A 62,322-nucleotide genomic window follows, 5' to 3' on the forward strand; every position below is an offset into this window, starting at 1 on the left:
CAAAAGAAAATGAAAGGAATGGGACCTGCAAAATAACCTCATCATTACATGTATCAGGTATCTAGCTATATCTGACCTCACTATAACAAGGTACCACTGTATACCCGTACGTATATGCCCAATTGGTTTGGCCAGCTGTAGCCAAGTACCATGCATTTATCCAAATGGCTGCGCGCGGGTTTAGGACGTGCGATGCATTCGTTGGTATCGAGACAAGATGCCATGTATGCAGGGGTACGGTATGTAGCATGCATGCAGAGTTTACATTCGGGATGTCATGGAATTGATAGGTTTGCAACAGTAGCAATGAGTCAACACCCACACACAAAAATACACATAACACACTGTTAGTGAGCATCTATGTAAGTGCTGGGTACATGTTTAAGACTAATTTCTGTAAATCATGGAGGAAATAAACAATACCGGTAGGCATATTTGGGATATCCTTAGATGGTCTTCCATGTCACAAAGATGATTTCAGGGTATGGATACACTTTAACATGATATCTAACCCAAAAGAAGCTCTAAACATTGGCTTATGTATGGCACAGAAAGCCCCCCCCCCCCCCCCCCCCTTCAAAAAAAAAGGAAAAGTAAAAAAAAGTCACATGCCTTTTTGAGAATATAAATCTTGCAATATATATATTTATTTTTTTTATTTTTTTTTCTAAACTATAAATACGAGATATCTTTAACACATTGACTCATCTTTCAGAAACTTCACTAAAATCATATCCTGTAGCTAGATTCATCTTCTCCATTTTAATCTATCCCTGGTTAAATCTTAAAAGCCTAAATACATTCAGCATGCTGACAACATAATTCCAAAAGGGGATAGATTTCATGTACATTTCAAATTTGAAAGAAATTGTTTTCTATAGCAAAAGCTCAATTCAGCAAACAATTACATTTTCAAAACCTGAGGAAATTAAAGAAACTGGAATGCTACACATGCTATGTAAGATCATTTTGTGTTACAAAACTGAGCATGTCATAACAAATTCTGAAATGTACTCTTTCAAATGGCTGACATCACATATAATTTGAACAAATGGGCCACTCTCAGTATAACAAAGACAGTTGAAATGAGCTTTTGATAAAAAATACTAGCTTAACATCTGGGTTAGGTCTCAAAATCATCACTGATGACCATGGTAGAAAATTTGAGTACAACTAACACAGTTATAGCAAAATTGTGATTGAATTAAAGCCATTTCTGAGCCTGCTGGATTAAGACATGTGAGAATTAATTGCTTTTCACATAAAAGACATGATTGCTCACTTAATGAAATTAAACAATCAAATATTTGTGACCTTCACCACATTTGGGTCTTAGAAAATGTTTGTTGTATGTGTTGGGCATGGTGTGGCCCATGCCTCCAGCTAATGAGTTTCAATGGCATCCCCTGTCACACAACTGTTCAGACAAGAAGTCTGCAGGAATTTGCATACAGCATGGCAACATATTTTATTTGTGAACACTATGGAAATCACACCATTTCAAGGAAATGGGTTTCACACAATTGCCTGTCACCTAAAATTGTGCTTCACACTGCTTTTCCTCTTTTGCTGTAAGACACAATATACTCAAAGAACAATGTTTTCATTGTTTGTTCACTCATGATAACTTATAATCTACTGAACAAAGCACCAGTCTCAAGGGTTTTGTAATATTGTGAGTGACCCGTATGTTATCATCTTAGAATCACTATCACAGGCACATAATTCCATGAATCATACAATGTACTGATATATTACGGAATGTACATTGAACACTCTGGGGCTAAACGTAATGAATTACGTTTGTATGCAAAGATTAAATTTCTTACTCTCTCTGATGCTCATTCATTCAACTTCTGACCAACAACACTGCAAAATCATTAATTGGTTGTACGATAAAATCCTTTGCAAGCGAAGCCTGTCTCAAAGCACTGAAATATTCCTTCACCCTCCATTCTATAAAATGCTTTTGTCAGTTTCATCAAATACATTTTTTACTCTCTTTTATACAGACATAGATACTGAAAGCTATTCTTACTAAAACATGAGTACTATTCTATCTATTTGCAAAAAGGCCATGATATATATCTGTGGCTGTACATCAAGAACTGAGTTATAACTCTTATGATGCCAAGTTCCCATAGAATGGACTGCAAGATGATTACTCTGGGGCAGTTCACAGGGCAACATGTCCAAGTCAAAGTATGAGGGATCAAAGAAGCCAGTCATTCAGCTGCAGGTCAGTGGATCGCATTCTCCAACACCATCTCCAGAAACTGCATCACATAAGATAGAGAAAAACAGAATGCCAGGGTATCAAATTTGGGATTTTTTCCCCCTTCATGATAAACATTATGCACAATGCTCATTTGCAAAGCAACATAAAACAGACTGGTCTTGAAAATGAGCAGCACTCACAATTACTTGGTGATACAACATATTAAGAACGAAAATCACATCAGTATGCTCATAGCAATATTACAGGCATGTGATATCCATTTACCAAATAAATATGTGTATGATCAAAATGTAAAAGTTTTGTTTTTCATGTCATTGCTACTAATACCAACATCTGATGATAAATAGAGCAAGTAACATGCAACCTCCAAGTTAAAAACTTGGATGGGGGGTGTAGATCTGGGGACATTTCATGAAGCGTTTTGTTTGATAATTTTTTCGGCAAAGCTGTTACGTATATTAAGCTGTTGAATTATATTACACAAGACTGGAGAGTTTAATTCACAGAAAGAAGGGCAGATTTAATCATGTACATCATCTAACAATCTCTTCAAAGAAAGAGTGAAAAAAAAGAAGAAAATCTCCAGAAATTGACAGGACAGCTGATGATAACAAGGCAAGTGCCATAATGTGTCTCGCCCATTCGCGTACAAGAAATTGTACGCAAATGGGATATATAACAGATTTTAAAAAAAAGATATAACAGATAAGGAGATATAAAAGAGTAAGAATTTATGGCAAAAAAGAAACATGCCATAATAATGCCTCCGGCACCACTTCGTGGCGGAGGCATAAAAACTTAACATTGGGCTCTAAAAGCTTGTTAACCCCTGCCTGTGACCTTTGACCTTGTGGTAACCATCCACTCCCCAAGACATCTACCATCCAAGTTTGGTAACAAACGGACCTATGGATCAAAAGATATGACCCATAATAGAAACGCCCCATAAAAACTTAACATTGGGCTCTAAAAGTTTGTTGACCCCTGCCTGTGACCTTTGACCATCCACTCCCCAAGACATCTACCATCCAAGTTTGGTAACAAACGGACCTATGGATCAAAAGTTATGACCCATAATAGAAACGCACCATAAAAACTTAACATTGGGCTCTAAAAGCTTGTTGACCCTTCCCTGCCTGTGACCTTTGACCTTGTGGTGACCATCCACTCCCAAAGACATCTACCATCCAAGTTTGGTAACAAACGGACCTATGGATCAAAAGTTATGACCCATAATAGAAATGCCCCATAAAAACTTAACATTGGGCTCTAAAAGTTTGTTGACCCATGCTTGAGACCATTGACCTTGTGGTAACCATCCACTCCCCAAGACATCTACCATCCAAGTTTGGTAACAAACGGACCTATGGATCAAAAGTTATGACCCATAATAGAAACGCCCCATAAAAACTTAACATTGGGCTCTAAAAGTTTGTTGACCCCTGCCTGTGACCTTTGACCATCCACTCCCCAAGACATCTACCATCCAAGTTTGGTAACAAACGGACCTATGGATCAAAAGTTATGACCCATAATAGAAACGCACCATAAAAACTTAACATTGGGCTCTAAAAGCTTGTTGACCCCTGCCTATGACCTTTGACCTTGTGGTGACCATCCACTCTCCAAGGGACATCTACCACCCAAGTTTGGTAACAAACGTACCTACGGATCAAAAGTTATGACCCATAATAGAAACGCGCCATAAAAACTTAACATTGGGCTCTAAAAGTTTGTTGACCCATGCTTGTGACCATTGACCTTGTGGTGACCATCCACTCCCCAAGGGACATCTACCATCCAAGTTTAGTCACAAATGGAGTTATGGATCAAAGTTATGACCCATAATAGAAACGCGCCATAACATTGGGCTCTAAAAGTTTGTTGACCCCTGCTTGTGACCTTTGACCTTGTGGTGACCATCCACTCCCCAAGGGACATCTACCATCCAAGTTTGGTAACAAATGGAGTTATGGATCAAAAGTTATGACCCATAATAGAAACGTGCAATAAAAACTTAAAGGACAAGTTCACCTTCATAGACATGTAGGTTGAGTGAATGCAGCAATATTAGTAGAACACATCAGTTAGAGTTTGAGCAAAATCGGACAATCCGTTAAAAAGTTATGAATTTTTGAAGTTTATGCTCAGTCACGGCTGGATGAAAAGACTACTATAGCTTGTGATGTCACATGAGTACAACGATATAAAGAAAGAATAAAGAAAATTCAACATATTTCCATTTTTCTCGCATAACAAAGGAACACTCGACTTCTCTCTTTCAGAAGGCAGGGGGAATAATATTACCCTTAACATACGTCAGTAGCAAGTTGAAAAACTGTGCACTTTATTCAAAAAGTAAAGTTTTGTGAAATTCTCTCTTTATTTTCCTTATTATAGTTGTACGCATGTGACATCATACACTGTAGTAGTCTTCTCTTCCAGCAGTGACTGTGCAGATACTTAAAATATTCGTAACTTTTGAACGGATTGTCCAATTTTCCTCAAACTTTCGCTGATGTGTTCTACTAATATTGCTGTATTCTCTCAATCCTTATGTATATGAAGGTGGACTTGTCCTTTAACATTGGGCCCTAAAGTTCATTGACCTTGAGGTGACCTTCATATATGGTAAAATGTGAAACTTTGTATGTCCCCTCTTCCCTCGAAGTTTGATTGCAATTGAAGCCCAGAGTAAAGAGTTATTGAAGTTTTTGTAGCATTACGGACAGACGACGGACGGACGGACGACGGACGAACGGATGGACAACGGACAGACAGACGCCGCAGGCGATCCCTTAGTCTCCCCTCACCTCCGGTGGGCTCGACAAAAATGACTACTTTATCACAGTAAACTATTTCCAATCTTGTGTATGATTTAATTACAAATAGTATCTGTGTTCGTACAGCATTTTCCTGCATTTTTCTTGTTGCCTTTAATATTCCTTATAAGAAGCGATTCTTGTTTTTACACTGCTGCTATTGTTTCAAATTGACTCACATCTTCATAGTGGACTGTGACAACACCATTCATACTTGTATCTTTTCTTCTGAACGCTTCTGTGAGAGACTTGAGCATAACACACACTTGGATGAAGTCATCAAACTTTATCGTATTTACATGGCCACGGTCAAATCTTTTCACAACCAAGTGGCAGAACTGTGGTGACCTGTATAGGAGGGAAATAAAACATTTACAAAAAATAGTTCAACTAGGTAATATCCACATGTTCACATTGGACTACTGTAAAGTAAAATGTTTTCGTGGCATGAAATTTCTGTCTTTTTCATAATATGTCACTGGTATTCATCAATACATATCTTAAAAAGAATTTTCTTGTGCATATCAATTTCACAAATCTTGGCTCTCATAAAATTTACAAAATCAAAATGCAAGCAAACATTTCTGGTTTTACAGTTTCATAGCCTTCTTATCATTTTTTGGTAGGTGAGTGTGTTGGTTTTTCTTAATTTAAAAAATTGATGATTTTTTTTCTCTGTTCCTCTAAATATGCACTTGGGCAAAACTTCAAGAAGCATTGTAGAGAAATATGCATATTCCTTCAAAGTATTTCAGTAATTTTTGATTGCCCAATTAGTTTGCAGTATCTAACTTGTCCAGCTGAGTGTAAAGAATGTTTAAAGATACAGTAGTCATACTTAATCAGTTTTTCTCCCAAATGCATCACTGGAACAAACCTTCATTAATATGATCCACAAAAAACCCTTTTCAGAGTTCATAGTACATATAAAGTCACGATGCCTGAGACTTTGCCACTGCACACAAAGAGGCAGCACTGTTGAATGCATTTGTTTTATTATGAGTGAATAGGTACACTATAAAACTGTCGGAGCGATGAACACATTTTTCTCACATCATCCCTCCTTCTTTCGTTGTCTGTCACACACACATCCACAAACACACTACATGTACTGATGCACAGAGAGGGGAAGGCAACTCCATATTTGCACTCAGGGGTAGTATAAAGTGCATCAGTCAAAGCACTACATCCTACTGCCCAACGGTAAATGTTTAAACAGTGCAATTGGTAGAATCTATTTGGGATTGGTTGGAAAATAATCCTTCTGGTGAGGAAATCAAATCATTTGGATTATTTCTAAGGATCTATGTATTAATTTTTTACATTAATGAGGGAAATGGAAGCATTTCAGCCAAAATGTCCCGATTAAGTGGTTTATGGTTCCAAATAACCAGTGAAAATAACATGTAAAAAGTTTGCAGACACATTTGACTCATTTGCAAGTTTCTTACTTTAAGCACGTATGTACATGTAATTAAGTTGGACAAGCTTGGCAAACTGCGACAGACAAAAAGCCCATGTGGACCACCTTGAAGTGTAAGTGAAGCATTATACTGTGAACGCATCAATGTAAACTTGTAAAAAATACCAGTTTAGGATGCCATAGGACACCATAAGTATACAGACCTATCTACATTTTGCAGTACTAAGCTGAGAATAGCTACAAATGGCTTGAGTTACTGGTACACTTACAATCTATAGCCAAATGTAGTAAAAGCATGATTCAGTTCTCCTGCATCAATGTTGCCTGATCTGTCACGATCAAATCTGTGGGAAAAAACACAGAAGCCAGCATTACCTTGTGATAATCTGTCAATAAGAAAATACCACAAACAATGTGATTACTCTGCTCAGTATGACATCATAATCACAAAGGCAATGCGAAAATTTGAGGAAATTCAGATAAATATCACAGAAGTTACAATGATCAGAACACTAGCTTTATATCCATGAACATCTTAAACTAACACCTACGGCCCATGATTGTCATAACTTTGGTAGTTGTATACATCTTTTCTCCTGTTCATGTGATTCCAAACTCATTCTCAACTCAACAAATCTCAATTTTACTCCAAATAGGAAAGTTTCTCCTTTACTCTGCTCTAGGTATGTGAAGGACATGCTTTTACACACATTTCTCCATGCAGGGGAAGTCAATATCTTCACAAAAATCCCCCACCCCCGGAAAAAAAAAGGAAAACAATAACACAATGATAACATACTCTGGGGGTCATCTTCTTTGTTTAACAACTGAGAAATACTAGAAATGGTGTACAGTTCTGTGAAGCAGTACTCTGGATGAATCACAGGACATGTCATCTGAATGGTTATAGTTATCTCAATATCACCAATCAAAGTACTTTCTCAACTTCAAACAGATTTTCACTAATCTGCTGCTTCCTCTACACAGCCCAATTCATTACCTTTTGGATGCTTTAATTGGTATTGGCATTAAGGTGAGTGACAGATCACAATTTAAACTTCAGATTCAGCATACAATATGATTTGGAGATCACAAGCAGTGGCCCAAATATACAATACTGGTAATTCTCCAAATGAGTGCTGTGTAATGAAAATTCTGCACTTTCAATCTTTACAGTTCAGAATTCCTATGACAGGTAGCAGTACATGACATATTAAAAAAGAAGAAAAAAACAAATGACAGGCATATTCTTTGCATAGATCTATATACATCAATTGTGAGAACATTAATGTTTATGTTTAGTGCAGTTGCATCAAAGTAATCAGCTATCTTCAGCACGAAAATGTTTAATATCTAAACATGTATTGTTTGCACTGTTCCACAACTGAACAGATTCTCTTTCATTCTTAACATCATATTCTTGAAATGGTGAATACATTTGTTGTCAATTCTCATTCATATACCATCAACATGTACTATATCATGCACTCATAAACATTTTTCACACACACCTGTCAAAGCACCCTCTCCAGTCTTGAATGTACTTCCAGAGAGCAGCAAATTCATTAAAGTTGATCGTTCCATTCCTGCTCAAGAAATAATGTAATATGATTGTTACAAAATGAGTATATTAGTTGGTACATTACTTGCAAGGGGCATGCTACAATTAAAGTGCAATTCAGCATCATGTTTAAAGTTGGCTCTAAAAATAGAGTACAAACCAGGGAAACAAAAAAGGTAGGAGTTTCATAAAAATTGGACCTAGCAAAAGAGATTTATGGAATTTCGAGGTTTCCTATGTATTTAATAGTCACTCGCAATAGTTGCAACCACACAATATTGTAAAACCAGAAGTATTTGCGGCATGAAACTTTTACAAATTTGAGCTGATGGCCTTTTTCGTGCCATGAAATTTTTGCAAATTAGCACCACCATTCAATGCATACCATGCTTTTTAATTTCATAAATCTTAATCAAACCTAATTAAGTTTGAGAAAATACTATGCCCATAACAATTTCTGATTTCACAGTATTCAAAATTGGCAGAGGTAATAATGTCACCAGAGTTCCTTCTGAACTGTACAAATATTCACTGAATGTTGTTGTTTTTTTTCTTAATTAAATTGAATCCAAAATAAAATGTATCCTTCAAATCAAATTTTTGCAATCTTGGAATAATCTTGTAACAAAGACATGTGTGGGGTAAATAGCTATTAGTTACAAAGTCAGCAAGAGAAAATAAGGTATAATATTTTTGTGTACAAACCAGTGAGAGTTGTCATCATTTTTCTATTTGAATGTATGTTGGGAAAAACAAGTGAAACTTTATAATTTCTGGACTTTCACATTCCATATCAAAATTTCAATGAAACTTAAAAAGAAAATTAATTCTGTTTATCTGCTTTTATTCTTTTCATATATTCAACTTGAACGAAGTGTGAAATTGCATATTACGGGACAAGTTCACCTGAATAATATACGTGTGGACTGAATGAATGCAGCAATATCAGAAGAACACGTCAGTGAAAGTTGTAAGAAAATCGTAAAATCCGTTCAAAAGTTATAAATTTTTAAAGTGTATAAGCAATCACTGCTGTATGAGAAGACTGCTATGACTACTACAGTGTATGATGTCACATGCGTAGAATGATACAGTAGTGTCTTCCAAAGCATTTCTCAAGCGGATACCACACAATATGTCACTTACAGCCACTGCTCGGCTCCTCTAAAGTCATACAACAGCCTTAATCAGTGTCTGCAGCGTAATTTTGTAAACAATCTGCATGGAGCTTCAACATGTACACAAGTCCTCATCACGCTACATTGTGCGCTTCTAAACATGTGTCACGTGCAGCTAAACTCCTATGCATGGGATGCAGCTAAGTGCTACAGCGAATTCTGATGACCCCATGTGTTTCATGGTGACAGTAAGTTTATTTTTCACGTACGGCCTAAAGAAAGGTTAGAGTTTCAGTAGAGTTAGTTTATTTCTTGTTTTTCCCCAAAGCTAGATAAAGGCATTTACAATTGTAGTGTTAGTGTGTCACTGTGTGTGTGGTGCTGGTGCAAGGGCTCTTCAACGCTATGCATAAATGCATCTACTTGTACCAGAGATATGGCGATTTGATCGTACATGTACACTGCATGTATGGTGAAATATAATAAACCCAACCTCTCTGTCGACTTTCAGCACCTCATAAATTCTTCAGAATTTATATTTACACAAATCTGAAAAGCACAAAATTATGGAAATAGATCAAGTTCTTCTGGAAAATTCCTATATGTCTAAGCAAAATGTAAACCAGATTATTCTGTAAATATAACATGCATCAAAACTGTTTTGTTGAACTTGTAAGTCAATTAAGCAGAGTAACTCATTGAGCAGTATCCGATTAAACACAGAGTACTGTATAAGGAAAATATACAGAGAATTCCACAAAATTTCAATTTTTGAAAAAAGGTACACATATCCTCAACTTGGTACTGACGTAAAGGGATTGTACAGTTTCGGTTGAGACCTAATTTCAGATTTCTAACATTTTTTGGTGAGATAATGAGAAACCTCTTATGAAATATAAAAGAGCATGTAATTCCATGAGGAATTCAATGTTCATATGATGAAAATTGGTTTTGAAATGAATGCGATATCCAAAACAGAGCGATTCTAATAAAGTGTGGGACCCACATTTTATTACGATCGCTTTGTTTTACTTTGTTTTTGGATGTTTCAGTCAGTCCAAGCCCGATTTTCATCAAATAAACTTTGAATTCCTCTTAAAATGGTATGCTCTGTACTATTTCATGAGTGTTTTCTTGGTATCTTGCAAAAAGTTAAAGCCCAATTCTCATCTCCACCAATACTGTACCATCCCTTTAATATTATTCCTCCTGCTTTCTGAAAGAGGCAAATCAAGTGCCCATTTTCATATGAGAAAAGTGGAAATATGTTGAAATTTCCTTATGTTTTCTTTACATTGTCTTACGCATGTGACACCACAAACTGGAGTAGTCTTCTCATTCAGCGATGACAGCACTGAGACTCAGAAATTTCATAACTATTGAACGGATAGTCTGATTTTCCTCCAATTTTCACTGATGTGTTCTATTATTGTTGCATTCTTTCAGTCCACAAGTATGTATATATCAAGGTGAACTTGTCCTTTAAAGATCATTTGAACCATCATTAACATTTTCAGTTTTGCTTACGTGTAACACTCAAAACAAAGAAAATATCACACATCACATGTGCTTGAAACACAAAACCACAAAGATCTCATAAATAACAAAATGTTGACATTCAGAGACTAAAACCAACTGAACAGTGATTACAACAGAGCAGTAAGATAACATTACAACATTCGTCAAATGTGACCACCCAACTCAAAACCCACAAAAAGTTGCATATTAGGATTCTCTGTAATAAACCAAAAGACATGATGCATGTCATTTGGGATGACTGAATCGAATCTTTTAAATTTGTCTTACCTGGGAGAGTAATCTTTTCTCTTCCTACTGTCAAAATTTGGCAACTTAAAACAAAACTGAAATTGAGGTAATTAGCAGTTTTTCTGGACCATATTTTGGGGGATAGATGCTGCTCTCACTGGGAAATTGATACTTCTACACAGCATGCCCATGTAATCCTATTCTTTATTACATCCTATTTTCTCCCTTTCCTATGAAACTGCACCTCCTTGACCTCTCAACCTCTCTCTCTTATTTCAATCACTTTTTGAATGGGTTATGATCTAATTTGAACAAGTTATACACCACTTATGAGCTTACCATATAAAACTATGCAGAAAAGTGGAAATTCATTTTGGCTTACTTTTTATGCATTTTGAGCTGGGCGGTCCATATTGCACTCAGTATTTGACTAATGGGATTTTGCCAAGCAACATACACTAAAGCAGCTACTTTAATGACATGAAATAAAACATCCACTGGCATGATTGCTCCAAGGTCCTATTTACCTTTGGGAGCAGTTATTTAAACAAGGCAATCGCCAAATTGTGTCTCGCCCATTCGTGTACAAGGAATTAATATTTTTTATAACTCCAAGAAGTTAATTGACCTGCTTATGACCTTTGACCTTGTGGTGACCTTCAACACCCTAAGGGACATTTACCATCCAAGTTTGGTCACAAACGGACAAAGGGATCAAAAGTAATGAGCCATAATCGAAACGCGCCATAAAAACTTAACATTGGGCCCTAAAAATTTGTTGACCCCTTTCTGTGACCTTTGACCTTGTGATGACCTTTAACTCCCCAAGGGACATCTACTGTCCAAGTTTGGTCACAAACGGACATAGGGATCAAAACTTATGAGCCACAATCAAAACGCGCCCTAAAAACATAACATTGGGCCCTAAAAGTTTGTTGACCCCTGTCTGTAACCTTTGACCTTGTGACGACCTTCACCTCCCCACAGGACATCTACCGTCCAAGTTTGGTCTCAAACGGACAAAGGGATCAAAAGTTATGAGCCATAAACGAAATGCGCCCTAAAAACTTAACATTGGGCCCTATAAGTTCGTTGACCCCTGTCTGTAACCTTTGACCTTGTGGTTACCTTCAACTTCCCAAGAGACATCTACAATCACCCAAGTTTGATTGCCATTGTAGCAAGATGTGCTGAGTTACGTGTGATAAGAGAGTCTTGCAAGTAAACTTTAACGTATGACCTCAAATGACCTTTGATCTTATCATGTGACCTCTTACGGTACCATAACATGAAGGTACCCCCAGTGCATCCATCACCCAAGTTTGATTGCCATTGTAGCAACATGTGTCGAGTTACGTATGATAAGAGAGTCTTGCAAGTAAACTTTAACGTATGACCTCAAATGACCTTTGACCTTATCCTGTGACCTCCAACGGCACCATAACATGAAGGTACCCCCAGTGCATCTATGACCCAAGTTAGGTTGTAATCCAAGCAACTTATGTGAAGTTATTTGTCAAAAGAGAGTCTTGCAGGTAAACTTTAACATAGAAGAGAGTCTTGCACATACTCTTTAATATATGACCTCAAATGACCTTTGACATCATCACATGACCTCCGACAACACCATAACATGAAGATACCCCTAGTGCTTCTATCACCCAAGTGTGGCTGCCATTGCTGTAACAGTTACCAAGTTATGCATCATAAGAGAGTCTTGCAGGTAAACTTTAACATTTGCGACGGACGACGAACGGACGACGGACGGACGCCATTTGGATCCCTTAGTCTCGCCTTCATCTCCGGTGGGCGAGACAAAAATGTTCAAGATATCGCCTTTCATGCATGTGTGTAGATTTGTTGTCCCACAAAACATCCTACCATATAAAAGTTTTGCAATAAAGCCTAAAATACAAGGAGATATAAATATTTTTCTCAATAAACGGTAACTGTAGACGGTTTAGTCTGGAAACACTTTTATTATAACTTTTGTTCACATTTTGTACATTTGACTATCAAACATTGATTTTACTGCTTCAAATTTTCACAAGGTTGTTTCTATCCCTAACTCACATTTTAGAACTATTCTAAAGCACTAATGCTGGGTTTTTGTTTCATCTGCAAATGGTAAATTATGCCTTTAACTGTGTACAATAATGTACATGAAGTATTCTTGTATGATTAACTTCACAGGATTGTGTTTTTGTTTGTTTGTTTGTTTGTTTGTTTGTTGTTATTTTTTTCAAATCACCTCCTTTTGCCCATAAGTCTTTGTTGCAATTAATTTTTTTTCTTTATTAAATCCCTTTAAATGCAGTTCAGGGTCTTGTTTCACAAAAAAAAAGTCAATGTGCCTGGCAACCACCTCAATACAACAGACCCATTTCTTATGTGAAAATTAAAGCTTTGTCATACTAGTCCATGGAGTTTTCCATTATTACACAGTACATTGGTTTGAACTCTTTTCTGCATATCATGCTGCCCATGATTATGTCAGCTGTTCACAAAAACTTGTAATCCCATTTGGCAGCATACGATCCACAACAATAACACAAATAAGCTAAACTGTATCTAGCTTGTGTAGCATTTTCAATTGAACCTCGCATGAAGCCAAAGATTTGAACTTCTGCCATCTAGTTTGACCGGAGAGACTACATTCTTATCGTTAGAAATCAGATGCCTTCTTGTGGGCTGGTGATTTTAGTGTTTTTCAATGGAACTTTATTGACATTCAGACCTTTGACCTTGTCTGATTTGCCCAATTTTCGAACTTGACTGGCATTTTTAGGTAATATACCTGTGGTGTGAGTTTTGTAGTCATTGCTCAAAGCTGTGGAAAGTTGACAGCACATAATATATGGTGCTTAAATCAGGGAAAGTTTTTCGATATTTTGACCTTTGACCTTGTAAGATTTCACCAATATTTGAACATGACTGACATTTTTAGGTGATATACCTGTGGTGTGAATTTGGCGATCATAGCTCAAAGCTGTGAATGTTATTGAAAGTACACCACAATACTATGTGTACCGGCAGTGCTCATCATGTAAAGTTCATTGACCATTTGACCTTTGACCTTGTGACAATTCACCAATACTCCACCTGTCCGGTATCTTCAGGTGATGTACCTGTAATATAAATGGTCATAGCTCAACGCTGTGGAAAGTTATTGACAGTACACCACAATACTATGTGTACAGTGCCTATTTTAGTATTAGGGCAAGTTCATTGACCTTTTGACCTTTGACCTTGTTGGACTGCACCCATATTCAAACTTGACCAGCATTTTTAGGTTATATATCTGTGGTGTGAGATTGGTGGTCATAGCTCAAATCTGTGGAAAGTTATTAAGAGTACATCAAATTGTTGACAATGAAGCATACATACATCCTATGTATGATACATGTACATGTATGTTTCGCTTCCACTACATGGGCAAGACAAAAACTAGAAATGTCGCTACAGCGACTGGTTATACCCCCGCCAAACAACATTTCATAAGCTTTGGTCAAAAAACTGAGGAAGTTGTTAAATCCGCAAGATCTTTCCTTGATCTTCTGCCATTAATATGCCGTTACCATGGCAACGTACTTTCGGGTACTGTCGAAAAATGCGTCTTGCACATCTACAACCAAAGGCACACATCTGTTCCAAGTTTCATGGAAATTGGGCAAAAACTGAGGAAGTAGTTTGCAACACAAAATTTTCCATCATTTTGGCTCATAATATGTGAGCTGTTACCATGGCAACATACTTTTTGTCACTGTCAAGAAATGTGTCAGGCTGACCTATATCCTAAGACAAACATTCAATATGAATTCCATGAGAATTGGAAGAACACTGATGAAGCAGTTTTGCCATGAAGCATTTTGCCCTATATTTTACCAATAACATGCCGTTACCATGGCAACGCACTTTTTGCCACTGCGGAAATATGTGTCTTGCACATCAACATATTCAGATGAACATCTGTACCTAATTTCATAAAAATTGATCAAAAACTGTGGGAGGAGTTCGCGACGCAAGATTTGTACCCATTTTTGCCCATAATATGCCGTTACCATGGCAACGTACTTTTGGGTACTGTCAAAAAATACGTCTTGCACATCTACAACCCAAGGCACACATCTGTGCCAAGTTTTATGGGAATCGGTCGAAAACTGAGGAAGTAGTTCGCGACGCAAGATTTGCAACGGACCGACCGCCCGACCGCCCGACCGCCCGACCGTCCGCTGATTCCTATATACCCCCTTCAAACTTCGTTTGGCGGGGGTATAATGATACAAGCCTACAAAAATAGGGAAGATATAGCAGTTAACTGGAAAGTGGTTTTAAGGAGTAACAATTCTTGAAAAAAACAAAACAAAAAATGGTTAACATCATTGATCCTGTTATACAAATAAATGTTCACTGTGCAGCTGTGTGAATGCACATACATTAAATATTTTGTGACATGGGAGTTACAATATTTTCAGATCCACATTATTCTGAGAAATCGGCTAAGCTGATTCCACAAATTTTCTATGGACTTAGAAATTTGTAATAACTAAAAAATTAGGTGATCCAATTAATTAATGATGGGGGCAATTGGCCATGCACTATCTGATATGTTTATCAGAGAACAGATATTTGAACTTGGCATCTTGAGGATGACAGGCTTCAGGTTTTGATCATACATGTCGCGTTAGTGTTGCGCAAAAATCTCCATAAATTGATGCCAGAGTTTTAAATTCAACAGATGGCAATAAGAAAGACAAAGATTGTACCACTGTGCTGCCAAACTGGGTTCTCTTGGGTGAAGGTCAGGTCTGAAACATGAACAAAATTCTGAGATAAATCTGACACCATCATTATCATCTGCTTAAGACTTCCCGTAAACATTAAAGTAATGAAGGCTTTCGGTGAAGGGTTTACAATGAAATGGTGCTGCAAGAATTCACCTGTCACAGTCAAACATGCCGATCATGAGTCTGCACGTCTCGTGATTAAATGTAGACCAGTTTCCATTAAGTAATGCATGCTGGAGTTCGTCGGCTGTTATACCTCCGCTGCCATCAGCATCCACGGCCTACAGAAGTCATTAGTTGTTGGGTTTTTCATCAGAAACAACAAAGACACACAAGCATGTGAGGCAAGGTGACACAAGTTACAGCACTCAATTTGCTTTAATGAACAAAATTTACCTATCCTTGTCGAACATCCCAATCATGAGGCGACACGTTTCTACGTTGAAGTTTGACCAGTTCCCGTTCAGGAGTGCCTTTTGGAGTTCCTCAGCAGTGATAGCCTGACTGTTATCTTGGTCTACTGCCTAGCGAAACACAAGAAGATGTCTTGGGTGAAGGGACATTCCGTATTGTCCCATCATTTCTCAATCATATGTCCACAATATATTTGTACCACCAGGTTGTCAATAGATTTTTGTGAAATTGATGGGATAGAAATATAATCTTTGACTGAAGATTATGATGTACAGTCACATGACAAATTAGACTGTTACAACTGTCATTCTATTTATTTGACATATATGTCAATAGTACTGAAGCAAGATCTGAGAGAAAATTGGAAGTTTTATGCAAACGATCCTACTGCAATTTGTAATTTGTTTGTTCAGCACACACACACACAAATGGAGGAGCTTGCAAAAGAGGGCTACTTTAGTATTTTGATATAACCTTGTTTCCTCGTACACAACTGAGATCATCTCTGTCAATACTGACCTTTGTCCTAAATCATAGACACAAGACTTGATGCGTATACACTGTACATAATTTGTATTTTTCTCTTTAGGGGAGATCTCTTTAGGCCATGCAATATTTATGAGAAAAAGACAAGAATATCACTGAAAGTGATATTGATACGGAGTAGAGCAATGGGTTGTCATCATGTGAAATGTTACATACCTTAAACCAGGACCACAGAGTTGGGTCTGCACCAGGTGGAGGTCCCCCTTGGGTGTATCCAGGGTTGTAGCCAGGGGCACCATAGCCATGGCCTGCAGGAGGAGCACCATACCTGATGGGATAGCAGGGCGTGTGACATACAATTTTACATAAAACTATATAGGTGAAGTAGTCATGAATCATAACGGGGCAATTATGCCAAGATGTCCTTCACTATAAGTGCTGTAGTGTGCATTATGTACATGCATACATGGACACTGACCATCTCCAAAACTTTCTACTGTACATCAAATATTCTGGTTAAGATTCTAACCACAACAAAAACAAACAAGCGACCAAAAATAACAACAAATAAGTTACCCTTGCTGAGGAGGTGGGGCACCATAACCTGGAGCCTGACCAGGGGGTGGAGCACCATACTGTGGAGCTTGCCCAGGGGGTGGAGCACCATAAGGCGCGGCTTGCCTAGGGGGCGGAGCACCATAGCCAGGTGTTTGTCCTGGAGGAGGAGCTGCATATGGATTGCCGTACCCTTGACCCTGGGAAGGTACAGAGCCTGGGGCAGGAGCTGATGGGTTTGTTGGAGGAGGGGCCTGGCCATACCCTCCAGGCTGCAAAGTTACACACAGTAATAGAGACAGATTTAAGTAGGTTCACAGATTTTTAAATGTCTGTTTAATCTCTTTGATCTTGCAGATTTTGCTGGCTAAATGGAGTTTGTCAATAAAAATGATCATCATGCCATAGTTGTAAGTTTAAAATATGTCAATAAGATGTACTAGTACACCTGACAGCTGTGACCCTGCACAGAAAGTGGCCTTTATAAAAATTAGTTCTGACTCAGCTGTACAATGTACTATGAGCCTTGATTAAGACTTTGTTGACACCACTGCTAAGCCTCTGTATTATGGGATTTACAAAGATATTTCATTTCAGCCTTCAAACAGTATTCCATTACTGATTATATCCATGACTGCACCAGTATACTACCGCATACAGTGTACATGTACATTAGCACACCCTTGGTAATTCAGTACTGTTGCCTATATACTGGTAACCACATTCCTATAGTTCCAAACTTGACTGCCTTTACCAGCACTGTAATAGCAATTCTCAGAAGAAAGTTTGTGTCTACCTTTTTTTAAAATTAAATCATCCACTAGTATGTGATATCTAGATTGTTCTCAGTTACCTACTATTGCTGAAGAAGCACAATATTTACATCATACATTTGTATGCTTGGAATAACATACATGTACACTACCACAGCCCATATCATACATGTCCTTCCCTCATTAAAGGGAACCAAAACCCAAAGAGCAATGTGGATTGAGTGAAAGCAGTGCACATTAGTAGAACACATCAGTGAAAGTTTGAGGAAAATCGGACAATCGATGCAAAAGTTATGAATTTTTAAAGTTTTGGTGTTGGAACTGCTGGGTGAGGAGACTACTAGAGGTTATGATGTATGAGTGGACAACAATATAAAGAAAATATAAAGGGAATTCAATAAAAATTGCATAAATGTGAAATACAGCGTTACGTATGGGACATTTATAAAAATTCATATTTATTCAAAGGAAAGCAAATTATATTTGATTAATGAGTGGACATAAGAAGTTCATCAAATAGTTTAACTTGGTATGAAAATGTAGGGATTATGCAAATGATTATGCAGATTAGCTCGTGTCCTATCATGAGATGTCCCATACGTAACAAATTGAGGTCATTTTTTTAGGTTTTTTCTGAAATTTCTCAGGTTATTTGAATGCCCTTCTGGGAAGTTCTAATTTATTGTTTAAAGAAGTTAAATACCACAGAAAGAGAAAAAATTGTAAAAGATATATTTTTCATCAAGCAATTAAATAATGTTACGTATGGGACATCCTCATACATATTGCATGTGAATGCATGTACAGTTGAACCTCTCGTATCCGGACAAGTCGGGACCGGAGCTCATCCGGATAAGGGATTTGGCCGGATACGGGAGACTCAATGCTTTATGCACGTACATATACATACACATGTACTGATGTAGCCCATTGTAGTACCACATGTAGTAATGTGTATACTGCAACCCTTTCATTGTTACACTCAGTAACAGACCCCAAAATAGACGTTCGTGCTTGCAAGAATGAAATCATTTTCTTTTATAAATTCTTGGGATGATTTACCTAAATAAGTATTATGAAATGTATCAAGTAGATCTTGAAAATAAACAGTACGAGTCGACGAAACTACGCTTTAAAATTTGATCCATCTCGAAACAATGCATGTCTATCTAGTCATATCGACGGGTGACGACGGCTGTGTATGGACCTATATGTGGCAATGCGATATGAGAGGACTCGAGCGCATAATCTGTCCATGTTCTTGCGATGATTTGGGGATGTTTGGGGATGTTAAAATGTCTGAAGGTAAGCAATTTGGAATGAAATTTGATGTAATGTATGTTAATCATGTTGGAAGTAATATGTAATTCATGTGTGTTTGTGTAGGAGCTCTCAAGGAGTTGGGAATCCCCCTTTCCTCCCGTAATCATTAAAAAAAAAAAAAAAAAAAAAAATCATGGCGAGATTGCGTCCGTATAATAGAGAGATCCGGATAAAGGGAGGCCGGGTAAGAGAGGTTCAACTGTAGCTAGCTGGGAAGGTCTCTCAGTGCACAAATCGTCAATCATTCTGCAGAAAGCATCCCAACTTTGCAGCTACTTTTGAATTTCAGAAAGGGGGAGGGGGAGATGCCAAAATACACAATGAAAATCAGCATTAAAGGGATATTGTAGTTTTTGTAGAAATGGGGATTCAGTTTCAATGTTTTACAAGATGATTGGGAGCCCCTGATATGAATTATCAAAGAGCATACAATTCTAAGACTAGAGAAATTCAAAGTTTCTTTGATGAAGATCCAATTTGCAATGGATGAGGTATATCAAAAAACAAACAAATACAAAGTAAAATGAAGTGGTCCTAATGAAAAATTATTTTATCAAGACACCATGTTTCTGGATATCTCAGTAATTCAGTTTTTAGTAGTAGCCACGACAAAAATCATGGGTATACATACTGAGGAGGGACTCATAAACAATCTAATTGCTAGACAGACATCATATTGTTTATCTACTCCATCACTAGGGTTCCACGCAGCAGGTATTGCATAATTTATTAAAATTAATATAAATTTCTTGTTTTTTATTGAAACTGAATGGCAAACTGCCCTTCATCAATGGAAGTAAACACTATTCAATATTCACTAGTTAACTATACTGATAAAAAATACAGGGCATGCATACTCATAAAAATATAGAATATGGTTAAATATGATTATGATGGTAAATATTTGGATAATATTGATTCCCTTGACAATCTGGATCATTATTTCAGTAATTTCAACAAATTCTACTTCAAAAATTTTGCGAAATACCTATAAATATGGTTCCCCACACACTAAACGAATGGGGGACAAAGGGCATGCATACTCAGATTGGTCATAAAAATTATAAAATATGATTAAATATGATTATGATGGTAAATATCTGGGGAATATTGTTCCCTTGACAATCTGGATCAGTATTGAGTAGTTTCAACTGATTTTACTTCAATAATTATGCAAAATACCAATAAACATGGTTCTCCACACACTAAACAAATGGGAGACAAAGTGTCCCATAACTGTCCCATACGTAACACGTCATGTCCGTCTTTAATTAGAACCTGTAATTAGAGCTTTTTGCCTCATGACTTGAAACTTACCTCTGATAATCTTGAGTGTTGTGACTTTCATCAGTAAGTTACAAGTTGTAGAATGAAATACTTTCAGAGAGTTTTTAGGTTAGAAAAAGTGTTCAAAAAAACAAAATTTTTCTGGTCCCATACGTAACGGCACATATTTTCTCTTCTAGAATATAATTGTCAAGGTCATTTTTCTCCATTTTTTACATGATTATACTTCTCCTAGATATCAATCACCATGATAAAGTTCACTATGATCAAAGGCCATTAACACTATTTTTCAGGTCATAAAAGTCTCTGGATGTCCCATACGTTACGCGCGCGTTATCTTGGACTTGCCCACAGTTAAACCATGGAGGTGCCCTGAGTGAATAGGGTGCTATCTTTCTATCAAAAAGAAACTAGAAATGTTGCTATGGCGACTGATGCCTCCGCCATAATATATGATTCTCCCAATAGGTGTATAGTACAATGTCTTCACAATGTGTGATGACAATTTCACATAACTGGCAAAATACTGAAATGACAGGTTTGTCAGAAATATCTTGAATGTTCACTTTCCTTGAACTGGGTTTGCTACATTGTATAATTGTCTAAGAGTGCAGGGACACATATTTGGGGAATTGAGAATTTTTACTTGACTTCTGACCGACCCTTTTATAAGTTTATGCATTGAGTAATTTCCAAGGAATGAAAAAAGAGAGTAATTACAGTACAAAATAGATTTTTGGGGGGCATTGAAACCTGGCCCTTGACCTTTAACCTTTGACCTTTGACCTTCTGGCTGGAAATTTCCCAGAGAATCTCCATTAGGTAATGCATGTATAGAAAGTTTTAAAACTAATAATGCCAGCATTGCATATACTTATATGAGGGAAATAGTAAAATTTTGAGGAGTTGACCTTGACCTTTCTACCCCCTGACTATTGACCCATGACCCCTAAATTCCCTAGATAGTCCCTGCCAGTCAGTACATGCGTATGTACCTAGTTCCATGAAGATACATCAAACCATTTGCGAGAAAAGTGATATTGCAACATTTTCACCTAACCTTTGACCTTTTGACCTTTGACCTTATGACATGAAACTCTCTGGAGAATCTTTACGCAGTAGTACATGTCTACACTAAGTTTCAAGAAAATACCTTTAGGCATTGCATAGATATGGGGAAATAGCAACATTTTCAGCATTTGACCTTGACCTTTTAACCTTTGACCTCTATCCGATTTCACTAAAAAAACTAATCAAGTAATTGTCCCATCATACATCATCCTCCAACAAAGTTTGGTGAAATTTGCTTGATCCAGTCTTGAGTTATCGTGTAAACGGATACAATTTCATGATTTGACCTTGACCTTTGGCCGATTTCACCCAAAATCTAATCAAGTAATTGCCCTATCATACTTTATACTTGGACCAAGTTTTATAAAATTACAGTCAATATTACTCAAGTTATCGCGTAAACGAAAGCGGACGGACGGACAACCCGAAAACATAATGCCTCCGGCACCACTTCGTGGCGGAGGCATAAAAATATTTATAAATTCAGGAACCTCTAAAGGTAGCCTATTTTACCAGCAATAAGCTGGTATTCATAATGCATTCTTTTTTTCAAATCGAATTTATACACTTGTACCTGGCAGAGAACTAGCTCTTTTTCAGACTGTTCCCATGGTCTTGAAAAGACATTTTCTTTGTGTTTTTTTTTATCTCCTTTTTACTGTTCATTCTGAAAAAAAAAAAAACTTTGTGTGGCACTGCGCATGTGCCACACTTTATGAATATATTCTAAATTTGTTCATGACCGGTAAGAAAGGAGTCACGATGCAGTTTACTAGTACCCTTTTGAAAAGATCCTCTTGCTGTACAATATGGTGGTGAGCAAATGGGGTCAAGATAATTGTGCCCACCGAGACCAAAGGGGCGCCTCGTGCTGTCGTGCTTGGCTGGGCTCGCTTCTTTGCGCATCCAGAAAGCAATACCATACAGTGAGAGGGCCTAGTCAAAAGGCTACACTGCACTGGGTTTCCATTCACCAATTTATGCACAGTAACCAAATATTACACACTGGAGTTATTACACAAACAATGCACAGGTGAAAGGGTGTTAGTGGAGATGCAGTGTACTAAATGGTGTAACATGCACAAGGCACAGCCGAGTGCATGCTGCACAACATTGTGAATACATTGTACCTGAGAGTAAGCTGCATCTCCATTAACGTCCCGATCCTAAACCTGTGCATTATTTACATTATAAAATGGTTCCACTTAGTGTATGAACTATTTTAATTTACCTTATTTTATAGGTAAATACCAATCAGCTAAAAACTTGCATTTGAAAAAGCCAAATATGTCCACAGAAATGCCCCAAACACACTGGTACTAAAAATGTATTTGTTGAATGGTAAATACAGTACGTGATTGAGCATGCCTGTAACTATTGCTAACTATTAGCAATAGCAATAACTATTGCTATCCTACAATTGTATGCAATTATGATGTCATTGAGCGTGATTACGGCAAGCCACAGTCATGCACGTATCTCTGAGCGGTCATTAGTACCAGTCATTGGTACATGGTCAATGGTAAAATTTATGCCTGCTGGGTATGTTAGGCAGAAATACAGACTGGTCACCTGATTGCTCTCAGTCATTCATTTGATTAGGATCCATATAATCATTTTCAGTTCAGTTCAGTTCAGTTCATGTTAAATTTCTCCATCGCAACATAATCAATAACATATGCACAGTGTAGGTGAAAGTAAAGAATTCATACAAGAGTAGTGCTTTTTCTATGAAAAATCGCACAGGTTCCGAACCAAGTCAACAATAATATTTTTGCACTCTTTCTCTGCATTATCCATTTGATGATTGTATAATTGACCAAGATTAATACGGGTGTGAGCGCAACTGTTCCCAATAACTATACCACACTAAATGGGGCAACGATCAAAGTGGCAATTACTTCCTATATATAAGCACCACGGCCCTGCTTCCTGTTGAAAGGTGCCTGCATCCGAATCTCACTCACATTCTCTGTACAGAACTTTTTCATGAGTTTGATGCTTCATATATTTGAAGCTTCATCATATTTTTGTCTTCAAAAAAATGATGCAAAGCGCAATGCATTGTTACGTCTGGATACAAATAACAAAGCATTGCACAGTGTTGGGTCCTTCTCAGTTTCCGGAGAAAATTTAAAATAAGCAATGTGAGTGCGTGCGTGAGTAGTGGGAAACATTCCATCCGGGTGGTGTGGAGCATGAGATCAAAAGAGGAAGAGAAGGGCACTCTCCATCTCTCTTCTACCTCCCTGGTTCGAATATGCAGTTTGAAAAAAAAAAAAAAACGACTTAAAGACGGCCCTTCCCCTTTTGCATTCCTTCCCAAAATAATACAGAACATGATATATTCCACCAGAATGACAAGACTATTGTAAATCTATAACATTTCTGTGATATTTGAAGGTTGTTAGCCGTTAAAATTCAAATAATGCACCAAACGCTCACCGTAACGTATTCTGTGTACTAGGCACAGCTGGATACATTAATCCTCCTGTGGTTGTGATATGATACTTATACTTCGAAAAACAGATACGCATTGTCAGAAAAGAAGAATTCACGGCGCTAGTGTACTTTCACACCTGTTTGTCAAACGACCTCCAAACAACCACAAACTCACCCTGGTTTTTCAGTAACCTAAAATACTTCCATCTGAGTCTCCAAAGTCCACTTTTAGCGTTTACAAGTGTCGGAAAATCGTTGGGAAATCTTGATCGCTATCTTTGGAATTGCTGCTTGGTGCACACGCACGATTACAAATTGGTCTGAATGTAGTGGCACAGCGGGTTTTTCTATGGTATCGTTGAAAAGCTAAAATTTGTTTTTTCCTTGTAATCGGCAAAGTTTTCCGTTAGCGGTTGTGGCAAAGTCTTCCATTAGCGGTTGTAGATTCATGGCAGCGGTTGAGCATGTGCGCAAGTGTATGCTGCCACTTATATTCCCCCTTCCGAGAAATGGTACTTTCTTTTTAAAGACACCATAGAAGAACTTGCCGTGGTCACTGTGAGATAGCTACATTCAGATCAATTGCGGTGCTCGCTGCTGTGCTGCCGTGTGTTTCATACATCGTGCTGCACTGTCTGCTCCTGTGCAACGCAGCTATCGCTGAGCAAGTAGCTGCGATAGAGATTATTCCGAGAAGTAGATAAATGACAAAATGGTGAAAATTCCATTTCTACTGGACTTGAATCTCGCTCAGATGCAAGTATTTAGTTTACTGAATAACTAAGATGAGTTTGCGCATGTTTGGAGGTCATTTGACAAACAGGTGCGAAAGTACACTAGCGCCGAAAGCTTCTCTTACTTTGTTATCAATGGCAAATAACAACACACAATACATGAACTACATGTACAACTAAGTGCATCACACAGGTCTGTAAAACTAGACTAGTATTTAGATTTGTAATTTTTGCGAAGTTCACAAAAATTATTCAAATCTTAACGGTCAATTTAACTAAACAAATAAAGACCCTCTTGAGTTCAAAATTTACAGGAGGTTTCCAAATAGTGTTTTCTTCAATACCTAAGCGTTCTCACCAATTTTTCAACAATTTGCATGTAAAAGGGATTGGCTGTCTTTAAAGCTCTATCACTTCTGATACTAGAGAAGAATATTTTTGAATATTCCTTGATTTGGGAGGTTTGGGCCCCCTGGGGCCCCCAAGGGTAGCATGGTGCCCATTCGAACAAACTGAGATCCTATCCCCCTAGAAATGCTACCTGCCAAATTTGATGAAAATCCATAAAGTTGTTTTCAAGAAGAAGTAGAGGAAAATGTATTAGGCCCGCATCTGGATCCTTCCCCCTTCCCCTAGGCTCCAAAGGGGGGGGGGGGGGGGGGGCAATCCTGGATCTGCAATGAACAAACTTGAATCTACAGTCATCAATGAACTAACTCACAGCATTAATTGCGCTTTATCACTTCTGGTTCTCACGTACGTGGGGCCGTCATAGGCGCTTCCTCACCGTACGTAGAGCGCGGCCATTGTGCAATCCGTCGAGAGAGGGCTCACTTCAGCATTTACATTAAAAATACTTTGATTCGGTCTCCGTTCGAAACTACTCACTAACGGAAGATGATGACTCAATATCTGACATCATTAGAAAAATTCAGAGTGGTTACCAAACATATTAAAACTAAAGTCCAGAGGAGCAATACATACAGGATCTCTCACAAAAATCAGAACATTCCTAGCAGGACATTCACTTCACAATGCTCGATATCTTAACCATGTGTCGCTATCATGCATGAGTCTGTCCCATGGGACACACAGGCAGGATCATAATTAGTATCAGTTTTCAACACATTTTCTTGACTTTTTCATTTCTTAAGGTGCAATTTTTTGTGAAATGTGATAGTCTTTTTGACATCATTTAAGACATTTCTGACAATTATCTGTGGTTTCTATTCATCCTAGAGTTTTATTGTGAATCATTTATGCCCCTTGCATTTGACCTTGTGTTACTGCTCAGGGCTATTCAATTCACGCTTACGGCAAATCAAATAGATGGTCACAGCGCGCGGGCTCTGCTTGCCACGCCCGACACGGGTTGTGCAGATATCGTGCGGGCCCGCGGGGCAGCGGAGCGGGGCGCGGCGGGGCACGGGCAGGCAGAGGGACCAGGAGGATGGATCAAAGGAGTGGGCCAATATTCATTACACTACTTCCTGTATATTGTGCTACTGCCGTCACAAGCTTACAATCAATCAAACTTCCACCAATTAAAAAAGACTGGATTGTACATGACACTATACAAGACTGCACAACTCTGTATGCAAGTGTAATGTAATGTATTCTTATGCTAGCCCTTGATACATTATGTACAATGAATCATGGGGGGGGGGATGTGTTTTGTACTCTTACTGCTTGTATCATTTCTTTGACCAGTGACACATGAAAACCTTATATACATTGAAATCTACTTTGAAATCATAACTTCATTATTGCCATGCTGTTATCATTGTCATCACAATACAAGTGATATGTAGGTACCAGTATCACTATCAAATTGAGACTGCAGAAAATTTACAGCAAAGCAGAAAATACTGGTAGCTGTCATTTGATTAATTTGTTTTTCAATAGATCAAACAGTGCAATATAATTTCATCTGGCATACAATACCGAGTTACGAGTATACCTAGTTCAAATTATTTGTTTGTTGCTGCTCATTGTATTGTACATACATGTACATCTCAACAACTTATGAACAGTTGACTATGCTACAAATGTCATGAATATGTCATTTGAACCCATTGATTCTGTGATTGTGTGGCAGTAGTATCTCAACAACTTATGAACAGTTGACTATGCTACAAATATCATGAATATGTCATTTGAACCCATTGATTCTGTGATTATTTGTGTGGTAGTAGTATCTCAACAACTTATGAACAGTTGACTATGCTACAAATATCATGAATATGTCATCTGAACCAATTGATTCTGTGATTGTCTGTGTGGTAGTAGTATCTCAACAACTTATGAACAGTTGACTATGCTACAAATATCATGAATATGTCATTTGAACCCATTGACTCTGTGATTGTTTGTGTGGTAGTAGCTTGCTAGAAGCAACTTCTGTTCAACACTGGGTACCCCTATTTTCCTACCCCTACATAATATATTGAACACCATCACCTTTCATTGCTTTGGTCGCTGAATGAAAAAAAAACAAAAAAACTTGACCCACATTCATTGCATCAACTGCATGGTTTTGCAAAGCGAAAATCTGTACCCGTACTTTCAACAAAGAACTAGGAAATCACATCTCTCTGTGCAACACTGTTAAAGTGAAAACATAGTTTTGGTAAGGGTTTGAGAACCCGTCTGGCACCATTTCATATTTGCTTGCAATATATCGAAAGAGTCTACAAAGAAACTTACCTGGCTGACGCGATTTGCCGGGATGACGAGTCGTTTTGGAGTATTTTGAGAAAAATAATAAAAGTTGGAAAACCGACTTTTATTCCAGAAGGATCCAGACTAACTCGGTCTCAGGGAAAACTCGACCCTATTTCAGTCAATTTACACGAAGTTCGTGATCACCATATTCTACTGTATAATACCAAACGAGGCCTAACTGAACAGACAGGAAAGTGCGTGCTAATCCTGTACAAAACAAATGGACAGCGAGTGGTCCTCAAGCCTATACGCACATCACCTCAGTTGCTGAGACACGCTGTCTTTGAAGTCTTTGTTGTTGTTTATCAAGCGTCTTTGACTGTTTTTAGAGGTGCTTGATAGGCGCACACTAATTTTGCATGCGCGCCAGAGGTTTTTTGATGCGCGCATTTTAACAACTCAGACCATTACTGCGAGTAGCCCGAACGCGAAGTGCTAGTTTATACAGGCCGCTCCCATAGTACAACACTGTACAATCCAGAGGGACAACCAATACAACTCAGCCCGCCGTCAAAGCGAGGCCGAGTTATCCCCGAGTCCGAGTTTAATCTGACCCCGTTCGGGTAAGTTCTGAGACTGAACCTTTTTGGTTAATATTTCGCATTTTCGTTGTTACCCATCGAATATCTTGTAATTACAGCGTTATTCCGCACATTTCCTAGGCATACGTTCACATTTGGGAGCCAAATTTGACAACTTTTGCAGGCGTACCAGAACTATGTTTTGGCTTTAAAAAAGTAATTCTTTGGTAATCATGTAGAAATGCACACCTACCGTTCGCATCGCCGTTTGTCAATCTGTGCAGCTATTGGAGATGCTAAATTGAACCGTATTAGAGATTTTCATGGAATTAGAAAGCCGAAAAGGGAAGAAAAATGAGAAATCGGAGCTGAAAAGTACGTCGGTCGCGTCGGGTACCTAAGGGGGGGTCACCATGCGTCCCCCCCAGGACTCCTCGAAACTTACATTTTCAGTATCCTCATGACATACCAAAACATGATCAAGATGTTAACAGGAACGAAAAGTGGCTGTTCTAGGTGAAATTTAATGTATTCTATTGTTTTTCATAATTTCTTATGTATTTCTTTGTTTTTCAACTTTTTCAACTTTTGCTTTTTCTTTGTTTTTCTATCAGAAATTGTCACTGACCACAGAAGTTGTCACAAGTTAAGTGATTGTCGGTTTATCAAAAAGAAAGATATGGATAAGTTTAGTAAAGCATACCACCTCCTTAAAAATGAGATTATGTGAAAATTGATTCATGAAATTTTTCATGCAACATTAACCCTTTAAGGACGGGGGGGGGGATCCGCCCCCCCTCAAAGTTTCGCGCTATAAATCTGTCGCGAGGCTTCTTGACTTTGTTTGTTCAAGTCTCGCACAACTTTTGAGACCAAATTTGCAACATCCGCGTATACTTTTGCGAAGTCACGCCCATTATTGTAACGGATTGTCCCCCCAAAACGGGCACAATTTTGTGATTTTGTGTACATTTCCTATGGAAAACAGGTGCTCTGTCATGAAGGTCATGAAAACCTGATTATTTTTACAATTAATCACTTCCTTTGATTAGTTTTGTGCTAATTATGGTAGAAAAGTGGTCAGTGACAATTTCCAATAGAAAAACAAAGAAAAAACAAAAGTTGAAAAAGTTGAAAAACAAGGAAATAAATAAGAAATTATAAAAAACAATAGAATACATTAAATTTCACCTAGAACAGCCACTTTTCGTTCCTGTTAACATCATGATTATGTTTTGGTATGTCATGAGGATCCTGAAAATGTAAGTTTTGAGGAGTCCTGGGGGGGATGCACGGTGACCCCCCCTTAGGTACCCGACTATAAGTAGTGCATCGATTTCACAGAGAACGATGTCAACGATCATAATCGATTCTGGTAGTCTCTAATTAGCCACTTACTAACAATATCGAACACGACTTGTGCAATATGTGTAGGCCCTACTTTCTTTTTTGTATTTTTTTCTCATTGTTTTCATTGCCACTACTCTACCTTACATGACCACTTCATGATCTTGATTATCACTATTCAAATTCACAGATTATTCATAAAAATCATAGACACATGGTCTACAGGCATTTGGACGTCCTTTCTTTAAAAATTGTGGCAAGTATTGATTTCATCATTTAGTCAGCAAAAAATTTTGACAGATATAAAGTCACACACAGGATAAAATTAACTAAAACGATAAAAAACAGACGCATCAAGATCACTTTCTTTCTTCCACTTTTTACTGTCGAGCCGACGTAATTATTGTGGTTAAACATCAAACAAGCGGCTGTCTCACAGACTACAACGATCGATTATCATTGTTTTATCGCTCTTCCACATAATCGATCACCCATCATGCTACGCTACCCAGCCATCGATTGGCGTACTTTTGAGTCAAAATTAGCTATTTTTCTTCTGTAATTGGCTATGAAATATCATGAAACCGTCAGATGTGGTCTATCTTGACATTTCTGATAGCGGCAATTGTGCACTTTATGGCCCTATATCATCGGTGCGAGATTTTACCCTAATCGAGCAGTGCGTGCGAATTCGAGTTCCTATCTGGCACCGCGGGTCGACAGCGGGTCTTCAGGCACTGTACTGTATACATGTGTGTGACATTTCGTGTTGGGATGCATGCAGTGTGTGTGAATGTGTCTACGTGCATGTGTGTGATGAAAGCTCTTACGGTACGCCACATGGTTGCTCCAACGCCCTTCCCTGCCTGTGCGGCGTGGCATGATCGAGCGCGAGCTGTGCATTGGCACACAATTGGAATGCAACGAGTTGTAAACTTCCGTGCTTCAATCATGATTTTAAATTATGAATGAATGTATTTTGCGTTATATATTAAGCAGGGTATCAGTAATTAACCTATTGCGGAGGGCATATGTCCGCTCGCGGCCTTGCCGGAATAATTCTGTAAAATAATAATAAAAAACCCAAAATTTTATCTCGATTTGTCAGTCTGTTAGTGTTTATTTCATCTACACAGTTACCGTTTAACGAGCCCGACCAGACGCCGTGCGAAGTGTGTATAGCTACCGATTTCCGGGCAGCCACTACATGGACACACACACACACACACAAGCCTCGCCCGCGTGGTTGGTTTGCGCGATTTCTGATGGGTTCGGATATGATCGGGATGGATGAGGAGGCATGAAAATACATGTATTCACGTAACTGTTGTGGCAAGCTGGCGGCGCAAGCTAGGAGTAAGTAGAAGTTCAAAAATGGAATCTATTGTATCACAGACTACTGCAAACTTTCTCACACTTTGTGCCATGATCATGGCAATTTTCTGCAATGCAACATTGTATATTATGTAAAGCTCAATAATCCTGCAGCGGAGAGCAAAGGCACGCGAAATCGCGATCGCACATTGTTCGATGTGTCAGCTAGCTTGGCAGAAGCGCCGTGAGTGAGGCGGGCTTTTAGTGACCTTATCACTTGTCAAACGGCGTTCCATACAGTAAGAGAAGCTCGCCAGCTGCTCAGTGCGGGATGGTTTATGGGATATCACCTTCGCACACGGCGAATGAGGTACCGATAATATAGGGCCGTAAGGGCGTAAAGTGCACAATTGCCCTGATAGCCACAATAAGTTTTCATTGACAAATTAAGGAAGGAAATGGTAGGTGTGCAAGGTGTGCATTTCTACATGATTACCAATTCTTTGATGAGCATGCACTGGATGGGAAGTCAATAGTAGTATGTAGCAGTAGCTAATACCGTAGACAGAAAGATCCGTCTGTCTTGATCCGGAGGACTCTTTTGTATTTTGCCATTAACGCTGTCCTCCGTAGACAGACGGAAGGTTGTACTACCCATTGCTGTGTGGATGTTCTTAACCACTGTCTCTATGGAAAATTGGGTGAGGTACCTCACCCTTCTCGATTGCGTCTAATTCACGGCCCTAGGTCGGCAAATTTAAGCTTGAATAGTTATATCAACTATTCAAGAATAGACTACACTCACCAGATTAATGAATAATCCAATATTTCGGTGGAATTTTCAACGCAAAACAGACATCAACCAGCCCGTCGCGTCGTCACGTTCAAACTGCAGAAACATACAGTATGAATCTATTAGCCAATCACATGCGAGGTAGTTTCTACGTGTTTTTTTTGCTAAAAAAAGTACCTCGCATGTGATTGGTTTACAGATTCAAAATGGCAACCTACAGCTAGCGAACGGCGATGTTGCGATATGGATAAAATTTCTGCATTATAACCGCGTTACTGTGAGTATTTCGATTGCAAAATGTGAGAAATTAACCCCAAATATTGCTGCATAATGTGTCATGTCATGTCAAACTTGTTTGAATGTAAAAAAGCTGTCTGAAATTTGGTTTATCGTAACGTTTGATCTGTGCGCGTTGCTCCACACAGGAGATGGGATCATTGACTTCGGTCTGTATACGGAGGGGATCCGTGAAGCCAGACGCAGTCTCCGCGGAACATTCCCCGACGGACAGATACAGACCGATCTTTCGGTCAACTAATACCGGTACTTTTTCAGGTCATTTCACATTATTATTGTGCATTTTGTCAAATTCATCAACAAAGATACAAAGTAAACAACATGCACTGTCACTTTAGACACATATATCACATAATGTATCATGTTATTGTTAATAGCAATTATGTACTTTTTTAGTCAAGCTTATGTTCTAAAGTGGGATTAAGCACACATGATGTTCACTAGCTGTTTCAATTGATGACTGAGAGTGCCACTGACAAGAATAGGCACCCTGCTGCAGAGTTGTTCACTGCACTGTAAATTACACTTGACTATCACTGCTAGTGCTACAAAGTGTACTAGTACGGGAGTAGCATCACTGACTATCTAACGACACGTTAAGCCGTTTAGCGTTACTTGATAGACACACCAAACAGTTAGACTACAGAGTAGGTCTATAGTAGGCCTAGTGCAGAAGATGTCAGATGAATCATGTATGTACAGTGCCTGAGCGGATTTAACGAAGACACTAGGCTTGCCTTAACTCCGTCGCGGGGCGCTGTAACACAGTAACAGCGCCCCGAAGCAACCCATGCAATTTTAGGAAGCACTCAAATGCACTGCAACACGTAAACAACTCACCGCTCAAAAGGACACTTGGATTCGCAACGAAAAGCCACATGATATAAAACCATTATTGTTGAACAATAGAAACGACTATGTATTTCTCACCATTACCTCCGAAAACAAGATAAATAGTCATCTTTGAGACCGTCTACTCGAGATACTGTCCGTTCGCCGTCTTGAACGTATCACGTAAATATACTGATCTGCGCATGCGCAAATGAATATTCATATTTTACGTCATCTGCCATATGTACAACGTTGCTCGTATTTGGTTCTCGGTCTCATTTAATAAAGGACACCTGTTCGTACCAATACCATAGGTATCATGGAGTTCAAAGATGCTCTAAGTGAAGTAGGGGAGGATGCAAAAAGAATTAAGTTCAAAGTGGAGCAAATAGAAATTATCGAGAACGCAGTGAAACAGAATGACACCTTCCTAATGTTGCCAACTGAGTTTGGCAAGAGTGCTTGCTTTGGTTTCATCACCAAATCTTGGAAGTTGGATAAAGCAGGGCTGCACACTAACCCATTTTTTTTTTTTTTTTTTTGCCGGTCCAACCTGTCTCTGTCGGATCAGTAAATATCCATTTTTCCTCCCCATTTTTGTACTGGTCGGAACAGAAAATTTACTGGTCAACAACAACCTGAAAAAGCATTAACTGGCTTGCAAATTTATTTTCATGTTTTTGTCGACAATAATATTACTCCCCCCCCCCCAAAGAAAAAAAAATACATTTTGCAAATAAATATTTGGTAAACTCAAGTGCCTTGTTTATGGATCATTTCCTTGAGAAGGAACAAAAAGGAATCATTTGTGAATTGATTTGTTGATACGAAAAGGAAGTAAAAAAAAAAAAAAGGGACTGAAATGCGGTTTTTAACTTTCCTCCGAAAATTTCTTCCCGTATCTTACAAGTATGCGTTCTTGAAAGTACACTGCAGGGTCGAATTTGTGATGCTTTGTACTCCTATCTCTTCTTCGTGTATAGAACCATTTTAAAAGAATTGAATGTTTGTGAATTAAAGTGTTAAATGATTATGAACAAAATCAGATTGTATCAAATGCGTTTGTGACTTTCTGTCAACATCGGCGCACGTAGAGTAACACGCGTTACTTAAGTTGCTGCGCTTTTCACATTTTTGGTGCTCAGCTGGATTGTAATGATTATATGAATTATTTTTGCTGTATAGTATTTTCTGATGCATGTGCCAGAAGGGGTTCTTTATTTTTCTCCCGATAATCTGTTCGCATTTGTGCATGCGCTCTTGAAAGGTATATACGGCAGCATACGGCATCAGGGTCGAATTCACGATCCTTTTTGCGCTTATTTCTACCTCAAATATCAGCGGGATTGTGACGATTTCATGAACTTTACTTCGGATCACTGTTCGGATGTAATCTGTTGTGATGAACACACCAGAATGGTTGACAATGCGCCCTTTATTTTGCTCCGATAATCTTTTCGCATTTCGTAAATGCGTCCTCTCGGATTAGAAGAAATGATACGGCCGAATTCATGATTCTTTTTGCACCTCTTGTTCTCCTCAAACTTCAACGGGATTGTGATGATTTCATGAATCATTTTGGCTGTAATTTTTATAATGCACGCGCCAAAAGAGGTTTAAAATGTCTTATTTTTCTCCCGAATTTCTGCATGCAGTATGCGTTTTTGAAAGATACACAGCATGCAGGGCCAAATTCACGATCCTTTTTGCGCCTATTGTTTCTCAAATTTCAACGGGATTGCCATGATTTCATGGATTATTATTCGGCTATAATCTTAATGATTCACGTGCCAAGAGGGGTTGAAAATGTGTTCTTTATTTTTCCCCGATAAAATCTTCGAATTTCGTAAATGCGTTCTTGAAAGATCATAACACGGCCGAATTCATGATCCTGATGTTTGCGCCTATCAATTTAATATCAGCGGGATTGTGACGATTTCATGAATTCCTACAGCTGTAATCTTTTACTTTGCACACACCAAAAGGGGTTGAAAATGTGTCCTTTTATACTTTTTACTGATAATCTCTCCCATTTCGTAAATGCGCGTCCTCTCGGATTAGAAGGTATTCACGGCCGAATTTATGATTCGTTTTGCGCCTATATTGTCTCCTCAAACTTTAACGGCACCGCGGTAATTTTATGAATTATTTCGGCTCTAATCTTTTGTAATGCACACACCAGAAGGGTTGAAAAAACATTCTTTATTTTTCTCCCGAAAATCTCTTCGGAATTATTCATGCGTTTTTTGAAAGACAGTATTCAGGGCCGAATTCGATATCCTTCTTGCGCCTATCGTTTCCTCAAATTTCAACGGGATTGCCATGATTTGATATTCGGCTGTAATCTTTATGATGCACCACCAGAAGGGGTTGAAAATGTGTCTTTTATTTTTCCCCCAATAATCTCTTCGCACTATTCGAATATCACGATTTTTTTTGCGCCTATTTCTATACCTCAGATTTCAGCAAGATTGCGATGATTTCGTGAATTCTTTCGGCTGTAATCTGTTGTGATGCACGCACAAGAAGGATTGAAAGTAGTTTTTTTTTTTCCCGATAATTTCTTCACATTTGTGCATGCGTTTTTGATAACCAACATGGCCTGCAGGACCGAATTCAAGATCCTTTTCGCGCCTACTGTTTCCGCAAATTTCAACGGGACTGCGATGATTTTATGATTTTTTTAAAAATTTTTTTCTCGTCACATTTTGTGCATGCGTTCTTAAAAGGTACACAACAGGACAAATTTCGTTATCCCTTTTGTGCCTATCTTCATTATGAGACCATTCTGAAGGAATGAAATGAAAACAAACGCAATCAGATCTTTATACTGCTGTAATTTTTTCAATTTTTCTAAAAATCTGCACAAATAAACTCGTTCTAACATGTCATCTGCCACGCTGCTGCAAAGCCGGGATCAGATCATGGGTTAAAAAAAAGGCATGAGTGAAATGACCACAGAAATGCGTGCGCCCCTACGAATACATACTCCTTGTCTGATGATGGCATGACCGCCGATCGCAAGCAAACGAACGATGTAAACGCGTTGGGGAATACCGGCATGCATTTCAGCAGTATTGTACATACACGTATAAGGCCTAAAAGGGTATTGATCAAGCAAGACAACATCAAAAAAAAAAAAAAAAAAAAAAAAGCCATGGGGAGCAATGGAATACAATCCCAATGACCATGTGGATGGATCTGAAAGGGTTAATTTCTAGTTTTTCATTAACCAATCCATTATGCCTTTAAGATGAAAGCCAATCTAAAATTTTATAAATTTCACGACAATGATAAAAAAAATCCAGTAGAACAGTGCAAAAATGATAAAATCGGATAAAAAATAAGGAAGTTATGACATTTGAAATTTCAAAAATTTTCAGAAGACACTTCTTGTCCCATTGCTATGAATGAATGAATGAATGAATGAAAATGAATGAATACTCAAGAGTCAATTTTATTGATCTGTATGTCACAGTACATAGAAATTTAGCTTCCAATTCTTCCAACTTGTTACACACAATAATTATGAAACACACACGCACGCGGACACACACACACACATACACACAATCAAACAGAAAGTGACAAGCCTGACAGAAAAAGAAAGACAGGAAGGATCTCCTCTCATACGGTAGTAAGTCTTTGAAAAAAAAAAAAAAAAGGTCTCTCAATAAATAATCAAACAATTCTCAACTATTGGAAATAAACAAAACATGTATGTAACAGAAGTGTATTCAATTCAAATCACAGTAGAAAATAAACATGAAGCAAAAATGAATATGAGTCCCCAAGAAGCAGAGCTTGTGAGTGGAGCCCATTGTGAATGTACAACATTAAAACTATAATGTACAGTGTGAAAGGAAACTTGATCTATAGATGAGACATCTGGGGCATTGCCTCTGCAGACTGGGGAAAAAAAAAACATACCCTCTATCATGAAAATCACCTGTTATTTTCTTAATCCTTCACATCTCCAGATGTTCATTATGTGTGCACTTCCTTTATTGCAAATAAATAATGAACCACACATTCGAAATGTGCTTTAAAAACGAAATAAATAAGTGCCCGTAGACCCGATAGTAAATCATCGCCCAGCATGCATTCTATTTGTTACGTCTCATGAATATTCATTTCAGTTCTCAGCGAGCTGTACGGTGTTTTTTTTCCACACGCATACATTGCGTATTACAGTATGTGCTACGTTTTATCCATATTAGCGCATGCGCTGTGTAAGTCGTACTACAATACGAAATGCGGTAGGACTATAAAAACCTCGGATAAACTCTTTCACAGGGCTCTCAAAACAGATCATATTGTAAATCGACTTCGCCTGCCGTGATTGTAAGTATCTTATCTAAGAGTAAGGCTACTGATTTCAGTATAAAACCCTCTATTTTGGTCTCTGGTCACATAAATGCTTAGCCATATCAGGTGCTTCCGTGACAGGTATAGGTTTGCTGTGCGACCCCTTTACGGTACGTATTTGTCCGTATGGGGTCGCTGCTGCGGTTAGGCTTGCCTTAACCCTGTGGGCCTTGATACACATTGTAAGTGGATCTCAGAGTATAGAGTTCTAGTCTTAGTCACAAATAAACTTGACTGAATGTGTGAATAATTTAATGAGAGAGAGGAGGTAGAAAAAAAAAAAGAAACTCACATAGTTCGGGTTATACGGTTGCTGCTGCCCCCACGACATCGCCGCTACATACACTGATTGCAAGTTAGAGAATAACTGTGTTGGTAGCTAGCTAGAATCCAGATAGGCTTCTACTAAGTTCTAGCCGGCCTTGAATAGAAATTGCAACCACACACAGCGACTTTTGGTTCACGACCCAGAGCCTAGCCGGAGGGAACTGTATATGTACCGCCGCCCGGAGTGAACTCGTCCGTAAGGGCGGACTCACACTGTGCGATTTTTACTGCGATTTACCCTTTGCGATGTCGCACGACGAGAAATCGCACAGTGTGAGGATGTCTGCGATACGACAACCGGCGATTTGGGGGCTATCGCAGCCATCGCAGCCCCATCGCAGAACTTTGAACATGTTCAAAATTCTGCGACAATCGCTTGCGACGATGATCGAAAACTTTTAGTGAAGCAAGGTGGTAGAAGAAGTACTAATCAAGATCTGGCTGGATATGCTTCCTTTATTCCACAATTGCTTACTGATCTATCTCAACATGATGACGAAGATGAGATGGGGAGGGAGTTTTACAAAGACTTAGAGTGCAATCGTGAGTAATTCTACCATGAATATGGGCTTCTCGCGTCCATTGCAGCCGTTTTGTCCATACGTAGTCCCATGTATAGGGTTTGAACGAGGGCAGATTAAACAGTCTGTGGGTAGGTTAAAATTTTGTTTGCGTACCGCCGGACCGGTACTGTATGCATAGCCTTGGACTAACTTGTTAAGTGTAATAGATCTAATGTTTAAATTATACTAAGCCTAGGCCCTACTGAGTACTAGTATGCTATAAACTAGACCCATATCTAGCTAGGCCTAAATACGTGTGTGGTTCTAGGCCTAGTCTGGTCAGGCTATTTAAGTCTGCCCTAGCTGTTAGATCTACATTGTACATACATGTTCCAGTCGAATTTTATAAATTAAATCGACATAGGCCTACACGTTGTATAAACTACTAGGGCTAGGCCCCTGGTCTGGACAGGCCCTAGATCTAAGTCTAGACCATAATGGCTTAGTATTGCACTGCTACTGGATCGACTGACGTGGACGTGAACACTATCAGTAGGCCTAACAGTAAACACATAACGTTAGGGCCTAACATAGACCGTAGACGTGGTTTCTGTCTAACGACATAACGTTGAAAAAGAGTAACCTAACCAACAGTTAGAGATCTAGTCTAGTCTAGAGGCTTCAAATGTGAAACATTCTTCCTGCCCTGCACACACGACCATACTAACACACAGTTACAAAACGTTGGTGGAGTACAGTTAATTCTGAGTAGACCTCTATACCGACGGAACCGGAACAGAAACAGAAACAGATCCAGATAATTTTTTACACGTTGATAGGAAAGGATATTGATAATTGAAAGTCTAGCCCATCAATATGTAACTGATATTATTAGTGATAAGATCTCTAGAAATCTACATTCTTATTAAAGTCTTATATAGATTAACTAGTCTGTCTAGACCCTAAGCACTAGATCTAACAGTTTTAATCTAGCACTAGCAGTCGTAGCATGCACTAACGTTAGCACTACTCGCTGTCAGCAGGCTTCTTCTTAATCTTAGTTTTAGACCCGTTCTACAACATTAAACGATAGTAATGTTAGTCCCTTACGGTGATCTAACGTAAGGGTACTATTAAACGTTAGATGGGTCTACATTTTTTTTTTTTTTTTTTTTTTTTGCCAAAATGTGCTCATGGATTTCAAAATCATACGGTAGGCCTACTCTGGTTAAGTTAGTGATGGCTACAGAAATACAGTGTCGATTATTAGGCCTAGGCACCTACTGGATCTATATTGTCAGTAGCTGTGCTAGCCTTTCCTGCCCTTGGCTGTGGTCTAACGCTAGAACCGTAGGCTTAGACCTATTTTGTATTAAACGTTAGAGGAATTAGAACTCTAACCGTTGGCGTTAGACCTAATTTTACACTGTAATTGAGATCCATTGCTATAGTTACAAGCAGTATGAATCCAGATCCTAGACAAAAAATAAACAAACTGTTCCCAAACTTTTTTTTCTTAGAGTAGATGTAGTGTCTAGTCTCATGGAAATTACCTAACTAAGCCAGGAGTATAGCACTCTAGATTTTTAACAATAAGGCCTAAGTGGAGCTGAGATAACTTAGATTGATCAGTTGTTCTTGGAGATTTGTACAGAAATTGTAGTCTAGAAACACACACACACACAAAACAAATGCAATGCAGTGAAGTGACCCTCTCTACATGTAGGTTACTAGGTGATTAACATTTTATCCATGTTTGTCCGAGTTTTCATGAGATGATCGATCATGCACTCCAAACTGAAAGTTGTTACTGTATGAGGCTGTAACATGTTCATGCTCAGGTCTGCAGACTAGTGCTACAAAGTATTTGCTTATCCGGCAGTGCGTCATTTGTTAATCTGTGTCGATAATGAACACAGCCTTGTCGTTGCTGCCTCAGCAAGTCACAAACGTGCTGTGCACAGCACTTGGTAAGGCTATGTAGTATACAGTACAGTACCGGTGTACATGTCATACTCTCTGTTAACTTTAATTGCCCTTTAATTTCATAACAAAGTATATCAAAATGAACTCTCAGTCTGAAATCATCAAAGACCCTGCCCCAATCTGTAGGGTGTACAAACTGTACTTGCAGTTTGATTGCAGAATGTAAAACATTATTCAAGGGCAATCATGAATTATCCAAAATTGCAGACTGTAGGAAACAATGCTGTGTGCGTCATGTGTTACACATGTATGAATATTGACATACTTGTACATTGTACTAAACGTACACTATATGTAATGCATAGTGCAATTTAGTTAAGCTTTCGAGCCCTTAGACCTTAGTAAATGACTGAAATAATTATGATTATGATATATGAATTTATGAAGCACTTATGTACAGGCCTGTCCAATGATCAACAATGGTGAATAGTTGAATAAATTTGTTTATCACTATATGTGTTTGTTAACTCTAGATTCATTCCCAAATGTTGTCCTTTTTACCCAAATGGTAAATTTAGAGTCTACTGTAATTATCATAAATGCCTAAAAATAGTTGTCCCTTTGTGTCACCCTAAACAGGTCTGAATAAAAATGAAATCTCTAAGGAATTCATACTGGAGGCTTGTCTCAGTGTTGAAAAGGAAGAGCAGAAAAGGAGCAGCTGGCAACTGGTTGTCCTGCAGAAGTACATGAATCCCTCTCTTACCTGCAATTTCTGAGGACAAACATGCCAAGAGGATTACTAACCAATTTTGGAGACTGAGGTACAGTATATATGTTAGAAGATAAAATAAATACTTTTTCATACTTTCAAAAATGTTTATGTGACTGCATGTGTGAATACATCAGTTTCTGTTTCTTTTTATGGTGGCTTGACAATTAAAAAAAAAAAACCATTAAGTTGAGAGCTAGAAAGAAATTATTTCAAAAAGTGTAATTTAATTGTCTTTTACAATATTTTGAAGAAAATAAAAATTTCATTCATGCTAGCCTAAAAGTGATGAATAGTTTATTCATAGAACTTCATATACAGTCATTGTAAGCAATTTCTAGAAATAAATGAAAACATAATTTCTTTGAAAGAATGAATCCATTGTAAGACATAGGGGGAATGCATCCCTCTTCATCATTCTAATTCAATATAATATGTGATCACGTTTGTGGGTTTTTTTTTCTTTTTCTTTTTCTCCTATTTACTAGGAATTACAAGATGATAAAGACTCTACCAGCAAGGCGTCAAAGGCTGAAATGCTACACATAAGGAGCAGGAGAAGGAGAAGCAGGACCTGTCAAAGCAAAACCTAAGAAGATAAGGAGGAGTCAAGAAGCAAAGGAAACCAAAATTTTATCAACAGTAGGTACCCTGCTGATGCACTAATGGAAAATGTTTGCGTTACCTCTAAAATAGAGAGAGAAAGAAAAACAAAAACATGCTTGTTGTTGTTGTTTTTTTTTTTCTCTCTACAGACAAGTGCAACGTATTTATGTATTTGGGGTGTACCTGAGAATCCCAAATTTGATTTACATACTTCAAAGAACATTGTTGAGTAGACTTTATCCAAAGAATTATCATCCAGGGATACTTCTTTTTGTCAGATCTATGATCACTGTCGAAAGGATTATTCAGGCGTAAGTTCTCTAAGTATAAAATAAAAACATGCCACATTGTTCTTTTACTTTTTCAAAAAAATAAAATTCCACAGTCAATTCCATGGTCGAGGAACTTCATAAAAACTCAACTCGATAACTGTGGTTGTCAGTTGCTAATGTGTGTAGTTCAAGTGCTGTAAACACTGTAAGCAAATGGGCGGAAAGTTGGAGGCATCCTAAACTACAATGGACAAACAATTGCTTCACATGGAACCTTATGCATTTTTATAACAATTAATATTTCCCCTATTTTCTCCCTTTTGCTCTCTTTTTTGTGTTTGTTTAGCCCTTGTCATGTAGTTCACCTCAACACTTACACCTGTAACTGCAAGATCGATGTTGGATGACATTGCTGTCTCTCTGGGACTTACTGGAAACAAAATGTGACTTTTCAAAGCAGGAAAGTGGTAGCTACTACAGCAGGCAGTCCGGAAGGTGGAACTTGAAGAAACTGACATATTGACTTGTTTCTTTCGTTTATGTTGGACCAGTGCAAGTTTCCATGAACTTTACATGCATTTGATGTTAACTTACAATGGTTTGATTTCTGTTTTCCCACCAACTACAAACACAGCTACTCTCGAAAAACTCAAATTTACATGCAATCACCGTGAGTCTTTTTTTTCTGAAATACCAACAAACAGCTGAAGAATTTCAATGTTCAAGGTTTTGTCATGATTTTAAGGCGATTATGCACTGTTACTCCGACAATGCACTTTCCCTTTCTCTTTAAAATGTATCCTGCAACTTTAAATCATGTACAACAAATGTACCATGTTTTGTTTGTATCACTGAAAAACTGGAGAGGGAAAAATTCCACAAGCTTTTGTTTGATTTGTGAGGGCCATTACAATGTTCAGAGACAATAGCAACACTCTTTCCACTACTGTTTAGAAATGTATGTTTTGTGCAACTTTACATTAAACTCAACATGTGTGCCAAACATTGTTTTAATGGCTCGAAAACTGGGGAAGAAAGCTGTTCTTAAAGCCGTTACATAACTTTCAGGGCAATTAGTGCTGTTACCACGGCAACACACTTTGCAGTGAGCTGAACATGTAAGCAAAACTTCTTTTGAATCGATGGAAAACTTCAGAAGTTCAAGAGATGTTTTACCTTGAAGTTGTTGTATATGACTTGCACTGTTGCAAAAGTGGTAGTGACATGACATCATATTTCTTTGTCACTCACAGGACTGCACAGAGTAAAAACACCTTAGGCCTTTGTGGAAGTGAGAGCTTATTGCAAGTTTTTTAATATTAGTTTAACTTGGCCATTGAACAACTTAGGTTTGTAAACTTATTAATCACCCTAATAATGCCAGTCTACATCAACAAGGCTTTAATCATTGCACAATGATGGAATTGCACAGTGTGTTTTCATCGCCCTTGTCTAAGCGTATTGAAATGTGAGTCTGACAATGATATATGTATTTTATTTCGGAAGTCTCGAAAGAGACTACGATGCATAAAGAGTAATAATAGGAGAGCCCGCACGCGCGTCCAGCAATACGTTCGCGTTCGTTCCAGCCGACAGGAGGTTCTCCTGCATAGCTCCGCGGTTTGAAATTTTTCCATAAATTCATCGCCGGAATTTTCCTTCTCGCGAGAAAATTTTGCTTCGCCGGTCATCCGGAACCTACTGAGAAGTGTTTTGACGCATCTTTCGAGCCTAATCGTTACGTTGGTTCGATAAATATGAGCTCGAAAGAGCAGCACGATCCATCCTTCGCTTTACGTGCTACACGTGGACAGGAGGTCTGTGCCACGAAGTCAGAGTTACCACCACCAGCGCCTCCCTCCGGCGATGCCGGTACGGCGCACGTACAGAAGAATGTGAGCATCGGAAAGGCTCAAGATTCAGGGAAGAAGACGATGAAGAAAATTCCCAAAAAAGCTCCTCATACGGTATCGAAAGCCCCTTCCGAGGATCGGGCGTCTACCTCCGGGGACGTTAGTTCTCGTCTAGACAAACTTGAAAATCTCCTCGCCGAAGTGGTGAAACACCTTCCCCAATCGCATGATAAAACCACTAGCCGTGCTGCTGTGGTACATACAGGCGCGTCTACATCGAAATCTACAGCGGAGGAATTTTCCCGCTTGCCTACTAACGTCCGCCATTTTGTTGGGGACGATTTTGATACGTCTACGTCTGAAGACGCAGAGCGTGATGGACCGTTCGATTTTGACGAAGGGGTGGAAGAGGTTCCCCCTGCTGCACAGCTACCACAGTTGGCAGCCAAGTATGCTATCCCCCTCGGGATTGGGGAGGCAGTTGACGAGGAAATCGCAAAATCGGTGAACTACTTTATTGGCAACAAACTAGAAGATAAAGCCATCGAGGAAACGGTTGAAAAATACCCCCCACCGAGCAACTGCCCCCACCTCGATACACCTAAAGTGAACGCTCCCATTTGGGAACACTTGCAGTCCGTCACGCGTAATCGTGATTTGAAACTACAGCGAGTGCAGAAATGTCTGACTCGCGGTATTGGGGCTCTTCTTCGCTCTCTCGCACGTACGTTAAGCGCGCATACGGTACGTGTTCCCTTTGTGTACGCTGCCATTTCCTTGCCGCTGTGCACACTGTGGACGTTGAGGTCGCACTCCATTCAAATCACAAAATCGCCGAGAATGTTTACAAATGCACATGACGTCAACGAAATCGCGGGAATTTTGAAATTTGTATAAAATCTAATACAAGACTTCACATGAAAATCAGTAGTTATGGTATCTGACATTGATATGAGAAAGTATTACTTCACATAATGCCCACGTACCGACGCGACCTGCGCCGTCTCCCGGTACTCGCGATCGGACGGGGCACAGGCACTTACATTTCCACAGTAATTATATAACAAAAATCCACATTTTTCATTATCAAATTTCATACATTTCGTAATTTTTCTGTACTTGTCTATGTGTTTCATGTGATTTTGTGGTGTTTTCATGTCAGACTTGCAGGGATCTTGTATTCGTTAGAGTTTTTTGTGAGAAGTTACAGGGAGTTCATTTGCAGCTACAGTGTATACCGTATGGATAGGGAGGGGCATGACCATCATTTGTTTTGCCTGTCACAGCTGTGCAGGTTCTGTGGCAAGAGGTTAACGAAGGCAGGGGGGAAAAAGGGGGTGGCACATACAGTAGCTAAGTACAAAGAAGTGCTAAATTTGCTGGGCATAGATGTGAGTGATGATGATCAAGACTCACATCCTGGGAATTTTTGCCATGCTTGCTATTCCAATATCAAGGCTGCCGAAATAAAGAAGTGCAAGTGGCAACCTGCTGTGACAGGGTGGCCACGACACAAAAGGACAGGATCAAACTGTACAACCTGTGACATGTTTTCTGAATCACAAAAAAAGGGGCGGCCAAAGAAGGTGAAATATGGGGGAAGGCCGAAAAATCCTGGACAAAGTGTGTCATCCTTCTTTGACAGTTTGACAAAGAGTGGTAGAAAGGCTTCAAAATGTACGAGAGAGGGCTTTGTGGTGCAACCCTCCGACTCATTCCTTGTGTGCACCATTTGTAACTGTTTTGTCGCTAGTCCTGTACAAACGCCATGTCAGCATCTCTTTTGTGTTGACTGCGCTCGTTCTTTGTTTGCCAAAGTAAATTCACAGTGCCCAACATGCAATTTGAAGATCCACTACACTCAAATCACATCAGCACCAACATACATACCATCCATCCTCAACAACGTAACAGTGACATGCACAACATGCAAAATGACAACTCACCATGCAAATATGAACACCCACATCTGTACCCATGCATCACTCACTGACCACACCTACTCAAAACAAAAGACTCACACTTGCCTCACCCCAGACGAAGAGGAAAAAATCGGGAGCGATATCTTAAAAAGGAAATTTGCAGAGTCAGCCGATGGTAGGACAGCCGTCTTTAAGAGGCCTGGAAAGGTACAGTATATTTACAACCTCTGATACAGTGTTTTTATCCAGTAGGCCTACAAATAAAATGTGTATACATGCGTATCTATATAATCATGGGTAAAGGTCATATTTCTATTCCTATACAGTAATACATACATGTACAAACATTCTTATGACAAAAAGGAGCTTGTGCAATATACTTGCACCATAGGTGCTATTACGTATGAAAAAAATTATTATAGGCCTATATGTATATATATATATATATATATATATATATATATCATATATATATATATATATATATATATATATATCATATATATATATATATATATATATATATTATAGGGCCTATATACATCTATACAGGCATATATCTGAAGCAAGAAAATAATACACAACTTGGTATAAAGTCCTAAATAGTGGAGACATTGTATTCTACAGATGAAAAATATAACAACAATTTCAAGAGACATAGTTTCTTCTACCTTCCTTTTATTCCATACTTCTAGGCTCTAGTCAGGTCTTCATAACAATACCCTAGATACATTATGTGAGTGCCGGTAGTACATTAGTGCGTACATTTTCTATTTCAATACACTAGGAGTATTTACAAACTGTATGATCTTGTAGTGGTGAAGTTTACATCAAGGCATACTTTCAAAAAGGTTATGTCCCTCTCATCCCCAATGATTACCAAGATGCAACAATACGGGAACACAATAACCTCCATAAAATGCTGTGTCCAGTTCTCAAAACAGAACTCTTTTATGTTGACCCTATATACTGTATACCACGGTACTGTATGCTGCTATTCACATTTCCCTAGACATAGAAGATTTTAAAAAACACACATAAAATGGGATAAAATCAAGGAATGTTAGAAGAAACCCAAAATAGCATATGAAACATCTTTTCTTCATTTCTTTAGTTTGGTTTTTACTTGGCTTGAGATCAGCCATTCATAGAATTTTCATAGGAAATCCAAGGGAAACCTCCTTTAACCTATCGCTACAAACACTATCCTTTGGAGGGGAGGGGGGGGGGAAGAGCTGCATGCTTCTTTTCAATGTTAAATCATTGCTTTCTGTAAGTTTGAAAATACAAAATTATTACGCCATTATTGCCTGAATCACCTGCTCCTAAGGCTTATGTAGGCTGAACCTAAACAATATTTAAATATATATACATGTATACATACATAAATACATTTTTTTCTCTCTCTCTGTTATGACACCAGCCCTTTATCACTACCAAGACTCTGAACCCGAAAACTCCAAGCGAAGAGTGTGCCACATCAACCCTACGGAAGCGCTCCCTTCAGATCGCTGGCTTCAGAGAAAGGGTGTCGTGCTGTTCGTCAACTCGTCAGCAGCTTGATGAACTTAAACATCTCCGTTCCGACGCAGAGGTGACAGACTTGCTGCAAAGTGGAGGAGCATTGCTGAAGATCCCTACCACCGACCTCGTGGAGCTGAAAAGTTTCTTCAACCTGAGTTGGACAAGGCTCCGAAAGCTGAAAAAGTGAGTGAAATTCATGACAGAAAAGGAGGAAAGGACACCTTTAGTTTATACTTGTATATCTGACATAAATATAAATATAAGACCAAGGTGACATCTTACTCAATTTTCCACTTTCTTGGGACAACCAGAGTGTATTTTTTTGTTTGTTGGTTTGATTTTTAATATATTATCATGTTGAACACACAAAGTAAACATACTGAATGTCAATCAATCTGATCATGTGATTTCTAATCATTGTAACTTTAGTACAAGGAGTATGGCTTAATTGCTGCAGTTTATTAGATTTCACTTCAATAGATAAACATGCGATATGATATCTGATATATCTGAATAGAGGAAGTGTAAATATTGATTGTCATTGAAAAAAATGTTTTTCGTATGTTAACCATTTGCATATTATCATGCTTTTTTATTTTTGCTTAGATGGCTTTATGAGAGAAAGATTTCTACTGCCAATGAGCAAGATGTGAGAGAGGCTCACAAACACATCATTCAAGACAATCTCGTGGGTGCTTGGCAACTATTGCACTTCTACACTGAAGAGGGACATGCCCAGGAAATCCGGAGAGCTCCAATCGTCACTGTAAAGAGCATCAAAGACAAAGTCTTCTCTATCTTGGATGAATACAACGAGTAAGTTCTCATTGATTCATGACATTACTTGGTATTTTCCACATTCAATTGTCTTCATACAAAATAATGCACTCCTTTATAGATTACCAGGTACTCTATCTTGAAGAAAGAACCACAAAACAACAGAAATGATAAATATGGAAGTAAATAACCCCCCCCCCCCCAAAAAAAAAAAAATACTTTACTTTTACTTTTCCAGAACTATGGTGTAGGACAGGGCTAGATCGTCGGTCATGGTGGGGTTATCCTCTGCTGCTGTAGATCCTTCCTGTAGATGAATCCGACTTCAGAGCACTGTAACCAATGACGGCCATACCGGGGGGGGGGGGGGGGGGGGGGGGGGGGGGGGGGGGGGGGGCTTCCAATGAAAAACAAAAGCACTTTCAATGGCTTATGCAATAAGACAAATACCACATTCTTTCAGTGCTCATAAATTTTACAAGACATTCACAAAACATTCTGAGGCCACATCGTTTGGAAGAAAATTTCACACATTAGCCACTATGTACTTCCTCACATCCAATTTAGACGATATGATAATAAAATACAGTCAACCTTGCTTACATCAACTTCACATAAGTTGAATAATCACTGAAGTTGAAGTCTTTTTCTCTTTATATTCTATTGATTTCAGTCCATCATAATTTTCAATTTTTCTCTATGTCCAAATATTTTTTTTTTCAGTCCATATAGATTTGACATTAAAAATGTAGGCATTGTTGACTGCAAAATACAATGACATTTATTAATTATATTACATTTAGTCATCCTTAAGCTGTATTGATGTTATCTAACCAACAGATTGAACCAGCTCACCTGGCATGATGGTGCCATCCCCACAAGCGAAGTATGGCTAAAACTTGGCGGGGACAAGGGAGCAGACACATTCAAGATGATGGTCCAAGTTGGCAATGTGGCACGGCCCAACAGCCTCTTCAACACACACACCATCTGCGTCTTTAAAGCACCAGACTCAGCCCTGAATATGGTGTTGGCCCTACAAGGACTGGATGAGCAGGTTGATGACCTCAGCAAATCAACCTGGAGGTTGGTTCTTTTCAATGTATACACATTTTGCTGTGGAAAAAAAAATGGAAAGATATACAAAGGAATAAAATGGAAAGCTTCACGACATAAAAGCTATCACAATTAATTCGGTACTAATACTGTTGCCTGAGCAGCCTATTAGATGAATTTGCATGTTTAGTTTCATTAGATAATCATAGAATGTTGTCACAATGTAATTGCATCATCCATCAACAATTTGATTATAACTGTGACCTTACTAGCAGTAAAATAATACAGTTAACTGTACAATATCATTGTTTATGATTTTAACATGATTTTCCCCTCCATTCTTTATTTATCTATTTCTACTCGTGTAGAGGCAAGCAGATCCGGCTCTTTATGTTCGGTGACTACGAGTTTCTCACAAAGATCTATGGGCTCACTGGACCAAATGGTATGTGTGACAAGGTGCAAATTAATGGACAAATAATTAGCCTTTGGGATAGGTGAATTCTCGAAGACAGATTTTTTTCTTTTCTTTTTTTTACTTGTAGTTCAAACAAGGCAAAGAGCTTCCACATTAATTAATCACACTGATTAAAAGAAAAATACTTGATCAACATTATATTTGCTTTTTATCATTCATTATGTGTCTATTTAAATCAACCTTAATACATCCCTGTATGTATGAATGAGTGTAATGAAGATATTGCTTTTAACTGTTTACTGGGCAAATTTAACCACTCATTTCTCATTGCTTCTTGTGATGTTTGTTCTAGGCCGCCACTGTTGTTTATATTGCAAGACAACAAAGAAGGACATGGCAGTGCCTGAGAAGGTCCATGAAGAGCGCACTCTGGCAACTATGAAGGAGTCCCTAGAAAAGTTCTGTGAGAAAGCAGTCGCCAAGGAGTGCTACAATGTCATTCGCCCCCCTGTGTTCAACATCCCTTTGGATCAGGTAACTTCATGTTACTCAATCAGAGCCAAATCATTTATGATATTATGTCTGTACATGAATTTATCTTTGGCCTTCAAATTCTGACAAGGAATTGCATATTGCATCTATTATTGATACCGGGGTAATTAATGCATTTGTGTGATATAGAACACTGAAACCCAGACAAGCTAGATGAGCTACATCCTTCATCAGCAGGCATCAGCAGGCAGGATGAAGCTTTACCTTCAACACATCTTGTGAATCAACTGCATGAACCAACTGATCCTGGGTGGACAGATCAAATTGCTTCTGCTCAGTCACTACCATGTGCAGCTTGTCAATGTGATCAAAACCTGTATTAAAGCAAAAATAATGCAAAGAAACAAAGGATAACTTCGAAGGGAAAGAAATCAAGAAATTACTATAATACATGTAATCATATCTTTCATTCAACATGTCAAACACCTAACAATTCATTGATGTACACTTGTTTGCAACATGTGATTTTCTTCCATGAGGAAATAAATGCAGATGCAGTTAACCCTTTTGCAATACTCATGATCCTATGAGTAGTGTATTATCACTATCACTATATGCATTCTTCAATCCATAGGTGTGCCCACCCGGTCTTCATCTGTCCTTGGGCATCTTTCTCAAACTCTATGTTGCATTTGAGAGAGAATGTCATGCCCTTGACATGGCAATGGCAGGCAAACTTCGACAACAATCTGTCATCGGAGAAATGCGTCAGCAGTATCAAGAGGCAGTGAAGCACGCCCAGCTTGAGCTCCAGAGAGATGATCTGGCGAGAGAAATTGCAGAGCTGAAGGAGCAATACACCATGATTGGTCTACTGTACACTGACAGCGAGCCACCTGCCATGATTTTGGAGACAGCTGCTGAGAGAGAGCAGGAGTTAAAAGAAGTGGTGAGAGTGACATGCAGGCCCTATTCACTACAGTAATTCTAGATTACAAATTGCATGCAATAGAAAAAAAAAATGGAACAGGGAAATCTACTTGAGTAATTTTTGAATTTTGAAACAGTTCATATAATTCTGTAATGACATGCCATTGACATTGGAAAACATAGAGCCTTAATCAGTGCTAACAATGAATCTCCCCACTTATTTAAAAAAAAAAATACTTATTTGAAACACAAGACATCAGCTTTTCCACAATGTTGCAACAAACTTAATGAATGAAATTCTGTATTTTCTCTTTGTGCTTTCAGGAAACTGCTCTGTCAAAGACAAGGGCCAACTTTCCGATTGAGAGTGGACCAGTTGTATGTGGTGTGGAGAAGGTATTACAAGATCTGAGTGTCCACCGTCAGGCGTACCATGGGAAAAGCTTTGTTGGCAACCACATCCACAAATGTTTGAAGGTAGATTAACATCGCAATATACATCTGTGTTCTCCCACTCTTTATGCAAGAGCTTGAACGCAGCTTTGAATGCTTAGTGTCCTAGTACTGTATTCTCATACCATTTTCTTGATTGTTCTGTTTCCAAAGCCCACCAATATCGACCGCCTGACTGGCCAGGTAGAGGAGACGGTGAGGTCCCTGTGTCCAGCACTCCATGATGAATCCAAGGCTGTTGCGGTGAAGTACAATGCCATTTTGAAGTTGTATGGCAGGTGCCACAGTGCCATGAATGCCGGGTATTTCCTGCCTGATCATGAGATTGATGAATTAGGTGAGAAAAGTATTATATATTTGTGAATATAATTTGGTGCAATCTTAAACATACAGTATATAAATAGTGCACATTTTTCATGTTAAACATTCTGACATTATTTATCATGTCTTACACCTGAAATTCAAGTCCCCTGTTTCATAAAAGCTAACAGCAAACTTGACATTTTTTTTTGGCCCCCCAAATAGTTTTCATATCACTTGTACTCTATAAGAATTTCTTTCATGTTTTCTTTTTCTTCATACAGAGGACAACATAAAAGGCTTCTTCACCTGCTTCCGAACCGACTTCCATGGGGAAAGCACCACTCCCAAACTGCATATCATGGAAATGCATGTTGTACCCTGGCTCAGGAGATGGCATGCGGGTCTAGGCGTCATGGGAGAGCAGGGAGGTGAATCCGTCCACGTCCAGCTGAACACCATAATGAGGGACCTGCGTGGATTCACCAATGACCTGACCATCCTTGAGCATGCTGTGAAAGCTCAGTGGATACAGAGCAGCCCTCATATGTATGCAAAACATGCAAAGTAAATGAGAAGAATGATCACAGAATGCTGACAGTGTACATGGGAAAATGACTAATGAAGTTTTGAGCAAGTCCAAATGTACGGATAGATTTTCCATTCAGCCCATTTTCCAAGGGACTGTATGTAAGGTGTGATTGGTGTCCCGAGTATTAACCATTTTCTTTGTGTGTGTGTCTTTTTTTTGAGTGTGTGTCTAAGTGTGTGTTTTGTTTTTGTATTCCTGAAGATAGCTGGCATATTTTCCTCTTTTTTTTTGGGGGGGGGGGGGGGTCAGATTGTGCAGTAATCATTCATATATATATATACTTCCCAAACATAGGGCTTTTTGCAGCTTTGATTATATTTGTGCCTGTCTTTATTGCAGCTTACACTAAACAATATATATTGGCAATCAATTAATATACCGAAAAAAAAGGTTTCCTCTTTCAATAACACAGCTCTTTATGAAGCAATGGAAACATGCCATACTGGTATGCAATCTTTTTGTGTGCTTATCTTTCCACTCTCCAGTACTGTGAATTTATTATATACAGAAAGACAGAGTTAGAATGACTTGATGAACTTTTGGATTCATCATACATTTGTAAATGAACCACTGTGAGCTACATGTACTCACAAAGATGTATAACTGCATGCACATTAAGTTCTTATAGACCATAATTTTTACTTCACTGATCTTCATGCTTGCAAAAAAATGATTTTGAGCATTTTAGCAATGAAACGACTGTGATCAGTAATTAAGTATTCGACCTTAGGGTATATGTTCTATTTGAATGCTGCAATCCACAAGTATAGTGGCAGGTGAGGGTAAAACCTTTGCCCATTTTGATGTACACACATTGTTGTGCTAACGACAAACTAGCATGCTATGTAATGTATGCCTATAAGACAGCCTTATTGTTGAATGTATCAATGAAAACATGTCTAATTGAATACCACGCATCATCCATGAGATAATTGGAATCATCCCCTTTAGTCTAGATTGTTATATGTGTTCCACGAAGCATAATTTCATTACATGCTTGCAGAAGCTACTGGGTTTGAGGCCTCAATATAGTGTTATGGGCCGTGTTATGTTGGCTCTGCCCATCAGGCTCATAAATTGTACGCATTCATGGATTTCTTGGCCCCGAAGGCATGGTGGTGTTAATGTGGTCACTGGTCATGGAAACAAATAAGTGACTGAAATAAGTAGATAAGAAAAAAAATATTGTACATGTATCATATTAGTATAGTAGGCATGCGGAGAATGTACACGGTGCACTAGTAGAACCGTCTACTGAGAAGTAACCACCGGGCGTCTTTCACACAGTTAGACTGTGAGTCTGTGGGATTGAGCTTTGTATTCAGTCTGGTTGCAGTTAACCGAGAGGATTACAGCATGTCATGCGTATCATTAGTAGTACGTACTAGCGTAGTACACATGATAAATTAAAAGTCCGGTAATGCTGTGACTGTGAGTGTGATGTTATGAGGCATTGTCTATGTTTTATCATCACAATTAAGAATGTGTCAGTCATGAGTCATTTCATTCTTTCATCATTCATGATCACAATAACAAGATTCTGGTGATCGACCGACTGGAAGTTGGTTTCTGCTCTGGTTGTTTCATCTGTGATTCTAGCTTCTGATTTGTTTTCCAAGAAGGTGGAAAGAGAATGGATGAGAGGGACAAATTTATGGACATCGTATGACTTATTTATCAAATAAGACATAGATAAATAAGACATACGATGCCATGTAATGTGGTAATTGTATTGAAAAGACTACGAGATGAGATGAGAGAGAGAGAGAGAGGGAGAGATACGTGGACCAGCAGAAACTGAGAAAGAGAGAAAATGTCAATTCAATCGTTTTTTTTTTTTTTTTTGTACAAGCTATACGTTGTATTAATATTAGGGGCTCCATCTCATAAAACCTACACCAAAGTATTACTTAGTAGGTCCCTATCGAAAAGTAGTAACTTGTTATTGTTATTATGCAATAAGTTTGGCTTGGCAAAACCCACACGTCCACACGACACACACACAAGCGCTCGTCACCCACACACACACACACACACGTTTGATAATAAATTTTCATGGTGTTTTGAGAATGGACACGTTTCGACATCATTGAGAATATTGGGGATAGCAATTTTACCTCCATCTTATCATAAAACAAGTATAGGGTGTATCTAGGAAAGCAGGAGTGCATTTGCCCATTACGCGCTTGTGCGCGTGCACGAACATTGCGAGGTGGGACTAAAATCGCAGGCCGACAGACCAGGCGATGCGACAGACAGCGACCGCTCAAAAAATTTGTTCAGCGGCTGCCTGATACCAGTTTCTTCAGGTGTCATTTTCGTACCCGCGTTGAATGAAACAAAACAACAGTTTTTGTGATTGTTTGAGGGCCTATATTTCACTTAAATACCAAAATTACACACAAAATCGATACTACAACATTCAAACAACATTCATTTCAACTCACAAGCATATTTGGCTCACATTTTTACGCAAAATTCGAGTTTTCATATCTTACTTTGGTTGCTCCTCACAGTAAGGGAAAAACTCTAACGCACAAGGTTTGATTATGTAGGACGAGGTTATGTCCATATCAATAGCCATCTAATTTTTCAAAGAGAGAAAAAATTACTTCATAAAGTTATTAAAATTAGATTAAAAGTATCAAAATATTCCGTAATTTACAGTAGTATTTTTGTTTTTGTAAGGTCAAGTTCAAGTGGATAGAATTTGGCTAACTTATGTTATTTTTGTGGCATTTCATGATATTTCTTTGCAATACATATTCATCTCATAAATATTCATCAAAAGGTGATATTGAGGAATTTCATTGGCTGTAATTATATTGATTGACATCTGCCTTGATGTGAATGAAATAAGGAAAACATAACCGAACGATTATTCAAATTTTTGTGCGCGCGCGTGCACAAAATGGCTCCGCCCACTAAGAGCACAGCGTTCACGTACGTGCTCGACGCGCGAGATATCTCCGAGTCTCAGCAAGACGCACTTGCTGTATTGAGTAATGCGCACTTTGAACTGAATTGCGTGCGGAAGGAGCTGATTAAGCCGGACATCAACTCGGAATACGTGCATCTCTGTAAGCCTTCTACACCAGTCACGCAGCTGTTGTTTGGTGATGATCTCACAAGACAGACGAAAGATCTAAAAGAACAACATAAGGCCTCTGCTGGGGTCATGAGGACCCAGCAGAAACATACTTCTCGTCCGAGCGGCTCTTTCCATCCGTACAGACGGCCCTTCAACAGCGGAGCTCGCCGGCAGGCTCGCGATGCGGGCTGGACGGGCTCGCGTAGCGCTGCAGCCTCACGCTTCGTGCATGGAACGGCAAATCGTCCTTTTTTAGACCAGCGCTACCAGGGGAAGTCGCGACCTCCCCCACAGCAACGGCCACAGAGCAGAGCTCATCCACAGGCCAGAAGCAAGACTCCCCACAACAAGTAACCCAACAGCCCGCCTCTGAAGAGGTAGGAGATATAGATTCAACATATTGCTCATTTGACATGTCAGTAACTGACCATGATGCATTTCTACCTTATCTAGAAGAACGGTATTCTAGATCTACTCCTCAATTTACTAGATCTATAGAATCTAGACCTACCACTTCATGTGTAAATGACCATCCAGTTGGAGGTCGACTGAGGCTTCATGCATGTAATTGGGAGAAGTTAACTTCAGATCCCACAGTACTACAAGCTGTGAATGGCTATAAACTTGAATTCAAGCCTGAATGTTTTCCACCTGAAAGGGTTAATCCTTTGGTTCAGTTCAAAGTAAAGAATGAAGATTTGGCCAATATCCAAGCTGAAATTGATTCACTGGCAGCCAAGAATGTTATTGAACCTTGTTCACATGAAGTGGGGGAGTTCATCTCGAACATTTTTACCCGCCCTAAGAAGAATGGCAGCCTTCGGGTCATTCTTGACCTCTCAGAGTTGAACAAAAGCCTAGTCTATCAGCATTTCAAAATGGATTCCATCCATACAGCAATGCAATTTATTACACCAGATTGCTTGCTAGCCTCAGTCGACCTTCAGGATGCTTACTATTCAGTACCAGTTGATCCGCAGGATAGGAAATACCTGCGATTTGTGTGGCAGGGCAAACTTTGGCAATATTGCGCACTGCCAAACCTGCTTAGTACAGCACCGCGTTTGTTCACAAAGCTTCTCAAACCGGTTTTTGCTCATCTGAGAAGAGCAGGTCACATGGTAGTGGGATACAGTCAAACTCGGATACCTCGAATTCGTCGGGACTGAAGAAAATGGTTCGACGTACGCGAATTTCGAGGTACGCGTACGTCGAATTTTCTTCGACTTGTCCGATGTTTATCGATGTTCAATGTTTATCGATGTTCAACATGGTGTCTGTTATAGTTCCTACTGATTGTTTGCATGCTTGTCAATTTGAATTGAATCAACTTTTATATGAATGAATTGAGTGAAAATAGGAAATGAAATCAAAATTTCAGAAATAAAGATTTTGGTGGCCCGATCGCGCCACCAAAAAAAAAAAAAAAAAAAAAGTCGGATGTTTGCCTTCACTTTTCAAAATGAACAGCCGTAACAATCGGTTACGTAAGATGCTAAAATAAATGTCAGAGTTTTGCGTTTAATTGTGGAAATGAATGACGGTAATATTCGACTCGGTATGATACTAAAATAAATGTCGGATGTTTGCTCATACTTTTGGAAATGAATAACGATAAGACTCAGCTCCGTATGGTGCTAGAACTAATGTTAGATATTTGATTTTGCGTTCGGAAATGAATAAGGATAACATTCGGCTCCGGAAGACGCTGAAATAAATGTCGAATTTTTGCTATGACGTTCGGAAATGGAAAACAATAACATTCAACTCCGTACGATGGTTAAATAAATGTCGGATGTTTCCTTATACTTTTGAAAGTAAATAGCAATAGCATTCGGCTCCGGAAGATGCTAAAATAGATGTCAGATGATCGTTTTTATGTTCGGAAGAAAATAGCAGTAATATTCTGATCCATCATGTCCATATGATGCTAAAATAACTGTCTGATGTTTGCTTTTAAATTTCGAAATGAATAACAGTAACATTCAGCTGCGTTTAATGGTAAAGTCAATGTTTGATGTTTGCTTTGACGTTCGGAAAAGAGTAACAATAATATTCAACTCCTGACAATGATGAAATAAATGCTGGATGTTTGCTTCTATGTTCGAAAGTAAATTGCAATAACATTTAGCTCCGAAAGATGCTAAAATAAATGTCGAATGTTTGCTTTGATGTTCTGAAGTGAATAACAATAACATTGAACTCCGTACGCTGATAAAATAAATGCCGGATGTGTGCTTTTACGTCCGAAAGTAAATGTCAATAGCATTCAGCTCCGGAAGATGCTAAAATACATGTCGAATGATTGCTTTTACGTTTGGCATGTTTGGAAGTGAACAGTAGTAACATTCTGCCCCATACGATGATAAAAAAAAAATATATTGGATATTTGCTACGGTACATTTCAAAATAAATATCAGTAACATTCAGCTATACGTTTCATAGTCCAAAATGTCTGATGTCTGCCTTTACGTTCAAAAATGAAAAACAGTAACATTCGGCTCCGTGCGATGATAAAATAATTGTCAGATGATTCATTTCACTTTCGGAAGTGGACAGCAGTAACATTCGGCTCCGTTCGATAATGAAATAAATGTCGGATGTTTGAAATGAATAACGGTAATATTCTGCTCCGTACGATGCAAAAATAAATAACAGATTGTTGCTTTAAATTTTGGAAATGATTAATGGTATTAATCCGCTCAGTTAGATGCTAAAACAAATAGCGGATGTTTGCTTTCACGTTTGAAAATGGATTACGATAGTATTCAGCTCCGTAAGATTCTAAAATGAATGTCGGTTGTTTGCTTTTACATTTAGAAATGAATAACGGTAACTTTCGGTTTTTTACAATGCTAAAACAAATGTCGGATGCTAACAAATGTCAGCAAATGCTCCCATTTTCTCATTTCAAACGTAAGTTTTGACCTCCTCAATATATGGGCATCAACTTTTATAATAATATCTACGCCTATTAACTTGTCAAATCTTTAAACACTGAGTAAGATGATTGAATTTTCTATTCATTTGTTTTAGACATGGACATCTGTATCACTTCAATAATGCTTAATATTAATTTGTCTATGTTTAGTAGGACCGATTTAGTTTTTCTAATGTTTTTCCTGATTTTTTTTTCTCACCAGATTTTACTTTCGACCACCAGAAAATAAAAATCAATGATATTGGTGGCCCGATACAACTTAGTGCGGAGCCCTGTGTATTCTATTCTTCATTGTGATCGGCCTATACTTCCAGATTTTCATAATCGCATTGCTGGAAAAAAAAAGTTTCAGTGCTTGCGTTCTCGGGGAAGTAAACTTCGTGAAAGGCAAAAAAAAAATAGTTTAAAAAAAGGCACTACGAGGTAGATTGATGTTTTGACAGTGGAGCGTGATTAATGGCAAAGATATAACTGTCAACGTAAGCAGGTGCGCCCCGACGGTTGAGAAATCTACGCGCACGGTATGACTGTCTCGATCAAAAATCAAAACACAGTGGTTAAAGAAAAGCAAATGATGGGGCAGCGCGTAGTGCTCTATCGTAAAGCACTCCATTGGCACGGGTGCTATGTGCATACCATGTACGTGTGGTGTTGGGGATTTTCCTTGTCAGCTGTGTATCGGGTATTTCTTCTTGGGCGCGCGATTGTTCAGGGGAGCATTTCATGAAGGAACTTGTCCGATGAAATATCTGACAAGTCAATTATATCCGACAAGTTTTGAGAAATTCTTAAGTCTGATTGGCTGATTTCTCTGAACTTGTCGGATATAATTGACTTGTCGGACATTTTATCCGACAAGTTCCTTCATGAAACGCCCCCCTGGTCTCAGAATATTTACAATCGAGTGTGAAAACATGTGACACGTCTTCGCTGTCCACGCGCGCTTAATCGGAGATGCTGAGTGATGTTTACAATTTCGATTCGAGCAACATGCTGGGAAAAACAATAAGTTAATTAAGATCGGGACATTAGATTTCCCTTCGAGGTAACCGAACTTCGAGTTATCTTTTTCGAGCTACGCGAATTTTAATACACGGAAACTCCATAGGAACAATCGGGACTTTCATGTTGCCCCCGAGGTAAGTGATATTCGGCTTATCCGATGTCGAGGTATCCGAGTTTGACTGTACCTTGATGATACTATCATTATTGGGAAGAGTGAGGCTAGCACTCAAAGAGCAGTCGATGCTACGACTGATCTCCTCGAAGACTTGGGGTTTCTTGTCCATCAGACTAAATCAGTGTTAAAACCCACTAAAGAAATCACCTTTTTGGGATTTGTCCTTAACTCTGTGAACATGACAGTTACTCTTCCTGAATCTAAGAAGGAAGATATCACTGCTGAGTGCACAAGTCTGTTGCATGCCACAGAATCCTCTATCCGAGAAGTGGCTAGAGTAATAGGGAAACTGATTGCTACCTTTCCTGCAGCCCAATATGGGCCCCTCTACTACAAAATCTTGGAAAAAGAGAAGATTTTGGCATTGAAGGCCAATAAAGGTCATTTTGATAGGAAAATGAGCTTGTCTAGTAGAGCCAAACAGGAACTTAAGTGGTGGATTGATCACATACAGTACACCTCTAATCCTATCGACAGACCCAGGCATACAATAGAATTGCGCACTGATGCGAGTGGGTCTGGTTGGGGAGCAACAGACATGTGCACAAACATAGGGGGACGATGGAATGAAGTGGAAAGAGAAAAGGCTGTTAACAATGAGATAAATTATCTAGAAACCCTTGCAGCAGGATTGGCATTGAAGTCCTTTTGCTCTAACCTGAGAAATGTTCATGTTCTCATTAGAATGGATAATACAACTGCAGTCTCATATATCAACAATATGGGGGGCTTCAGATCCCAGGAATGCAACAATTTGGCACATGATATTTGGGAATGGTGTATTGAAAGACAGATTTGGATCACAGCCGCCTACTTGCCAGGACGGCTCAATACCACAGCAGACTTCATGTCAAGGAAGTTTAATGATCGAACAGAGTGGATGCTTAACAAAACCCAATTTACAGAAGTGGTAGAACATTTCGGCCTCCCTGAAATCGATCTTTTCGCTTCCAGACTTAATGCACAGCTACCCAGGTATATCACTTGGCAGCCTGATCCTTCGGCAGAGAATGTAGATGCATTTACAGTGGATTGGGGTCCATTATGGTTCTATGCTTTCCCTCCCTTCTGCCTTATCCCTAAATGTCTGCAAAGATAAGGGCAGATAAAGCCACAGGGTTGTTAATAGTACCAAACTGGCCTACACAATCATGGTTCCCAGCACTTCAGGACATGCTGACTGAAAAACCACTTGTCCTATGTAGACATGCACAACTTCTTGTTCAACCTGTGTCTTTTATGCCCCACCCCTTACACAAACATTTGGATTTGCTCTGTTGCAGGCTTTCAGCCAACCCTTCAGGTCGCAGGGATTGAGTGCAGGCACCGTCAAGGTCATCGTAGCTTCTTGGAGGAAATCTACACGACAGCAATATCATAGCTTCATCAGCAAATGGAAAGTTTTCTGCACTGCCAACAACATTAACTATCTCCAGACCTCATCGGAATGGGCACTAGAATTTCTTTCAGACTTGTTCCATAAGGGAGCCAGCTACGGTACTATAAACTCTGCTAGAAGTGCACTGGCTTCTTTTCTGACACTCACAGACAGTTCGTTTTCCATAAGCACTCATCCTCTAATAACTAGATTTGTGAAGGGAGTCTTTCACTTACGACCCCCCAGACCACGCTACACGGAGGTGTGGGACGTTAGAACTGTCCTCAACTATCTGAGGAGGAAATCACCTGCAGGCGAATTGGGTTTGAAAGAGCTAACGTTGAAAGTGACAATGTTATTAGCGCTTCTCTCAGCACAGCGGGTGCAGACATTGAATGCTTTGAGAATAGACAAGATGACATTCAAAGACAACTCTGTCAATTTCGTTATTGATGACTTGTTAAAGCACCACAGACCTGGTAATACAGGCCAAGTCGTTAGCCTAAGAGCGTACCCTCCAGACAGACGAGTTTGCATTGTACGATACCTTCGAGAGTATCTGAGAAGGACTCAGATCATTAGGAAGGACCAAAAGTATCTGTTAATAAGTTTTTGTAAACCGTATCACAGGGTTTCTACCCAAACTTTGTCACGATGGATTAAGACAGTTATGACAGAAGCTGGGATTGACACCAGCTTGTTCTCGGCACACTCCACGAGAGCAGCCTCAGCGTCTGCTGCCCAGAGGAAAGATCTGCCTGTACATGAGATTTTGGCACAGGCAGGCTGGAGTAACGAGAAGACATTTCAAACATATTACGCGAAACCCCTCAGGAATGAGAATAGGGGTTTCAGCCATGCAGTATTATCATAAAAGGTAAAGCCGTACATTGTACCCCTTGTGGTAATTATGGTCATTGGCACAGTTCTGTGTGGCCAAAAAATGTGACTACCAGCTTCAAAGTCTCCTATTATTACTCTTTATGCATCGTAGTCTCTTTCGAGACTTCCGAAATAAAATAGGAAATTTAAATGAGAACTTACCTGTTTGAAATTTAAATTGTATTTTATGAGGAAGGCGAAGGAAGAGACTACAGTCCCTCCTCTCCCACCCTTCTTCATAATCTCAGGTAGTTCTCAATAGCAGTAGGATGACTGCTGGTATTGGTATTCACATTTTTCGGAGCTACTAATATTGCTGGACGCGCGTGCGGGCTCTCCTATTATTACTCTTTATGCATCGTAGTCTCTTTCTTCGCCTTCCTCATAAAATACAATTTAAATTTCAAACAGGTAAGTTCTCATTTAAATTTCCTATTGCCAGAAATGTTTGAGCTAGAAAAATGGAGAATGGCACATGTATCATTGCAATAAGTTGTACTATAGCTGCAAACAAGAAATCATGTTACTGTGCAATTCTGAATTTAGAGCAATGTGAATGCAGCAGTCAGCGTTCTGAGATAGCTATTTTTTCCTATGCATTCATATATATGCTACCGTATAAGTACTGCATTTAATCATACATATTCTAACTGCTGATCTCCCCCCTCTGCACAAAATTATGTTTGTTTGCTTGTTTTTTATCATACCTCTATCTGTATCGATGGATAACATCGATGGATAACATCGATGGATAACATTATTACTGGACTCAACATCTGAGAGTTTGAGTCAGCAAATTGTTATAGTTGTATTTGCTACATTGTAGGCTACAATTGCCACTTACCCTTATCAGTCAAAGCAATTCAATGTCCATTCATTTGTATCTTCCTGATTTATTGGTAACACAATTGTATATTTCTTGCTTATAAGTCTGGAAATTAAAATGTGTAACCAAAATTACATGTACTCTAGCCTGGAACCTTTTATTTTTTTTTTCTTCCGCGCATTTTAACCAGCACATCTTCTTCTTGTAAAGAATGCCTAAGGCACCAACATAATGTGGGATGGACAATGTTGAAGATGAGATCTCCTGTAATGATATATTACATTATAAAGATATACAATTGACA

The 62,322-nt window shown here is 38.8% G+C and overlaps 1 protein-coding gene across 1 annotated transcript; it reads right to left on the reverse strand.

Annotated features, from left to right (window-relative positions):
- Positions 1-570: 570 nt before the first annotated feature.
- Positions 571-37,511, reverse strand: LOC139742613 (sorcin-like). The gene is made up of 8 exons (XM_071653137.1): positions 37,290-37,511; positions 17,194-17,444; positions 16,834-16,945; positions 16,114-16,241; positions 7,996-8,070; positions 6,754-6,828; positions 5,241-5,409; positions 571-2,276 (listed from the first exon to the last, which is right to left on the reverse strand). The coding sequence occupies exons 1-8, from the start codon at positions 37,326-37,328 to the stop codon at positions 2,241-2,243; spliced, it is 885 nt and encodes a 294-aa protein (XP_071509238.1). The 5' UTR covers positions 37,329-37,511; the 3' UTR covers positions 571-2,240.
- Between the last annotated feature and the right edge of the window lie 24,811 nt (positions 37,512-62,322).

Source organism: Diadema antillarum, unplaced genomic scaffold, assembly GCF_040938485.1.
Source record: "Diadema antillarum isolate AM-2024a unplaced genomic scaffold, OU_Dant_1.0 seq00001009_RagTag, whole genome shotgun sequence".
Taxonomy (NCBI): Eukaryota; Metazoa; Echinodermata; class Echinoidea; order Diadematoida; family Diadematidae; genus Diadema; species Diadema antillarum.

Bases quoted from the DNA above. Each gene is read 5' to 3' on its own strand.
- LOC139742613 (XM_071653137.1), bottom strand. From the start codon at position 37,328: ATGTCGTGGGGGCAGCAGCAACCGTATAACCCGAACTAT. The intron at 17,445-37,289 runs GTGAGTTTCTTT...GTAACTTTGCAG, and splicing joins AACCGTATAACCCGAACTAT to CCTGGAGGGTATGGCCAGGC. The intron at 6,829-7,995 runs GTGTGTGTGAAA...TTTTTCCCACAG, and splicing joins TGGAGAGGGTGCTTTGACAG to ATTTGATCGTGACAGATCAG.